This window comes from Benincasa hispida, chromosome 1 (genome assembly GCF_009727055.1).
Source record: "Benincasa hispida cultivar B227 chromosome 1, ASM972705v1, whole genome shotgun sequence".
Taxonomy (NCBI): Eukaryota; Viridiplantae; Streptophyta; class Magnoliopsida; order Cucurbitales; family Cucurbitaceae; genus Benincasa; species Benincasa hispida.
In genome coordinates this window covers 1,881,549-1,952,353 of record NC_052349.1, presented here as the reverse complement: position 1 = coordinate 1,952,353, position 70,805 = coordinate 1,881,549, and the positions used below count along the sequence as shown (strand labels likewise).

Genomic DNA, 70,805 nt, shown 5'->3' with positions numbered 1-70,805 from the left:
GATTAGAAGGAGATGAAGAACTATGAGAAATAGGAGTAGAGTGTCTAATACCTGGATCATCAGGATCATTCATCGGAGTGGTCTTGTGATAAGTCAATTGTCTGATCTCGGACTCTTTGAGTCAAGTTTCTTCTAGTATAAACTTGAAGTTCAGAATTTTGACTTGTAGAGTCATTTTGTAGTGTTTCTCCCCCTGAAAAAGAACTCTCCATACTTGGTATCGAAGGACTAGAGCTCATAATGGCAGGACTACTGATGTTTGGAAGAGAAAAAGTATCCCAAAAATTATCTTCAAGGTTAGATATCTCCCCTGAAGAAAATTTGGGCCAAAAAAAGGTTGATTTTCCAAAAAAGACACATCCATACTCTCAAAATACTTATGGGTCAAAGGATCAAAACATTTGTAAGCTTTCTTATGAGAAACATAACCTACAAAAATGTATTTAGTGGCTCGAGGATCAAGCTTAGTTCGAGAAAGAGGAGAAGTATGGACATAAGCAATACACTCAAACAATTTAATTGGTAAATCAGAAGACAGCCGATTATTAGGAAAAAAATCATTGAAGTGATTAAGAGGAGTTTTAAAATTCAAAACCTTAGACGACATGCAATTGATCAGATATGCAGCTGTAAGAATGGCATCACCCCACAAATATTTTGGAACATTCATAGAGAACATAAGGACACGAGCAACTTCAAGTAAGTGTCTATTTTTTCGCTCAACAATGTCATTCTGCTAAGGCGTGTCACGACACGTAGCTTGATGAAAAATGCCCTTTTCTTGCAAAAAATTGGTTAATTGTTCATTGAAATATTAAGTGTCGTTATCAGAGTGAAGAATTTTAATTTTAGTTTGAAATTGAGTCTCTATCATATTGTAAAACCGAACAAAAACCTCTTTTACCTCTGACCTTTTTGTTAACAAATAAAGCCAAGTTAAACGAGTGTGGTCATCTATAAAGGTAACAAACCAACGCTTACCACTATGAGTTAAGACTTTAGACGAACCTCAAACATCAGTATGAATTAAGGAAAAAGGTGATGAAGCCTTGTACGATTTAGGAAAATAGGTGGATCGATGATGTTTGGCAAAAATACAACTTTCACATTGAAAAACTGAACAAATCAAATCCTTTAAATAAATAAAAAAATAGATACTTTAAATAAAAGAAATTTGGATGCCCTAATCTACGATGCCAAAGCATGATAGTTTTTTTAATAGAAGGAGAACAAACACTACTCAAGCCTTGAACTTTTTTATGACTAGCAGAAACTTCATCAAAGTAATAGAGACCATCAATCATCCTAGCACGTCTAATCGTCCCCCCTGATTCCTAATCCTAAAAGATACAATGAGTTTCATAAAAGAGAACACGGTAGTTAGCATCCTTAGGGAGTTTACTAACAGACAACAAGTTACCGGCTAATTTTGGAACATGAAGAACATAACGTAATATAAGTTTTGTAGTCAAAGGAATAGTTCCTTTTCCTGCAATAGAGGTGAAGCTACCATCGGCAATGCGAATTTTTCATTGCAATACACAGGAGAATATGATTCAAATAAACAAGAAGAACTGGTCATTTGATCAAAAGCTCCAGAGTCTATAATCCATGGAGATGAATTAAGGCAAGAGAGAGCTTGAGGACAAGTACCTGCTTGTGCCAATAAAATACTAGGATTACCAGATGATGAATTGGTCTGTAGCAGCTTCAGAATTTGATCAATTTGCTCTTTGTTAAACGGGCTGGAATTAATAACATTAGCATTAAAGGCATGTTGCTTAGAACTTTTCCAATTCGTAGGTTTTCCATGAAGTTTCCAACAAGTTTCACATGTATGTCGAGGTTTATTACAATGGTTGCAAACTCGAATGATGGGTACCTTAGTGTCCGACATATTGTTGAAAAAAGGAAACCTAGAATACAAAATCAGTATATCTGGGGAAAAAAACAACACAAAGGTTTAAATGAACCAGTAACTAAGAAAATTATAGCTGCCAGACAGCGGCAACCGGTCAGCAGAAGACTAGGTATTTTTTCTAGGTTTCAAAAAGAAAAAAAAATAGGTTTTTTTTTGGTTTTTAGGGTTTCAAAAGTTTTGTTGCTCTGATACCATGCTAAAAACCATTATTCTTTTCTCTTATTAATCTTAGAAGGAAAGAGTTTCTTAAATAGAAGAAATACCCAATTATAAATAGGGAAAGAATAAAATAATTACAAATAAGGAAAGAATAAAATATAGCAAATATAATACAATAAGTACAATATAACATTTCACAATAAAGGAAATAATGAACACATAACTTCTCCACATCCTCCCTTAGAAGAAATTAAATTTCAAAATAATAATGATCAAAAAGTAATAGCTTCAGCTTTCAAGATAATAAATGTACCTGAAATTGGAACAAAAGTACCAATATTAAAAGATATTAAAAATATACAATTACAGAATCATTATTATAATAAATTTTACATAAAATATCCAACCAAAAGAATAGAATCCAAACTTGAATCTCAACATTACCCCATAAAATCACAATCTCAGCTAATCGATAAGAAAAAACTATTATTTAAACCTTTTGAAATATCAGATAAAGATTTAAAATTAATTAATATTTCAAGTAAAGAATCTAATAATATTTTAGACAAAATTAATCTTCAATTACAAAACCTGAATTTAAATTCTACAAAAGAATTTAACACATCAACCTCAACATAAAAAATTAATACTATAAATGAAACTTCTGGTAAAAATCATTCTGACATACATGAAATAAAAGACAATCTTGATGACTTACATAAATTAGAAGACAGTTTTGAAAATAACTTGGAAGAACAATTTCATAACCTCACTCTTCAGGAGATAACAAATTCTAGGTATCCAAAATTTAGAAACTATTATTCCAGACCATCTCTCCCTGACATGCAATACGAAGAGAGACATCAATTAATCCAAGACTCAATATACAAGAAATGACATCTATGAATGGAATATAGATGGCATGACTGAACATCAAATTCTAAATTTAATGCATGAAATGACCTTAGCCACTACTTATAAAATACACCAAAATACAGACCACCAAATTGCTCAAATGCTAATTTCCGATTTCACTGGAAATTTAAAAGGATGGTGGGATAATTGTGTATCTTCAAGTGAGAAAACAAGAATACTAACGGCCATTAAAGTTGAACCAAGTGGTTCAGGAATAAGTCAAACACAAGATGTCGTTGCAACTTTGATTTATATTATTACCAAAAACTTTATAGGAGAACCCGTTCAATTCCAAGAACGAAGTTCTGAAATTCTTTCCAACCTTACCTGTCCAAAACTTCAATTTTAGATAGTATAAAGATGTTTTCTTGAGCAAAGTCTACACCCGCACAGATTGCAATAATCAATTTTGGAAAGAAAGATTCCTCTCAGGATTGCCAAAATTATTTTTTGAAAAAGTGCGCCAAACAATAAGACAAACTTATCACGGTACAATTTCTTTTAATAATCTAACCTACAGTGAATTAATTAACTTTATAAACAATGAAGGTTTAGCTTTATGCACAGACCTTAAATTGAGAGCAAAAATGAAAAATAAATTTCTTAAGCAAAAACAGGAACTTAGGTCTTTTTGTCTTCAATATGGTTATGCATATTATGAGAAAATACAAGCTCCCTCGCCACGAAAACAACCCAAGCAATTTTTAAAAAAAAATTTACAGAAAGCCATATAGAACCCAAGGATATTTTCAAAATAACCAAAACAAACAAACTTATAAATCAAAACAAAAAAAAAAGATTTAAAAATTATAAAACTACTAAAAGAAAAGAAATTACTTGTTATAAATGTAGACAAAAGGGACACATAGTTCCTAATTGTCCTATGAAAGGAAAAATTAATAGTTTAGAAATAGATAAAGATTTAAAAATTCAATTATTAAATTTGTTAACACATTCAGACTCCTCCTCATCGGATGACAATGAAGAATCCTCATATGATCAAATTTTTTAAATCCAAAAAAATACTGATAATTTTGATTCTGAAATATCAATATCCTCTAGTGATAATCAAATTGAGACATGTACATGCAAGAAAACTATAAATGTTATTTCAAGAGACCAAGAGATTCTTTTTGAAGTCATTCGCCAAATTGAAAACCCCAAAATTAAAAGAGAATATTTTGAAAAACTTAAAGATCTTATTATAGAAGAACCTCAACAATAAAGTTTCCTACATTACAATCTTAAAGATAATTTCTCGTTTCGAACCTAATACCTCATTCGAGAATTTCTTCAAGGCAAGACTAAAGGAGAGAAAGAGAGAAAGAAAAGAACAAATGAATTCTACTTGCAAGAAAGAAGAAAAGCATGATCATGATCAAGAACAACAACAACGATCAACGCCTCCACAAACCAAAGCCTCGTACTCTCTGGTGTTTCAATTTCTCAAAGGAGAATCATCACCATTAATGGAGGATCGAAAAGGGAAAACTCCTCAAGCAATGTCGTTATCAAATAAATTTCAAATTTTGGGATCTTCCATCCCTTCAAGGCCTTCTGCCTTAACAATCAACTCTTCCCCTATCAAAATTGAGGAGTCATGCATTTCTTCAACCACTTACATCTAAGCTATTACAAACTCAAACTCTCCAAATTCAGAAATTATACCCTCAAACAAAACTTTTAATTATCGATCATCTTCATCTATTTCTTACCATAATAAAACCCAGACCTCTATTACAACTCTTGAGCCAGAATTCGTAAGTAAATCTATGCTTAAAACAATTCAAAAAATATTTTTGTCAAATTTTCATTTTACTTCAAACCATCCACAAAAAACTTGTTTATTCTATGAATTTATTCTTGTTGATACCGACTCAATTGAAATCATCCATAATAAGAATAAAGACGACCCCAATAGAAGTGCCTTTTCAAAAATTAGAATTCTTCGTATTCTAACTCTAACAAAATGAAATCAAAGTATTAATACCGAAAAAAGATTTTCTCATCAATTTTCTCGACAAACTTATTCATACATTGATTATCAAAATGTTGGGTACAATATATTTTGGTTAAACAATTTTAATCATTCTTGATTCATAATGTTTGACAAAACATGTATTCAAAATTTTCCATTATGGTTTAATGATTGGTGTGATATATTTAGCCATAATGAGGCTATACTATCATACCCAATTCCTGAAAGTTTTAAATACGTTTCAAATAATATTTTCTCAAATTCTTTTGACTTAACTCTACGTTTTTCAAATTACTTTCATCTAGCATGGATCTTTTGCTGGAATTATTCAGTTACAGAATCAAATGGCATCTCCCACCTATCTCGATCATATCGAGTCAAGTGATGGGACAAATTCAACATTGTTGCTTCAAAAAAATGTGGTTTTCCATCTATCCCCACAACATGAAGCCAAACCTACAAAAGAATCAACAATTTTTTACTCAAAAATCAAGACAGACCATATATAACTATAATTTTAATTCTCTCATTTATATAATGTTTATATTGTATCAAATACAATATAACATATAGTTTTAATTCTCTCAATAATGCATGATGTTTAATATAAATCACATTTATACTAAATTCAATTACATGAATCTCATTTATATAATTAGTATTTAAATCATATTCAAATATTTAATCTCTCTTTAAATAAACGTTATATTATAATATATTGAATACATTATATTGATTATTCATATATAATTAGTTTAGATTAATTATGTCACATATAATTAAATTCCTTTAACTTAAGGCTTGCATGCAGTTTTGAATTTTGAATTATAATTTCTAATTTCATTTAATTATAATTTTTATAAAAGAAATGAAAGAAATTAAAACCAATTATTGCATGTTAAAGTATACTTAGGTAAATTATAACAATTATAAAAAAACCTAAAGTAGTGACATGCTTCATGCAATTTCATTTCATTACTTAACATACATGACACTTATATGCTAAAATAATGAAATAATTAATAACATACATACATCCATACATTCAATTATATATTATAACACTTATAATATAAATGATGCATGACTATGTTATTAATGCATGCAAATGTATATTATAACATTTATATTATATGATGCATGAGCATGCTATAAAATTAAATCATGTAACTATATATTATAACATTTATAATATAAATGATGCATGAATAATGCATAACCTATGATGTGATTTTACTATATGGCATACATTATGACATATAAATATATAAATTAAACCATACATCATATGCATAATTTAAAACAATTATTGATTTGGATTGGACTCCTAAATTAATATAACAATTATATTGATTTAGTTAATAAAAAAATTGCACTATTACAAATTAATAGCCAACTGGTTCAAAATAGGTGAATTGGGTCTTGAACCGCCCGAACCGATTGCCCAACACTCAAACCAGTCCCGAACCACTTGAACCAAGTGAACCGGATGCGAACCAGCTTCAACTCGAACCGAACTGCGTGCATACCGAAAAACTTTTCTGTCTCGAAGCGTTACAACGCTACGAAAAATTCTTCCGTTCATTGATTGTCCTCCGATTTTGGCCTCGTTTTCTCCAGAAATCCACCGAAAAATTCATGAACAACTCAAGATTAAAGAATTACATACTCTATCACAAATTAATGCCCAAAAACGAAGGGCTCTTACAAACCAAAATTTGTAAAATTAAAGCGATAAATCTAAGGTCCAATCCCATAAAACATCCAAAATTTGAAAATATTCATAATCATTTATTTTATGAAAACATATAGAATATAACCCATCAATAGATCTGTAAAATCAATGCTCTAATACATTTGAAGGAATTGTGAAGTTCAGCAGCGGAAGTGGAGATCGTCCCAATTTAAATTTTACAAGACAATAAAATTACTAATCAAATTTATGCAATTAATATTTAATTTATAACATGCAAGAAAGAAGGAGGAAAAAATCTTAACCTTGGATAATCGAAACCATCTTCACGAATTTGCTCCTCTTCGATCACGAACGATTACGATCCAAGGAACAAGTAAATCCAAGGGGCACCACCACAATAATTACCTTTGTATTCTCTTGGGATGAGAATTTCTTAGGTGTGGACTCTGAGATTCTGGAATGGAGGGAGAGAAAAAAATTAGTGTAATCTTTTTCCTTTTCTTTTCTTTTTTTTTTTTTTTTGAAAAATTACAGAGAGTTTTATTTTTTCTCTATATCAACCAAAAAGAGAAGAAGAAAGAGAAAAGAAAACTTTCTGCAAAACCACCACGTTAGTTATTGAGAGAATTAAGGGGAGGGTCCCTTTAATTTTGAAATTTGAAAATTTAATTAAAATTAATTTAATTTAAATATATATTATATATATATATATATAATAACTAACTTATTATATGTGTATATAACTATATGTTATATCATATATAACACGTAACCTTTTATATTGTATCAAAAATAACTTATAGTTTTAATTCTCTCAATAATGCATGGTATTTAATATAAATCATATTTATACTAAATTCAATTATATGAATCTCATTCAGTATTTGAATCATATCCAAATATTTAATTCATCTTTAAATAAAGTTTATATTATAATGTCATGAATACATTATATTAATTATATCATATATAATTAATTTAAATTAATTATAACTAACGGTCACTCCACTAAAGACCGACAGCTGCACTCTTCGAGCTACAAATATATTTATGTGCCTATTGAATATAACCAGTCAACAATGCATAACCCTTCACAAATTGCTCGTAAGTACAGCTCGGCCAAAATTACTGTTTTTCCCTTGTATTTACATCTAATTCTTTAAGTACCACTGATCTCTCTAATGAATAATAAGACATACTCCAACTATGACCAAACCTCTATCGAACCAAGAGAGTGTGTGGCACCACTTTGTTCAAGCCCCGAAACCAACACTTAAGGGAACAATTTATCTACTTACCCAAACATTAAGGAATGAGTGAATTTCGTCTTGTGGGACTATGTTCCCAGCTCCTCGATTAGACGAATCCTCAAAGTGGTAGACTTATTGAGTCGGCGATCTGACCACTCTCACCCATACAAATCAAAGGATTGTTTTCATAGGTAGAAGTTCACGACTCACTCAGGATTCAGGTCATGTCACCTATGGTTATCCTGGTGAAATGTAAGTCTCTATTATAAACAGTGTTATATAATGAGACTAGTCATTTCGTGATCTGGTCTTATACAAACCCCTTTGTATAGAATACCATGCTCACATGTTTTCACATGAATGATTAGGATTATATCATTTGTAACACTTTACAACAATTGTAACATCTACAAACGAGTCGTATTCGTAGTGTCACAAGGATAAGGTACCCAACCTTATTCATCTACTACAGACCATTTAGGTTATCACTTAAACATGATCCACCTATATGTCTCTACATACATGTTTAAGCTACAGAAGATAACCTTGGATGTTAGTTTGTTGGTTTGTGGGTTAATGCTACTAAATGTCAAATAAAACATCTCATATTTTATTAAATAAATAATATGTTTATACATTATAATTACAAACTATAGGACTCACGAGATTTAGGGCATCTACTCCAACACTAATATCCCCTATTTGCCAAATGGCTTATAATTTTAGGTTTACCTCTTTCTTTGTTTAATTGTCAATGTTTTGAGAACTTTTTCAAAATATTAGTCAAATTTTGAAAGCTAGGGGTATTTTTTTTCTCAATTATACAAAATACCACTAAACTCTGTATTTTGGGTAAAAAAAATCATTTAACTTTCAAAAGTTTCTCTTTAAACTTCCAAAATGAGTTCAAAAACACCCTTACAATTGGTTTTGGATGGAAATCGTTAGTGTTTTGTGCAAAAAAAAAAAAAAATACTCCTACTTTCAAAAGTTTAAAAAATATCCTTAAACTTTAAAAAAGTTAAAAAATACTCAGACTGTCATATGAACAAAAATCCTCAATATTGTCTTACTTCTCTATTTATCTTTTTTCTCCAATCCCTTTTTCAATACCCTCTTACTCCCTCTTTTGTAAACATTTATCAATAAAAAAACAAATAAGTAAATAAATAAAATTGCATACTTCTATTCATGTGTATGAACTACAATAAGGAAAAAAAGAATAAAGAAAGTATCAAAAGATTTTAGGACTTAAATGTTTTAACAAAGTTGTGCTTAGTAGTTGAATGTCTGTTAATAGCCAAATACTTTATTATTATTATTATTATTATTATTTATAGTTTTTGTTTATCTTAAGGAGAGATTTTGACTTTGGAATTTTCTAGAGTCTTATGACTTTTAATATTTTGGTTACTAAGAAAATTGGTGTAAACTAAGAATTAAAAAATTAAAAAAAATATATCTATATGAAAAAAAATGAAGATATCTCTATAATTTATTTTAAAATTTGATTTTTTGAACTTAAAAAACTTCAAACAAATCTTTTACCATATCAACGGTATGAACATTTTTTTTTATTTCTTTTTAATTTTAAAATTATTTTACAATAACATATTAGCGATTTTTGTTCATATATTAACAATGTAGGTACTTTTTAACTTTTTTTTTTAGAGTTAAAGAAATTTTTGAAACATTTGAAAGTTTAGGGATATCTTTGAAATATAACTTTAATAGTTTTCATTCAAAACTAACGACAAAAATATTTTGAATTATTTTTTAAAAAATTTAAGAATATTTTTAAAACTTTTCAACGATATAAAGTATTAAATTCAGAGTCATTTTCTCTTTATCATTTAGCCCTTAAAAGAGAGAAGAAGAAAGAAGAAAAAAAAAAAAAAAACAGTAGTGATACTGGGCCTCAATTTTAAGATAAGGTTTTGATCCTTTAAATTATTCAGCCAGGCGGACGGCGTTTGTCTTTCATTGAATGATGCGTACTCTTTTTTGACACAATAGTGATTGATGTGCTCTCTAATACAGTGATTAGTTTTATTTTCCCTACATCCTTTTTATATTTATACTTTTGATGGATTTGACTTCGGACAGAAAATTCGTGACCATCCAGTAATTGAAAGTCCCGACAGATTTGATGGCTACGACGTGAGATGAGAATAACAATCCAAGATTTAATTTAGAATGTTGATTCTTTCCAAGTAAATTTGAAAGAATGGCTTCATTTTCATGATATAAATAATTCTCAAATATAATATCGAATTATAAGTTCAATATTTGAACTTTCGGACAAGCTATCAACCTTTTAATAATAGTAATTAACAATTCGATGGAAGATAATTTAGAGACCAAACTGATTGTTTAATATAATTATAAGTGCCATTACTTTTAGCTTCAATAACAGTAATAAAACCATGTTACTTGAGTGTGATTATAATCAATTCAAATATTAAGTTCAATTAGAACTATCAACTCCCATGTCAATAAAATTGCTTCTTCGTAATATATTAACAAAATTATACCAAACCAATTACCCATTATTGTTTTTCCTCTAAACCGAGTTTTATTCAAAATAATAATAATAATAAAATACAGAACAATAGCCTTCATTTGGGAGCAAAAAGATAATGGGGAAGGACCAAAAGTGTACAGTTTGGGGACAATTGGCATGCCAGAGAGGCCTGAATAATCAACACTCAGTTTCAAAAATTAAAACCTGAAAAAGCCGCAACACAATAGTAACTAGGAAAATATATATTGTTTTTATGTACATTTTTGGTGTTGAAAAATGATATATTTTTTTTTTAATTATTATCTCCGGAAGTGAATATTGACAACAGAAGGATGCAAGTATGTTGTCTGTTGGATGGAGAGAGCTAATGGCAAAAATGGATGAAAAAGAAAAGACGATATCCCTTTTGTTCGTCCATCTGTTATCCCACCTTCCGGACCTATTCCAACAAACCCAACCTTCGTTAGCTACAATTTTATTTCTTTCCTTCAAATGAACATTTTAAAATCTAATTTGACCTTTATATCTTCTCTCTCTCTCTCTCTTTTAAAAAAAAAAAATTATAAAGAGAATTGATTTCAACTAGTTCTCTAGATTGTAATAGTACAATTTAATTTTCTTGACCATTTCTTTTGTTTTTTAAAGGAACATATTCTAAAACTCATTAGCGCACTTTCAGAATTCACATTGTAAAATGTCTTCATTGTCAGCATTTACACCAGTGCTATAATTTTTTTATATAGATAAAAATAAATAAATAAATAAACTTTTTTCTTTTGGTTTATTTTGGTACTTTTGCTTTTTATTGTTATATAAAACTATCTTTGTTTTTTTTTTTTTTTTTTTTTGAAAGAATATTTTTTTTTTGTTTATAATTTAAAGAATGAGAGAAGGAAGAATAATATAAAAACAAGTTTTAGAGGAAAAAGATAAGTAAGCGAACCTAAGACAAAATATTGAGATGCTAATCAGAGAGCAGAATAGAAGGTGAAGGTAGTTTCAAGAAAAAGAAAACGATTTGGAAATAGAATCAATGTCAGAGAGAGAAATTTAGAGCGAGAGATCAATTAATAAGTATAGTAACACAATTTCTTCTCAAAGTATATATAATATAATATATATATATATATATATTATATATTATAATTATATATAATTTTAGAGAGAAGCGGAGATCAAAAAGTTTATGAAAATGAATAGTTTCATAGAGAAAAAAAATGAGAGCAAGATAAGTCGGGGAAAACGGGAGAAAATAGAAAATTGCAACAGGAAGAAGAAAAACAATAAATATAAATTTATGAAACAATTTGGAAAATAAATAAATAAAAGGAAAACCTTTTACTCTGAAAGAGAGTACCTTTTTCTATGAAAGAGAGTATAAAAGGGGGCAATATAGAACACCTTTTTCTCTGAAACCGACTCTATAAAAGGCTTTTCAGAATTAAATTATATTTTAAAGGAATTATTATTATTATTATTATTTTCTGAAATGGAAACCAAAATTTTCATTGTATTTTTAAAAAGAAATTGTTTGCTTATTATCCAAACATGAAAACTAAAAGATAAAAAATACAAAGTTATCATCTGAAACAATTACGCGGCAGCTAATTTAGTGGCATGCCTTTCTCAAATATGTTGAAGGAAAAAAAGGTTGGGAAAACATCAATTTTGAGCATACATGCTGAACTTTCAATTTCATCCATTTTGATCTTAAATGAAATTTATATAAGTGTTTGCATTTTAAATCTCAGTTTCAATTATAACTAATTCAACTACTTAATTTAACAAAATAAAATAATAATGGACTGTTTTTAAGTATAGAAAAATGAACCAAAATATTTACAAATATAGCAAAATTTCATTATCTATCTACGATAACTACTATCTATATCTACAATAACAACTATCTATGTCATGCTATCACAATCTATCGCAGATAAATTGTGATAGTAGTCTATCGCTAAAAAACAATAAAATTTTGCTATATTTGTAAGTATTTTAAATAATTTTATCATTTAAAATAATTTTCCCACAAATTAACTATTGCATAACAATTTCAAAATCTATATGTTCTATATTTTCATTAAATGAATAAAAAGAACTTTTACAGCGATACTTGAGGTGAAAACCTATTAAATGGTTAAAATTGTACCACATTTTAAAGTTTAAAATTAAAATTGCAACGTCTATGTAAATTTAAACTTGACGAAATTAAAAGTTCAAAGTCCAAATTGATTTTTCTTTTAAAAAAACGTTTCAGTTAAAACCATACGTTGGAGGCAACAAAAAATTGAATGGAAGCAAAGGGCGAAGACATGCAATAGGAGTAAAAATGTTACCTGATTTAATTTTGAATCTGAGGGAATAAGGTGGCCGTCTTAAAATAAATTTTATAGGATGATCCGTTGACTGTCTGTGCCGGTCGGTTGCGGATATCAGCTGTAAACTCATAAAATTTCGTGTTAAATGCTGACAACATTTTCAAAATCCCCTTACTTCCTCCTAAACAAAATCCACCACGCATAACTTTCCACATCAACGTTTGCTCCCATAAAACAAAGTAAATAAGTACATGAATAAATAACCGAAAAACACTTTCCACATCAACCCAACCATGGCACTGACTTGCGAATCCAGCTCAATCTTACTTTGATAGAAAGATAGAAAGACACCTTTTTAATTATAAATAAATATGTGGTTCAAAGGATTACATGTAAACAAATTTGTAAATATTGATTATAAATGAGCCATACACATACAGTACTTTCATAAATAAATAAATAAAAAATCATTGTTAATGACCACCCCCATTAAGATTTTTTTTTTTTTTTTTTTTTTTTTTTAATATCGGTGAGTATCCGAACTAGCTTTATGTGCACTTCAACTAATCTCACGGGATGGCCACCATAAATTGAACTCATGGCCTTTTAGCCCTTTATCAATGTGAATGTTCCCTTATTTACCATTAGGCCAACCTATGATAGTTCACCCTGGTAAGATGTTCTCAAAGCCATTAGAGGGTGTCGAGAGTTTGAACAATGTGGGAACTATGTCTATCAATAAGTCGACAACCATTGAGAATGAAGATTGTAATCCGACGAATTCTATCATATCTACAATTTTAGGGGTTTTTGACCTCCTAACTTCAAGTCGGTGGAGCGGGCCACTCCATGTTCGAGGTTCTAAATCTAATTAAAATAGTTGGTGTTTTCAACTATCATAACATATAATTAACTAAAGTATTACTATTTCAAATCCCTTTTTGTTACTTTGTTACAATGTTTACTATTTCCTACCCAGACTAAATAGTCTGCACCCCAAACAGACTATTATAACCTACCAATCCTTACTATAATAACCAACTCAAAGCTCTAAACCCCCCTTAAAAGGCTAGCAAATAGTCTTTATACATACCAATTCAGATAGAAACAGAGGTACTTAAACATTAGGTAGAAAAAAAAACTGAAAAAAGAACACGTTTAAATGCATACCTTTTCATCATAACGAAAAAGAGATAAGTCAAAGTAGGGAGATGGGCTCTGTGATTGGCAATTGAACGGCAAAGATACCAGCATCTTCTTCACAAACTGGGAAAGTTGAGTCAATTTAATGAGATTTAGTGAAAATAACATATGGAAGGCAACGGATACCCACAAAAAAAAAAAATGGTGTCAATAAGGTTCACCACCTGTGAGTAGCTGGCTGCTTTATTTTTCAAGCTTCTTAGTTGTTCTTGAGCATGAATGTTATTGGAGTGCGAGGATATGAAATTCATGCACAGTGAATTTCTTGATGCTGCATGGAAGTGATTACAAAAACGCTCGAATAGAAGGTAAAGGTCGTCTGCTGAATTCTAGAGGAAGTATGATAAGAATTAGAAATGACGGGGAAAGTTAATTGAAAAAGTATGAAAATAGCTGGGAAACAAACACGCACCTGATAAAAAGCAACAATTTCAGTGGTCTCCATGTCATATACAGCAAAAAATGCCCGGTGGTGATCAGCCATTCGTGAAACCTAAATGTAAAGGTAAAATGTAATCGCTGTGAATTTCCAAGAAAGGTCGCTATGCTAATCACAACTGAGGGAAACACGAGGGTTATTTCACCGATAAAAGCTATATAAAAGAATTCAGAACGCCAGTATGCTTTAAGGGCTTCTATAGCTGGAACATCTTAGAACATTGTAGACTGAAGCAATAACCTTTGTCTCACGAGTTTGGGAAGTCCAAGCTCAAAGTAAAAGAACGAATTCAAAAAACTTGAGTTTGTATATCCTCTATTTTCATTCGTGGATTTGAGATTTGAGAATTTAATGTGCGACTTGAGAGATAAGATTCAACAATTTAAATTCATATGGAAATTAACAAACTAGTAGTGTAAAGCCTATGACAAATAAACTCAAATATGACTTTGAATTCCAAGCTAAACAAACCTAACATGGGAGCCAAACGCCTTTCAAAATATTTGGTTCATAGGCACGTTGTCATTCTCATAAAATTGATAATCACTTGCTGGTGTGACTTATGAAGTAAGTCTACTTATATGGGATTCTTTAAAGTTGTCTTTGTTGCAATGGTTCAATTTGGATAATAACAGCTTTTTAATATTTTGGTTTGCCCAGAGCCAGTCTTGGAAAGAGAAAGATAGTAGGATAGTAGTTTGAAATGGAGACTGACAGAGAAGGAAAGCGCTCACCCCTCCATCCACACTCCCAAGCTTGAGCAGCAAGTGTTGCCGGTCCAAGAATTGTACCTGGTCAGGAGTTCTGTAAACAACTAGTAACACATCATGTGTGCATAGAACATGAAATAATGATTGAAGGAAAGGATAATGATATGCAATTCAATTCAATCTTTGCTCAGTATACACAACAAAACACAAACAAAAACAAACAAACAACAGATTGTATGTCAACAAAAAGTAAAGAATCTACCTTCCAAATAATCAAGTCGACATAGTCTTGAAAATGAAAGTAGAAACTCTTCGTCAAACACTGAACCCTCTGTAAAAAGAAACAAAGTAACTAAACAAATGAATGCCTGAACAAACGATTCCAATCATACATAAAATACGAAGAAATTCAAGACAGAGACGGCTGAACTGGGATTAGAAGTCACATATAACCAACCAAGCGATGATCTGATTCTTCATTCCATATTCTGCGGAATATAAACGATAGCAAGCGTTGTTTGAGACCACTCAGAAAAGAATTGTCAGTGTTGGGCGGGTTATGATGGAAACCATTCTCAACATTACCCGCAAGCAATCTTCTTTCAGGTACCCCCACACACTGTCATTAATAAGTTGAAAATTCATAGGTAATTGTTCCATGGATGGAATGTAGGGTCAAAAAACATACACACATCAAGGGCAGTGTGCACCCAGTTAATGGAGCCATTGAGTCGTAGGCATAAATTACCATGAATATCAGGTCAAAAGAAGAAGGAAAAATAAAAAAGCAAAGATATTAAAAAGCAGTCGAACATGCACAATTCAGAACATAGATGTGCAGGAAAATTACAGAAGTGAAGAAACAGTTGAGATGAAAATTTGACAGAAAAAACAGTATTCATACACCAAAAAAAAAAAAAAAAAAAAAAAAATGAAGAAGGAACGAAAAAAAAGATGCTAATAACAGACGCATGAAGGATGACAGTTAAACAGATCATCATTATTTTTTATCTAGTCAAAGAATAGGCTCAAATAAACATAGCAGTTCTTATCAAGCGTTGTGTTCTACTGAAATTTCAACCCCTACACAACCGGAGGAAGCATGAACCAGAATGCAACTACGTAATTTAACTCGCCTGAGCACTAGAAATAGAGTAGTTCATCATCTTCGGAATAAAAATAGGGCAAAGAGACTAAAAAGCAGCCAAACATGCACAATTCAGAATAGATATATGGAGTGCATAGAGGAAGACAGATTTTCAGCGCCTCCACAAAGTTGCAAAGTGTCAAAGGAACAGATCAATGAGAAGAAAATTTGACCAACAGAATTAATCTACGGAAACGAGTACTACTTGAAGAAAGGTACCAAAATCATGAAGCATGAAGGAAGGATTACAGATTAAATGTTGTTTTTTATCTAGTCAAAAGATATGCTCATATAGTGATAGGTTTTTAAGAAGTAATCTGTACTACTAAAGAAGCATAAACCATAATGTTACTCGCCTGAGAGCTAGAATTGAGAAAAAGTTCATCATCATCACGACAAAAAGCGCCAATGGCTCGTACATCAACAAGGTGGCCGGAATCTCTAATTTGAAGAATGTGTACAATCTGGTAGCGTAGGGACACAATAGACAATAGATCATCGTAGAGGAAGACGCCCGTATTGTGAGCCAAATTCACAAAATCATTGACAAACACCTTCACGTCAAGAATTTCTCCATCCTCCAATCTATCACAGGTTTGGATGTTAGAACACACACAGCGCGAAGCTCCATAAAAAGCATATAAACGAATTACACAAAGAAAAAGAAAAACAAACAGCAAAATCATAGAGTTGACCTCAGTAGGTGAAACGTAATTTTCTCTATAGAAGGAACTCCCGGAACAGCACCACCAACGGCCGGAGCGTCTTGGATTTGAGCAGTAGAAGTAGCAAAAAGCCCAAATCGGTTACTCTCCATGTAAAGAAAGAAGTCCTTACAGATAAGCTCATTGCAGGAAGCAAGGGAGACGGAATAAATCAAGTTGAAGAAGCTCTCAAACTTCTGAGCAGTGGAAGGAAGTTCCTGAAACGTATCGATTTCATCTCCTTTGTAAGAAAACGAAAGCCATTTCGGACGGTAAACAATCAAATCCCGATGATTCCTGCTGAATGTAATTAGGTATTGACCGTCAACGGTGAACTTGCGAAAGGAATGGTCCGGACATTCAACGTCGTAAACAGTATGATTCGGAACTATGTTCTCATAGAATCGCCTAACAAAATGAAACTATAGAACAAAGCCGCAAACATTAAGCAGAATGCGAATCAGCCAAAACACAAACAGAATCGAAAAAGAAAACGAAAAAACATATGAACAATCTTAATTCTTACAGTGGTTCCAGGAGGAGGAGTGGCGATTTGGCGATCGAAGATCCTAGCAGCCACATTGTTGCTTCTATACATTCCTTTGTTGGAATAAAGGTCAGATTGAAGAGAAACTCTTGTGGATTTTCATGCGGAATCCGACGGAGGAGAAATGCGGGGGCGAGGGTTTAGAGTCGCAAAAGAGAGGAATGGAATCAGTTAAGGGAAAGCCAAGGTTTAAGGGCTTTATATTCACAACCAGCCTTTTTCTTTTCTCTCTCTCTTCTTCTTGTTCTTCGTTCTTTGCTTCTTCAGTTCTTCGCTTTTTCTTCCGTCTCTCTCTCTTTCAGCTTATCCACTATCCACGTGGGCTTCTTTTTACTACTGGCAAGGAGAGAAGCGATGACGCGTTGATGTTAAGCTCATTCAATTCTATATATATGTGCATATACATAACAAATTACTTGCACGCTATTTACTTTTTCTTCTTTTTACCACATCCTCTATCTTAAAATAGAAAAGTTAAGGTTAGTTATTATTGACCTGAGTTCACTTTTTATATCGAATTGTTTACCTTCGATTTTTAAAGAAAAAAGTTATGTTATTACCATTAAGCTAAATTTGTACTTGAGTTCTTAAATTTACGTGAATGAATATTTATGAAAAGATTAAAAAAATAAAAAATATATATATATTTAAATTAGTAAATTAACATTTTATGATTTTAAACATGTTAACGTGTCCATTATTTATATTATATCTACATTAGCAACATAAATATTTTTTTTAATGTTTTGTGGATTTTTCTATTATATAATGAAAATATCAATTTATGTCTCATGTTGTATTAAACTCATGACAACGTGAAAATATTGATATGTCAATAAAAATTTAATACTATGATCATATTTAAACAAGATCGTCGTTCAAATGATAAATGTCCTTTAAAAAGATGTATGAATCTACGTTTAAATTTCATTTTAGTCTCTAAACTTTAAGTTTGTTATGCTTTAATCTTAAATTTTTGTGGTTTAAATGATAAACGTCGTTAAAAAAAAGATGTATGTTAAATATAAGTTTGTTAATATCGTGTCTAAACTTTTAAAATTGGTCTACTTAGGCCTATGAACTTCCTTAAGAAAAAACGCTATTTTTGTCATTTTTATGTTACTTTTTAGGATTGGAACAAAAATTATATAAAAGGAAAATCAGAATAGGGCAAATGATACCAACAATTAAGTACTGGGAAACTATATATAATAATAATGATAGTTAATTTTCAAATTTATAAAGATAAATAGATAATGAGAAAATAGAAAAACAAGTCGCAACATTACTTTAATCATTGACGTTCTAAAATGTGTCAATCTTTTCATGTCTCCCTCTCCTAGGAAGGGACCTCATAGGGGAATTTGTAAAAGTGAAAAGACTTCAAGAATGAAAGGATCAATGGGCTATCTTTCATTTAATAATCATTTTGCTTTTTATAAATCAAATATATTTTCTTTTTACATATTTATTAAGTATAATATTTGAATTTTTAGTCAAATTTTAAAAACAAAAATAAATTTTTAAAAAACTATTTTTTTAATTCTTAAAATTTAGCTTTGGTTTTTTAACCATTTGAAAAAAATAAATTACAAAAGAAAAAATTTGAAGGTGTAAGTAGTGTTTATAGACTTAATTTTAAAAAACAAAATAGTTGTCAAACGAGGCCTTAGTTTTTTGCTCTCAAAATTAAACCTACAAACCTTCAATTTTCTTCATTTGTTATCTAGTTTTTACTAATAATTTAAAAATCAAGTCAAATTATAAAAACTAAAAAAAAATAGTTTTTAAAAGTTTGTTTTTGTTTTTAGAATTTGACTAAGAATTTAAGAAAGATACAAAATATTGTAAGAAATGAAAGGGAAGCAAACTTAATTTTAAAAGATAAAAAATAAAATAATTACCAAATAAGACTTAAACAATCGTTTGTAATTTAATTTAAAAGTAATCAAGTTTATACGCATGGACAATTTAGATCATTTCAAATAATAATAAAAAAGTATGGACAATTTAGATTATTTGCAGTTGATTCCAGCCGAACGCCTTGCTCATATCATATCCAATGATGAATGTCTAGTAGGAGGTATCATTGGTGTTTTTTTTTTCCCTTACTCTTTTTTATATTAGAATTACAATACCAACCGATTAAATATTCACATGTTAAATTACAAATTTGACATAAATACGTACTTGAACACATATAATTTCTAAATGTTAGAAAGTATCTTTTAGAGCATATTTGAAATACATTTTTCAAGTATTTAATTTAAAAAATAAATTATTTAAAAAAAATTAGAAAGTTTGATAATCACTCAAAATAAATTTTCAAGTACATTTTAATAAATTTTTATCAAAAATATTTAAATAAAAATGAGTTTTTTGAAAAACATTTTTATAGTTTTTGGCAATCCTATTTGTGTCAACCATCAAGATTTTAAATTTTAAAAAGTGTTGAATATGATTGTTCAATCTTGTAGTCTATAGTATTCAATAAGCCTCGAACTTTCAATTTTCTTTTTCTTGAACTTTCAGTTTTCTATCCAATAAGTTCTTAATCTATTTGACATTTTCCAAAACTCACAAATCTATTGAAGGACATCCACTATTAGATAAGACATCAAAGTTCAAAAATATATTAAACACTTTTAAGGGAGACCATTTTTAAAGTTTGAAGACTTAATAACAAATTAAAACTTCCGAATTCTTTTAAAGCTCAAGAAGTTACCAAACGTAAAATTAAAAACTTAGATCTTTATTTAATACTTCAGTTCATTGTCCTAATAGACACAAACATAACAAACTAAACTGCAATTTAACCAAATTAAAACCTTTAATATCTAAGAGAGGTTCTCTTCCTGGTGACTTGTTCGAACGTTTTATGTCCAATAACATAATCTTTGGCAATTGATTGTGGAATTGGTTTAACATTCAAAGATTATTACTAGTATTTAAAAAAAAAAAAAAAAAACTTTAATCGAGAAACCAAATAAAAGATGTGGTAGGACAATGATGAAAAATAATTATCAAGACTTGAAATCTTCTCATCAGCCACCAGCCATAATATTCTTCACAATTAAAGATCCATTTACATCAGTGTAATCCATCTTGGTTCCAAAAGTTTATAATTTATCGTCTGAATGTGACATGCAATAGACTTCAATTACTTGAAAAAGGTCAAATATGAAAAACCCTATTTTCATACTTACCATTTTCCAATTTCTCTTCGCTGTTAAAAGAATAATTTAATTTAATAATTGTCAATCAATATATACTTCTCTATCATTCAATCTAAACATATCTCGATGAATAAAAGACAATAATACTATTCTAAAGGTCGATGGTTCAATTCCCACATCCTACAACCATTGAACTCAAAATATATGTACACATATATGCATTTATATTCTTCTTCATCACTAACTACCCTATTTCTTTCTCATATTTGTACCAACTTAAACTAAGACGAGGTAATCTCATGTGTCTAATCTAACCATATATATAAGTAGATTATATAGAAATAAAACAAAAGCTTTATACTCAAATTAGATGATAACTATTATGAATAATTACAAGTCATTAAAATTAATACTTCAATAATCAAGAAATAAATTCACACCTCAAAATTGGAGAGTGGGCATAATATCTGAAATTCTTACCCAAGTTACCATGACCACGCAGTAAGACCAAGGAGACAATGATTTCACTTCATTCGTGATAAAATATGTTGCTGTTTGCCTCCGTTTACCGTGGTTAACTTCTACTTTTACCCTCTCCTTCCATTTCCTACCGAAAAAAAAAAATCTGACATTGATGAAATAACTGTCATCCGAAGAGTGAGAACTCAATTTTGAGGAACATGAAATATATGGCGGATATAGGAGAGTGATGAAATGATGATCAGCTTGAATGTGCGCAACAATGCTTAAAAGCACTCTTTGAGAGATTTGAGAACAAAGAATCAATAGAAACTATGGCAATAGTGCTTTCAATTGTATCTTGAAGAGATCACCAAGAGCTCCACGAACATCAATCTGAACAAACCAAGAAAAAAGTAATCAGAAACAACATGTCCCTAATGAACATAGTGAATCTCTCACGTTTATTGTGTATTGGATTAATAAAACAGTCAATAGCCAAAGTAAGCATACAACTCAATTGGCATGCAAGTATGTTAATAACCACGAAATCAGTGGTTTGAATCCTCCTACCTCCAATTGTACTTAAAAAAAAATAATACAGTCAATAAATACAGTCCAAAATGTTGACTTGGACAAAGTAACTGATCGAAGATCACCAATCCAGCTGTGTGAAATAAATTATAGAACTACTCCACTCCACTATTATGGATAATAGAAAGTTGTTTGTAATGAAGTAAATAGATGGCCATGAATAGCATGTATATTGAAGTTTTAAAATAAAAGAAATTATGATAAAAGTATGAATAGCACAAATATTAGAAGAAAACAATAAAAAATTATGGCAATCATAATAAATGCTCCCAAGAGCCAGTAAAAGTCACAGGGGCCACAACAAAACCATAGATAGGTACCAAAAAGAAACACCAATATCTGATAAAAGTAGCAATAGTGAATAGTTCTAACTTCTATCAGATAGTGTTAAAAGGTTCCTATATAGTTCACACATAAGACCCATATAAGAAAATAATAACCATCACTGAGAATATTGAACTTTTTGCAGGAGAATACCTGGTCACAGCATACAAGTTTAGTAAGCAAAGGATAAAACTCTCTCAGGTGTCTTCTGAATATCTGACTGTTCATGAAGCACATGCCATTGATCACCTGCATGAAAAAAAAAAATCAAAACAATTACCTTTCAGACGATGCATTTCATCTTGGTAGAAAAAAAACCAACTGTTTCAATCATAGAAAATAAAAGATACAATTCTAGTATCACATTTATGTAGTACATTTAAAAGTTGAATGGTCAAGGCCAACTGATCGATACCTTAACAATCACCGGAGAACGTAACTCCAAAACTCGATGAACATCCATGTGAGTGGTTTCCCCTGCAGAGGATTGCAGGTCAGATGCCTCCCGTAGAGCCTGTTCACAGAATGATACTAGCCGGTTTTCAGCTATTCCGTCAACATTGTTTACTGCACTAGAATCTGGTGTGGAAGTTAAATCATTGCTGGCCGATTCAGAATCAACTTCCAGATTAGCAACAATTTTTTCATGTCCTGCTTCAATCGTATTAAATCCCGAAGTTGCTTTAAGTAAGATGTCTAGATAAATTGAAGTTCCAGCTAACTCCTGACGAAGAAGATTCAGTGGAGGCCTGTTTAAGAAAGAACTATGATTATCTTCCATTACAAAAATCTAGATGTGTTAAAGAAAAAACAAAAATTTTGTTAAAGTAAATTAGAATTTGTTCCAAATTAGTATTTTCCTTTGATACGTTTTTCTTTCTTGGTTGATTATGATCCTGATTGGTCAATATTATTCTGATTATATCCAATATAATATACAAAATTAACAACTTTATCAGCCTACCTCTCATCAGGAATATGATGCATGCGCTGTCTGAGATTGTTGTATGAGTTATATGTAGCAGAAAATTCCAGCAAAGATAACAAAATGTCCATTATGGCTATCTTTTGTGGTGCATTCAGCTTGACCCAGTATTTCTTCTGCAAGAATGCATCAGTATTATAATGTGAATACTTTATAATACAATTCATAGCACTCCTTTTCCCCTTCATACCATGATCCCCACCATATTCAATGAAAATTTCTCACTCATCATATTACCACCAGCAGGTGACAAGAGGTAGCAATGAACGAAATTTCTTACAATAATACAAAAAAGCATTACTGAGTCAGCTTCAAACCTGAATTCCATCAATGACACCAAGAAGTAGTAGTTGTGTAATGCACTTGCCCCGAACAATCCCCAATAGTGGACTTTCCTCATCCTCTTTCACCTCGGGATCCACGGTGTCAGGAGGAAGCTACAACCGAGTAATGTAAACTTTTCAACAAACCAAGAACATATAAGAGATGTTTTTAGGTTTCAGTGTTTAGCTTCTACAAAGACTTCCATAGGTTCAAACTAGGAAAAAGAATGCATAAAATACATATTGAATAAAATGAACGAGAACATGGAAAGCAAGCTGCAACACACATTAACCTAGAAGAACAACTACCAGTCCTTGATTGATTAAACACAGGGCAGTAACTCAAGCAGAGAGCATATCTAGAGAAATTAGGAGCCAATGAAGGAGAAAATCAGTGTTGATAGAGGGACATCAAACTTCGCAGGTCTTTTTCCTTGTCACTACTTGTCAACTATTTCAAGTGCAGATATTGCAGATGCTTTTTAATACTGCACTGAACCCTGGTCTCCTAGTTTTATGGCAGCACCCATGCTCAAGAAAACTCAAGTCTTTGCTTGAATTTTGTTAAAATGTATTACAATGGATCTTAATCTCTCAATCATGAGATACTTTTTATGAATGTCAACTAAGTATCAAAAGTAAATTACTCCAAGTTGTACAATCATTTGATAACCAAAGTCATTCTTATCTATAAGTCGGACAATAGAATCTGCCTAATTCTTTTGTTTTTTGTTAGGGTGGAAAACTTAACCAAGAATTCCCTTAAGGATCATCAATCGAAGGATTGTTTGAGCCTAGGATTCTATTATAATATAAATCCAATTGGCATTCAAAGGGTGAGAACAAATTATGTGGCATCTACATCAAAGAATTCAAGTATTGTATGTCATTAGTTCGATCCTCTGTAGGAACTACCGTAATAACGAGTTTGCAAAAGAAAATTTGTTTATGATAAAGAGATTTGTAGTTCCTGACCATGCTTCGCCTTACTTTGTTATTTGAACAAGTAAAAAGTTGTGTCTAGGTCGTTTCAATCCTTTTTTTTTTCCCTCTCAATAAGCAATTTCGTGAGAAAAGAAATATATGAAGGAAAGTGAACGAAGTTCCGAAGCAAAAGGTTACAAACAACCCTATCCTACATATGTGATAAAGTCAAAGACAACTTATGGAAGTATATTCCATAATACAATACCCTTATAGGAGAAGATGGCACAGAGGCATCTGATGCACGTCCCTTAGATTTTGAAGTTAGACTTCTAACAAAGATATTGTCCATCATATTTCCCATAATTCTTTGGCCTATTGTTTGACTCCGCTGTAGATTTCCAGCTTCAGCAGCTCTTGTAGCTCTTGTTGACGGTGATGGAATACCTACAATATAAAGAATTTCATTCCTTACTTCTTTAGACAATTTTAAATGGTAAACAGATGTAATTTACAAAGGTGACAAGGAAATCAAAGGAATGTGGCTTGTCACTGATATAAAAGAATAATAACCTTCAGCAGATTCATCTGAGGTAAACTGTAACCCAGACTCTTCAATGGGACTCCGAGTAATGATTTCTGCAACCCTTGGTGAGAGTCTTGGAGATACCTTTCCATGGTCACCGACATCAAAATGATGGTTCTTTGCTTCTTGCTGGCTAGACGACTTCAAGGAAGTACCATCAACAATATTCAACTCATCATGGTTTGGGTTTTCAAAACCCAAAGCATTTAGTAATTCAAGTGGTTGAGTTGTGTATGAAGCATCTCTGAGAAAAGACAGAAACAGAAGCAAAAGAATGGACATTTGCAATGATAATGGTAATATTCACTTTCACATATTTTCAATTTGGGGATGGCATATTGCTTTTTATTTAAAGAATAAGATCAGGAGGAAGTGTAAACAAATATATTATAAAGTTCTCAAATCTTTTAAATTTCTTTGGACCTAGAGATAAATTGTGAGAAGAAAATGAAATTCGTGGCATGAATATACCTTCTGTGGCTAAAAGATTGGTATGTAGAACTTGCAATTTCCAGATTTCTTATTTTGTGTTGGGGGAGGGGGCAATTGTGGGGATGGAGAAGTTGGGGGGTGGCTCTACAACAATTGTGGAGATGGGAAACAAACCTCCCACCTCTAGGATGGAAGATCATGCCAATTACTGCTGAGGTAAACTCACTTTAACAAGTGGCTCTAGATGTTGGCCTTAGAAGATTGAAGTAAGGAAAAAGTTATGTATAAACTAGAAATTTTCTAGTCACCATTAACGAACTCATGGGTAAAAGAAAAAAACTAGAAAATTTGACAAGTTCACTCCCAAAGAGGGGGAGATTGATTGTTTGTCAAGCAATTCACGGGAATTTTCATGCATTTCAGGTTACCAGAAAGGCAAAAGATTGGTGAATGTGTATGAATCAGCTAAATCTCTAACATCTTTTGGGGGGTTCTCATTGATAGGGTGTTCGGCAGTTATACACTTGGTTTTTGTTTTTTTTCTTTTCTTTAAAAAAAATCATTTGGGGTTTAACTTTCTTGTTTTTACTCATTTTTGTAAACTTTTTCGCTCTTCACTAATTCGTAACTTTTGGCTCCTTACTTTTTTGTAACTTTTCACACATCAACGGAAAGTAAGTTTGCTTCATGTCTTCTTTAAAAAAAAAAACAAAAAACAAAACAAAACAAAAAAACAAAAAAGAGGGGGGAAGAGGGAGAGGGAGAGAGGAGGGGAAAAAAGTAATGTTCACCTTATACTTTTTAACAATGTGTCCCAGTCATCCTCGCTAAATTGGTGTCCACCCACTTCAATTAGGTGCACCAAAGCACCCAAAGCCAATGAAACCACTGATTGTTCCAGCTGCTTTGCACAATCTAATAGCAAGCTCAACAGTGGAGGTAGCATAAAGCAAACCTCCTAAAGGAGAAAATAATATACGTCAACGCAAAAGATTTACAGAAAAACTCAACTACAATCGATTGAAAAGCATAATTTAGATACTGAATGTCCCAACTCCGCTAATAATCAGTGAAAAACTTTTTAGATCACATTTGCATTTTTCATGAAAACAAAATTTATTAATTAAAAATACTTACCAACCACGAATCCTATTTAACAAAGAAGTCAAATCTTAAACATCACAGCAATCACAAAAGAATATTTTTCAGTAACTTGGTCAGAGAAGCAAACAGAGGCATTTTAGACCACACAGAAAAAATATTACCCCCTCACTATCATGGATTTGGCTCCAACGAATACGAGAAAGCTAAGAAGCAAGGCACACTTGAAATCCTATGTTTCTAATGAGAAAGGTTGTATGTATGGCAGTTTTCATTTCTCTAATGAGAAAAGTTGTATGGCAGTTATCCACCTCACTGAGAGGCATATAAACTCACTCAAATAAGGTTAAAAATACCATTTGGTCTACTGCTAATTATGGTTAAATTTTTTCATAAGAAAGAAATTGCTAGCAGCCCTATTGTCTTTTCTTAAATAAAATTTTTATTTTTATTTAGCAAGTGCGATAAAAACTAACTTCAAACTAACACTAAGGACTAGTTTTAAGATTTATTTAAAGTATAGAGGCTTGGACATTTGAAAGTACAAGGCCAAATGGGATTAATCCCAAAGTGCAGGGATAAAATGGTATTTTTTACCCTCGGCTTTATATTTGAGTCTATTTGATCTCTAAACTTTTAATTTTGTGTCTAATAGGTCTCTTACAAATTTGAAATTTTTAAAAATTAATTGACTTATTATATTAAACTTAAGATTTATGTCCAAGGGAACCCTAAACTTCCAATTTTTGTGTCTGGTAGATCTGTGTAATTTAACAAATTTGAAATGTTTATTTAAGACTTCAGCTAAGGTTTCTAGGAACTGGAGGATCAGGGTCAATGGTTTATTAACGCCATAGACAAGATCCAGTACAATTGAAAATTAAAACTTGATGGGGGGAGGAACAAAAGCCCAAATTTAAGCCCAGTAATACCTTGTAAAATGTATTGAAGAGATTGCAAAGCAACTGAAGCGAGTGAATACTCGTTTCACGAAGCCACTCATCACCACTAGAAGTCGAGCTTTCCTTCCCAGCATGTCTCAAATGATCAAAAATTGGAAACAGGACACGATGAAAAATGCTCTCCCAAAATGACGTTGAGAACTTGTCACCTCTCTCATTCAGCAAGTCAAACAGAACTTCCAGTGCACAACTTCTGACCTCTGGTCTTGGGTCTGATGTCAAATCTGACAACCCAGCAAGCATTGGGAACCAATAGTGCTCAGTCATATCAAATGCTGGATCAGCAGTATCATTATCGTGGATTGGCTTCAAAGCACCACCAGGTATAAGGCCCTATGCATTAAATCAGTTGACTTGAATAGATAGACTATTGAATTATCCAAAACTGAGTATCGGCATAGTTATTACAAGCTTCATTACTATCATTATCCCCAAAATATTATACAAATAAAAAAAGATTCATCCGAAACTTGTGTTTCATATCATAACTAATTGAAGAAACCTTAAGTATATGCTGCAGCTATTATACCCGTAAAGTCCTCAGTAGTGAATGCAACCCTTAGTTCCCAGAAGAAGGATTACATCAAGTTGGAATCCAAATTATTATTATTATTATTTGTATTAGTGAATCCAAATGATGTTGAATAAATAGTTTAACTTTAAAGAGATTACTCTGAAGTCTAAAGTGATCTCACAGTGCACCTAAAAATTCTTTAATCACAAGCTTCCTTCTAATGGAAACAAATCAAGTCTCCCATATTTTCTTTTGGCCATATTATCTAGAAGTGTACTCCTGATGAATTAATATATCAAGTCTCCCACATTTTCTCATGGACCGATTCCACTTGATCCTTTTGTGCTAACACCACTACTCAAGGCTGCACATCAAGTTCGCTACTCAAAACTTAAAAATAAATAAATAAATAAATAATAAAAAGAAGAAGAAGAAGAAGAAGAAGAAGAAAGAAAATAATATAAAATAAAAGAAGAGGAACAAGAAGAAAAAGACAATCTTTCATGTAAATAACAGAGTATTTGGGCATAGCATCTTAGATGCAAGTGATTTGCTAACAACTCACACTACAAGATAGTATAAACAAACCTCTGCCAATCGATCCTCACATATACGTAGGAGTGCAATAGCTTTCAAACTTATACGATGGGAACTTTTGTTATTGGCGAACCTTATAAGACAGTTGACACAGTCCATAAAACAGTCCCCAACCACCTGATCAAAGTGCTCCAATATAACTGCAAATCTCTTCAGCATTAGATATTCAAACTCTGTGGAGTAATATGCCAAAATATAAATATTTCTCAACAGAAAACAAAATGCTTACCCTGTTCAACATTTTCAAAGGCACTTTCAACAATTGACTCAGATTCATCATCTGCGGATGCTGTGAAAATCATGAAAACACTTCGCCATCCAGACTTTATGTTACCAACTTTTGATTTGATCATCTATGATAAAAAATAATCCAATAAATGTGCTAGAAACCTCCAGTAGGATCATATATAACAAAGTGATTTTTGAAGTTTGCTATAAAAGCTGATAGTTTAATGCTATAAAAGTTGATAGTTTGACGTACCTGAACTATACAGTCAACAATGAGGCTCCTTAAAGATTCACTTTGACTGTTACGCATGAGAACAACAAATGGCTTAAGAATGTCATTTTGGAATGTGAAGTTGGCAAGTTCAGCTCTCTCCAAGTACTTCATCCCGAGCTGCCTCAGAGAATCTATAGCATACATTGCAATCTTCTCATCATGATGACTCCCGGCAGAAATAAAGTGATTTGACAAGACAGACCATATCCTAGCCCAAACCTGGAAGATGCACAAGTAGAAACTTCGAATATTAAGAACTGAGCGAATGTATAGAAGTAAGTGATACATAACCAACTCCTACACAAGGTTTTCTAAGAAAGCTCATAGGCCATTGTCTACACTGTAATCGTTTCCAGAAGAATCAAATATTGAAATTAACAAATTAAAATAGCATCTACATCAAGATAAAGAAAAGTACCAAATACAGAGGCGGCAAAAGAAGAAATGTCCATGTAAACAATGAAGACTTCACATATATTGAAAAATTACAACATGAAATTCAATGTCTCAGTTTGCCATCAAATTCATTAAGTAAAATAAAGTTATGCAGAAAACTATCTTAGCAATTAAAAGGAAGTTCCAAAAGTCATCCTTGCATCAAGAGGAGATCATTCTTCCACCTATAATTCAAGATACACTATTTATATTAAAAGTAAGGCTTAGGAAACAACAATAAACACGGTGAAAACAAAATTGATAATTGTATTTGCTTGGCTAAATTAACAGTTAGCAAAGAAATTTTTTTACAGTGCATATAGTTCTGAGTAAAAGAAAAACTTCATGGACATTGTATCACTTGGAATCGCAATATACTTGGTTAAGCAACATGATGGAAGGAGAAAGTCAACACTTTGCACAGTTGGTGTGCCCATATACTTCTTTTTCTAAAATTCTCAGTCCCTATGCAGTTCAAAGAAATATTAGGGTGGTGATGAGGACATGCCCTTAGACGCTAGTATTTTAACCAAAGGAAAAGAAAACTATAGGCAAGAAATTGAACATGCATAACCATTTAAATAGCCTGCAACCACCACTCCCATAAACATTTTTTAATCATCACAATGGATTCAAGATTGCAAGCAACATGACAAGACATCCCGGAGATAATCCTATCACTATTGTAAGAGAATATTAAACATTTGGCCCAGTTACTTAAGTCCCCTGGATTAATGAATATATCACTAGATAGGTCAAAGAATCCTTGTCAGAACTATGAAGATCCTCAGTTGATCAGATTAGGATGACATAACCCCCAAGAAATTTGTAGATAAATATTGTTAAATTTATCAATCAACAACTTGCTTCTAACTCATCATACCATTCGAATACGAGCCATATTATAATAGCTTATCTCAACAAGCTTTTGCAAGCTGAAAACACGTGCAGGAGTTTGTTTCAGTTCTTCAGCAGAGACACCACATAAAGCAGTGAAAAACTCCACAACCGAGTCACTGGGAAGTTTGACACTGTTCACAAATACTTGATCTGCAGGCTTCCCAGCCAACTCTTTTAGGGATTGAACAACAGCATCTCTGGAGATCTGATTTGATCCATACATGACAGTTGCCGCGATTGAAGGAGTTGATGTGATGAATTCGAGACGGGACACACATTCTAAAACTGCATTCCAAGTGTCTTGAAGGGATTCTGTCTCTAAATCACACAGAGCCAATAGCGTGCGCAATGCTTCCACATTTTTACTACGCATTTCCTTTGGCGCATGCAAGAAAGTAAACCTAGCAAGAGAACGTTACGGCATTCATCAGTTTTCCGAAAATTTAAACAAAAAGACAATTGACAAACTAGTTCCATAAGTCAAATGCAAACCTTATTATCGCTAGAACATGAAATTAAACAAACGACAGCAGTAGCAGATGCAATAAAAAAGATAGATAAAAACTCAGATAAGTGTAAAATTATATTTTAAATTTTGTGGGAAAAAACAATCAATTTGTATCTTTAAACTTTGTAGGTTGTATCAATTAAAACTCTAAACTAATAATTGAATAGGTTAAAATCTTGAACTTTAATAAGTAAATCAATTTAGACCATCTAGAAGTGGTTTATAAATACTTTCATTTGATTCCATTTAAAATCAACCCAAGCTTACCTAAATAATTCTTTCTCCCAAATCCTAGCAAAGTAGCAAGAAAAATCATCGCACGGTTCTACCTAAATAAGTAAAGAACGATAGAGGAAGAAGACAAATGTTCTTATTAAGGACAACCGCCATTATCCTCTTGATTCTAGCATTTCTATTTAATATTGCAATAACCCTTGCATTTAAAGAAGTCTTACACATGGGGTATAAATTGATTTTTTCCTTAACTTCTCAAACTAATAAAACATTAATTAAGAAAGGTATTATACCTAACAAGAGATGTTAGAAATGCATAGCGCATGGTATCCATCCCAAGAACATGTGTAATGTGTATACCAGCTCTAAACCCCTCCATACAAAGAACAACCCTAGGTTTGTTGTCACCCTCCTCCATGGTAACAGAGAAGGTAGCAAGTAGAGGCCATCCTACAGCCTCAACCATAGGCCTTACAAGTTCAATTCTCTGCGAGGTATAAAAAACACCTCTCTTTGCTCCTTGATTTCGGAATATAACTTGTGTTTGCTTAATAATAGCCTCACTCTCGGATTGGGCATCAGTAGAGGACTTTCTTCTTGGAAGAGCCAAGTTTAGAATACTCACAAGGCCTCCCCTCTCTTCACCCTCCAGCCTGCGGCTTTTTGCTTTGTCAATAAAGTCATCTTTCATTTTGATCTCTTCCTTAACTATAGAATCATATATCTCTTCCAGGAGTTCTGTAGGGGCACAATCTTCTGGATCATTCGTGACATTCATGCGAGTGAAATCAGACTTCGACATCTTAGGCCACACCATAGGGTTATGAGCATCAGTGTTCAACATAATCACTGCATAAGCTAGAACATATGCAGTGTCTGCATTCTTGAAAAGGCCTGGGTTGTCTGCACAATATCTGCCATGGATAGAACACAGACACATCACCAGCTAGCATTAGAAAAGGGAAAATCATCTCAGCAAAAGGAAAATAATCGAGCATGAGTTTTGAACAATCTCTTCAATTATCGAGATGGAAAAAAGATAACAATAACATCTTACCTAAGGGATTAGATCCTATTAGACTTTGCTTACTGAGATTTTTCTCAACACTCTCCTCCCATATGGTTTAAGACTACTTGAAAAGCAAGACAACACATGATCAATTTTTTTTTTTTTTAAATTGAAAACAAAGATCTGAACGCAAGATATCTTGCTTCAGCACATGTCAAATTACGCAAAAAACCAACATGTCTGATAGGAACGAAGCTTATGAAGTATGTAAACTAACCACAAAGTCTGACGTTCTGGTTGGAACCAATTCTACAAAGGAATGCAATTCCATTTGTCCAAAAAAATGAGGGGAGGGTCCAAAATGGCAGAAAAGTTTTTTTCTAGAGTTAAGATTCAAACGAAATTAGAAAATTTATCATTATTCTATTAAGGTAACTTTTGGGAGATCGTGAAAGCAATGGCTTCTCTCTGATGTTTTCTTTGCAATCACTTTTGTACTTATCTTTTTCTCTCATCTGTGCCAAGCAGGGTGCTTTTTCTTGTAAACTCATTGCCCTTTTGAGTGAATTCCTTATCCTCCCCTCTTTTACTCTTTCTTTAGTAACGAAAGAACATTTCTTATCTTTAAAAACACATGCACATAGATGTAAATATACCGTTCTGCAAATTTTTCCATGATGCGGTCAATTTTTTGAGCTTCCCCAGGAAGACGAAAACCTTTGAGAAATTCACGAATTGCAGCATCAAACTTCATGCCTGAAAATTTCATGGAATCTACATATGCATGCATGACCGCAACAGGAAACTCTTCATGCAGACCAAGATAATCGCCAATCATAGTCTGGAAATAAAAAGTGGCAACATGTCTATAATGAGCCATTTCGTCATGAGATGCCAAATAAAACATAGCAACCAACGTTCTTTGAAGAAAGAGATTCTACCTTGTCCAAACTAGGAGTATTTTGGAGAAACTGGGCAACTGAAGATGGTGTATTCTCCACTAACTTATTTGAAATCAGATACTCAACACCCTTTACTGGTTTCCTATTGAACTGTATTGGATAAAAACTACAGATTAGGGACTGAAATACGTTCATAACAATAAAAGAGATCAGAAAATTTAGTAATCAGCCAAAAGTAGGATATTAAAAATTTATATTTTCACAACTAAAGAGGCGTAAATTAAATTTTAATCACCTCAGAGATGGCAGCTTCCACCGTGGACTTGTGAGCTTTTGCCTTCTCAAAATTACCTGTTACATCTTCCCTGCTCTTAACCTCAAGATTTTCATTGCCTGAAGACTCTTCTTCTGACGAATGAATACTTAAACTCTGCTTTTCTGAATGAAGACGTGACTTCTCCCAGTCAACTAATGATTTAAGCACGTTCACAAGGCACTGAAAGGGTCAAGAAAAAAAGAAAGGGCTATCAAACCAATAAGTAGTCATGCAAAATAAAGCACAAATTATAGCAAAATCGGAGAATGGGCAGTATAAGACCCACTTGAAGTGATGATCCTTTAATTGAAGAAGTCTGGGATACAGCTGCCATATTTGGATCTGCATTTTGGGTGACTTGAGAAATTTTAGATAAAGTGGTTACCTACATAAAACGGAGGAAAAGAAAGAATAAGCCCAAAACAATATGTTTGACTCCAAAAAAAATATTTGAAATCAGAATAAATTAAACAGGACCATACCGTGCGTTCAAATAAATTTGGAGCCTCAAGATCACAGTCATAGTTGACAAATATGTCAACGAGGATTTGAGGTTCCCTACATATTTTCTCAAGCATCCTGGAAACAGAAAGAAAAAAATGAAATTGACAGATGAAGTTCCGAAACCAGAACAGAATAATCAGATTGAATGACATAAACGTAACATATGTTAATAAGCATTAGAGAGTCATACTTCAAAACACTTATTTTTTGATTAACAGGAAAATCCGTGCCATCCAATGATCTCAGAACTATCAGGGGAAAGAATATGCCAATTTCACCCTGAAAATGAAAAGATTGAGTTGACTGCATCTATCTAATTAAAAGAAAATTTTATAAACAACTAGTTAACAATTTTTAATTAAGCATCAGGATAAAGAAGATACATACTTTAAGACTTTCCCTGAATCGCAACAAAAGCACAGAGAATATTCCAGTTGCATACTGTCAGGAGAAAATGCATGATCAGAAACAAATATCTCACTGTTTCACTTGAATGAGATAGTAAATATTGATTGTTAAGCATGCACACCTGGAATATTACAGGAGATTGTGAAACAGAAGCTCTTAGTAAAGCATATGAAAGATATGCTTTCACTGAGTCAATAAAATGGAAGTCCTTTGTAAATGCCTGGCTAACCCCTTCTAATAAACCCTGCGAGATCATATCATATTGAGTACATGAGGGGGGGGGAAGGGACTTTCAGTATTCAACGCATGTAAAAAGAAATCTTGAAATTTAAGTTCAGCAAACCTTTCTATGGGTTTTCGTAGAGTCGTATACGTGATAGAAAGAAAAAAAAAATTTAACCAAAAAATATTAAATATTAAATATTAAACAAATATAATAGCAAGAAAATGTCCAAAAATAACTTTTATCTCACCCAAATGCAAATTAAAAAAATAAAAATAAAAAACACTAGTTGGTTTCCAACATCCTGCCTTCTCAGAATTATTGACTATGGGGATGGGGGATTGAACCTCCAACCTCTAAGATGGAAGGTCATGCCAATTACCATTAAACTAAGTTTACTTTGGCACATTCATTAATTATATATTGTGATATTATAATATAATATTGATTTTTCTAATAAGAAACGGAGATAAATACATTTAACAAGAAGGAGAAAAAAACAGCCCAGGGGCCAAGTGTAGAAAACCCGCCCCTCATCAAGCTATAAAAGAAGAATCTTCCAGTTCGCAGTTATAATATTAAAATACATTAAAGTTATATCACAAACAAATATAAATAGGTAAAAGTAAAACGTATCTGTTCAATAATAATAGACAAATTTCCTATATTTGAAGCATAAATATAATTAGAAGCATTAATGATTCACTGGATGATGATCGTGATTTATTGTGAATAGTCATCGTTACCATTTCAATAGCTATTACAGATAGAAGCAATTTTTTATAATAACTTGGAATATCAAATCAAATGTTCATTTCTATAAAATTTACAATCTTCCTGCCATTTTAATATTAAAATTTTTCTGAATAGGATGTACTCAAAATGAGTGTACTGCTTTGCCAAAATGACTACATTCGAGAAAATAAGAATATAGCTAATGTAAAGATGTTAAAATATTGTAGAAAATCTGGTGAATGGTACATTAAAGATTAAATAATATCAATGTTAGAACAGTATAATTAAGTAATTAAAATAATAGTAAATATTGATAATCAATATTACTAATTTAACGAAATGAACAATAATGTAACATTATTATGTTAATACTAGCAAAATTTATAGAAAATAATGTTTCCTCCTTAAAAATATCCAAGTAATGAAATCTAAGCTAGAGAGAAATTGGAGCTGCAAACCTAAGGTGGAATGAAACCTAAACTGGAAAGAAAATAGAACTTTGCAGCTCTTTGTTTATTCTTAAAATCAAATTATATCTTTCATTCTTAGAACCAAAAACGCCTTCCATTCATAAAACTTAATCAGGACAGTCACTTGAACTCCATTCTCAAAATCACGATAGATTAATTCAGCCATGGGCAAGATTGATATTAAACAGTATACTGATTGTCAATAAATAGCAGTTAAGCTGAAAGGACTGGATTAATTTTCTGAACTGAAACTAAGTATTGGAGGCCATCGGTGCTCTACTGTGTCATATACTGAACATATAATTAATTATGCAAAACCATTAAGCAAGCTACACGATTAACCTGCAAAAGCTCAAGAGATAAAATGCGAGTCTTGGTTGTGACTTCATCAGTGTCCTCCTTCATTCCCATCTGTAACATAGCACTGCAGAATCAAATGAGAGGCTTAAAATGATAAACACAACAATGCAGAGTGAATTCTGAGACAACCAACCTTGCAAAGGGTGCGAAATACCAGTAGAGCGTCACGTTGAACAATGTTCACACTCTCCAGATCGATCCCTCTTGAAGAATGTGAATAACAAGGGTTTTAATCATTCAAGAAAATACTAAGTATCATTGTCCATAATTACATTTGAGTGACAGTCAGTCTAAGGCACATTATAGTATATACCGTGACATCTTTTTACCATCTTCAATATGAACAGCTTTGTCAAGAACAGCCTCTAGACCCTGTTCAACACAAGATCTTTTGTAACTCATACATAACAATGCAAATTTCCTGGAAGCTGAGGAACAAAGGAAGCAAGAAGCTAACTGTTCACAGGATTCCAAACAAAACCTACAGAAAAAGAATATGTACCTTGATATCAGCACCACCTGCAAGATTCTGAAGCTCCTCTACTGATGCAAGGGATGTGTCTTTAACTGAATTGAGTGCATCTCTTAGAGTAGTCTCTTTGTCATTTTCTTCGTTCACAGTAGTTTCTTCATCTACCGTACAAGAAATTTCTGCTGAGACAGAATCTTTTGCCCCAGAGGAAGTAGATAAACTAACCTGAATGTCCATCAAATTCTCTGTCACTCACTTTCCAATCGAGGTAGAAGCATTTTATTCTATCTATGTCCTTGTCAACTACTAGGAAAAAGGTATTTGCACCTAGGTTTAATTACATACCTGGTCGGTTTCCATTCTCCTAAATATAATGCTGATCATCTGAGTCAACATTGCCTTTGAAGTAGCTTGATTTATGGGACTTTTGCTATAGATTTAAGGAAGTGATTCAATTTTACTATTTTAGGTTGACAATAAGAGATCAAACAACGCCATTATGCAAACTACCTATTGAGAGCAATGTTGTAGCAAACCCTAATGACTCCTAACAAAGGCTCCCCGTGTACTGCATTTCAAGAAGAGAATAAATTGAATTTAGAAAACTGAAGACTTAGTCATAAAGGAATTGACAGTAAGGAAGAAAAGCCCACAATAAACAAGTATTGAGAACTACTCAAGAAAGCATATGACAAACTCGTTATCAGTGCATGCACAAGAACATTTGAAGACTGGCCTACCCTTTCGCTCCATCACCTCAAAAGGATGGTGAAATGAGCAATAACACATATAATCATGGCCTTGTCTTTGAAGAAATTATTGATGAACAAATGATAATCCATCACACCAAGAACTGTGAATCAAGAAAACGCCCTTTGTTAGGCTAACAAGACTTCTACAAACACTAAAAATCATCAACCGCTTCATGCAATGGTCAAATTATAGGAAAATGCCCTGATGAAGAACCCACGGCCACCACCTAGCCTCTCTTCAATAATCCATCCTAGCACTTCCCACCTCAAAAAACAAGGTTCAGTATTTGATTTCCCTCCTTTTGAGATGTTTCTTGAAGTCAATACACCTCCCAATTTTCTCTTATTCTCAGAATTCTAGATTTCTTCAGAGATGCTCTTGTCCAGAAAGTACAGTAATGAAGAAAAGAGAGGCTCATTTCCCACTCACTCGTCTTCCCAAGACCTCACCTCATCATTACCCAACTTGAATATAGATAAAATCTCAATGAGGGCATTGCACTGAGCTATGGCCATCCAGAGGCTCTCTAGACTACTGTAATAAACCTATGCCAACCAGCTTAGGGATTTTTTTTATTGCATTTGCTTGCAGAGGAAATAAAAAACTCAGAGACAAGCTACTGTGTGGATGTCTCTTTAAAGTCAAGGAATTTAGAACCCCCAACATCATGTTCCAAGACAAATATTACCAATAGGTTACCTGAAAGGACTTGTGACAAGATACAATACATATGCTCAACTCTAGTTAGTTAAAGGGCTCAAGAAGAAATTGCCTAGTACATCTGGCGTTCCTGCCCACAGGTCAATACTTAAGTCCAGGGATATAAACTGCAATCACCTAGCTTTAGAGAAAAATTCAAAATCATAACGATTCTTGTTGTAGCTACTAAGGAAAATGGTATCATATAACATATCACGCACTGCCCTTAAAAGAATGCATTCATTTTCTAATAAGAAACAGAAAAATAAATTTATGAGAAAATGCAAACAGCCTAAGGGGCATGTGGAGGAAACTCTAACCAAAAAACTATAAATGAAGAGTCTTCCATCAAAAGTAATCTAATGGTTGTAATTACAAAAGAATTTCCTATAGTTAGAAGATCACCAAGAAGATTTATATTGCACGGCCTTACAAAATAATCAAAAGAAGAAATGTACAACATTTAATATGTTTGGCTGGTTTTGTAGGAATGATGCTATAGTTCATTTACAAGAGTCGCAACAAGTCGACTTCATAATAACTTAAATGCACCACCAAAGGCTTTAATTAATGAGACTTCTGAAATAAAATTCATGGTTCTAATAAACTTTTAAATTGGAAGAGAATCTCAAAATTAAAAAATTACTCGAAGGCAAGATAGTGGAAAAGAACCCAGACGAAGATGCATAAAATCCCATTCATCCATGCTCCATTTTTCAAAACATGATTAAGCAACAAACAACCATAGCCACCTATCTATAACCATGTACCTCTGAATTTTGCAGATGCAACTGCAGTAAGAAGAACCTTCAACACTTGCAAAATTGTACTGCACATCATCCAATGCAAATAGTTGGTCACGAAAAAGCAGAACAGAAGTGTGAAAAATGTTCAGAATATGCAATGGCAAATACCTATCAGGAGATGAATTGTCAATACAACCGCATATCATGTTCAGAATGTCAGTGAAAAGAGAGACATTTTTACCACCTTCTAAACCAGGATCACCTTCTAAGTGATCATAAGCAATGAGTTTCTGTGAATTATACAACGAGAGATCTCAAAATAACATAAAAATCTCATGAATGATCGTTAGAAAATATTGCTTTTTAAAGAAGCAATCATCAATCAAAGGTTAAAGTTTCATAGACAATTAAAGACGTACATGGAGACAATCCAAAGCAAGTTCTAGGACTTTCAAATTCTTTGTGTCAAATGCGAGGCGAAGTGGATTCAAAACAAGCTCTGCATCATCTCCATGCAAGACATGGCCAGCATTTGCTAACACAATTGATATATGTTCACGTGGAGCAACTTTCCTGCCATCATTCTCAACCTCCTGTGCAGTTTGTGCTGTCCGAGACTCATCTGCTTCCCCTCCAGTTTCACTATAACCAACAGTGATTTGAAAAGTTACCTGTCTGTCAAAGACTTTTTCTACTTTTTTCTTGTTTTTCTAATGAATTAGTGAATTTAAACTCTTGTGCACGCCAATTCATATATAATGAAACAATTGAAAAGAACAAGGAGCTAATATCCATTTTCTTAGATCATTTTTGTGATCTGAAAGTGCTTGGAATAATGAAATGAAAGATACTAGCTACATTACGAAGAACAAAGGAGATTCACGGAGAAAGACCTGGTATCTCCAGCTGAAGTTGCCGGTTGATTTGTCTCGATAGGTGTAGCTTGACTCTGATTGACCTCCTTCGTACCATCTGAAAAGCGGTCGCTGGAATTCGTCAGTAAGAAAATTGTGCAAAACGGCTAGGAGAATTTTCATGAAAATCATACACATGCACGAAACACCGAACAAAATTCTTAAACTCGCTAATTCGGAATGCGATAATAGATGCCAAACTTCTGTTAAAGAATTAACCAATGCATTTGACCAATGGAAGTGTAAAACCAGTGGAAATAGGACGAACAACAGTCCAAAAAAAAAATCCAGGCAGAAGAAAAACGGTTATTAAGAAGATTTCCGTAGATTCACGGGAAGAAACAGACAGATCCATAATGCAAACTTGGATAATTCGAGAAACGAATGAGAACGAGACCTAGAAATGCCTGAATAGCTTTCTGAAGAGCCGGATACTTCTTGCCGCCAGAGCATTCTTTAAGCATGGACTCGAAAGCCCGCGTGACAAAACCACCAGCAGCCATATCTATCACCAATTGCTTTCTCTTCCAATGGCAGTGATCTCAGTCAGGTCGATTCAGACCGCGCCAATCGAATCAATCAGGTCGATTCAAACTTCTGCAAGTTCAAACAGATCCAATACATCACAATTTCCCATAATGAATGAGAAAAAAAACGACAATTAAAAGATCTTCGAGCTAACAAATGCAAGCAAACCATTGAAGAAATAGTAAGAGACAAGTAAAGGCGAGGCGTTGATAGATCTATACACAAGCTTCAGGATCTCGGACCTGACTCTTGCAAACGAGCGAACAGAGCTTTAGCTGCAACGCCAATTTCTTCTTTGTTTTTCCTTTTTTTCTTTTTTCTTTGTTTTCATCCCCCCGCAGTTGACGAGTCAGCCGAGCCGAGCCACTTACCGATTTACGTTTTTCTCTCTCACTTGTCAAATTTCACAAAATAACTCAAAAATAAAAAAAAAAAAAACTTTTTCGTGTATAACCTAAAAACTTGACCTTTGGAATATTTGTATGTATGTCCCAAAAATTGAGTCCAAAATGATAAATGATCCAAAAAAAATTTTAAAAAAATTGTCAAATGACCTTCTGTTGATGTCAAAGATGAGTGAAGTTATAAATTTGCCTTTTAGATTTATTTTTTTCTTCTCTTTTCTTCTTCTCTGGCGTGACCTTCGATCTTTTTTTCTTTTTTCTTTTCCTTTTTACTTCCTCTTCATCTTCTCTAGCGGACGAACTCGACGAAAATCTTTTATTCTTTATTCTTGTTCTGCCGATGATGCTCGCGACTTTTCTCTAACCAACTTCAGCAAAACCAAAGTCAATAAAACTAAAGAAAGTGAGAGAGAGACCGAGACCAAGAAAGAGCGAGATCGTGACCGAGAGAGAGCAAGAGCAAGACCGAGAGAGAGTGAGATCGAGATCGAGACCGAGAGAGAGAAAGAGAGAGAAAGAAAGAAAGAGATAGAGAGTGAGAAAGAAAGAGACAAAGAACGAGAAAGAGAGAAAGAAAGAAAGAGAGAGCGAGAAAGAGAGAGAGAACGAAAGAGAGAAAGAGTGAGACCAAGCGAGAGCGAGATACTTTTTTGTGCGCGCGTGAGTGTATTTTGGTAATTTCACCTTAATTTGATGTTAGGAAAGGGTCATTCGGTATTTTTTAAAAAAATTGAGTCATTTGACATTTTCGGCCCAATTTTTGGGTCATTCGTACAAATTTCCTCGGACATTTGCGTGGTGTAAAATATCAATTATACCTCTCTTTTTAAAATCAAATGATACAACTGAAGTCGATGCCTATTCCATCATTTTACTAAGGGATCGTTCGCAATCTCTCATATTCTCTCATAATTATGGAGCACGTATGAAGTTATTGGCAGACAACTACTTCCTTGACTATGCGCTTAGACAACATGAGAACCACAAACCTGCATGGATAGAGGTGGATTTCATATTTGGGCCAATCAACATCAAACAACATTGGCTTATGGCTTTGACTTGTACAATTGCATGATATACATTTTCGACTCCATGCCAAACTACATCGGTGAAGACGTCATGAATGATAATCTACAACTGGTGGCCACTGTCCATCTTGATAGCAGTTGAGTTTGATAAACATTATCGAAAATTTAAGTACATGTCATGGGAAGTGAAATGATCGAAGGTTACCCTCTAAACGGGCAAATCTCTCTTGACTGTGGCATTTTTTATGTGATATTTGTTGAATATCTTGTAACTAAGAAGGATACGAGTAGTCTATAACAAGATCATATGTCATTGTTCAGGAAACAATGTGTTGCCCAAATATAGGTAAATAAATATTTATGGTAATTTATATTTCTGTTGAATGAAATCATATATTTTACATTTGCATTTTAATATAAATTAAACCATAAGTATCATATTAGAAAGAAAAAAAAACATCTACAAGCAATCACCCATAATTTAATACAAGATCGTGTAGTAAACATTGGGCGATCGTTTAGTATTAGTTAAGCAATCGCCCAACCTGGATTAAGTTATCTCGTAGTAAGTAATAAGTGATTTCCTAATATAATATAATATAAGAGATCGTGTAGTAAGTAATAAGTGATCGCTTAGATGTTCCCACTACATATCATGCAGCCTAGATGGACCCATGTCAGGTGTTATCAGTGCCTATCTGCATTTTTTTCTTGTTATGTCTTCTCAGACCACATCGTGTACACTTGTGAACTTGTTATGGCTCCTCACCAATAGAAGGTATTCTAACAATTTGACATCGATCAACACCTGGTACCTTTCGTAGTGATAGAATTTCAAAATCTTCAAACTATGGTCTTTGTCTCCATTTTTGTCTATGTCCAACTAGGTAGATCGGTTCAATATAAGCAACAAGCACACATTCAACGATAAATATCTATCGCCCACATTAATTACATGAAGGGATTGAATCCCAGGCAGAAATGTGTAAACGTCATACGTTTTAATTTTCAATTTGATGACAAATAGAAAACTCAGAGAACCATATGAAAATTTATAGGATAAATAGTCAATCAAATTACACGGCATGCTTTGAATAGGAAAGAGAGAAATTTGGGAACTTACCCTTGAAGACAAAAGTTCTTCGTATTTCCTCTCCTGGTCTCATGAACGGTTACGTTCCGTCTCCCTTCCGGTCTCACCAATGCAGCAACATAGTAAAATAAAAGGGAACACTACCATGAGACTTCCTCATTATTCTCAAGGAAGAGAATCAATGCGAAGTTGTGGGCTTGCAATGATTAAATTTTGGAAAAAGGAATGGAAGATTTCATGAGAGAATTTATGGAAGAGATTTTTCAAAGAACTTCCAAAGCACAGGACTTGCATGAAGTCTAAGGAGAAAAAAGTAAAAACCACCTCACTGTGAAAAGTAAGGACTCCCTCCACGTACTGAGAGATGATGAGAGATTAAAGGGGAGGAGGTTATTAAAATTATTTTCATCCCTTATTATTTAATATTTAAATTAAATAAAAAATAATAATTAATAAAACCGAGTTTATTAATAAAACTATATGTTATATCACATATAACATATAACCTATAGTTTATATTATATCATATATAATATATCCTATGTAACCTATAGTTTATAAATCTCTCACATAACCTATGAATCAAATTCACATTAATTTTAACTTATAGTTTTTATATGAATCATATTCATATAATTAATATTTGAATCATATTCAAATATTTATTTCTCCCACTAAAACTTTATAATATAATGTATCATATACATTATATTTCATATAATTAATTCGTTTTTATTAATTTGAACAATTCAAATTAATTCGGTTCTCACTAATCCCAATCAAGCCAACGAGGGGACCTTATGAACCTATAGATTGAAGCTTCAATGGTACTTGATTAATTAATTAAACTCTTTATTTAAATTAATCAACCTTCATTAACTGTCGATTACTCCACTAAAGATTGACAGGCGACAGTTGCACTCTTCGCACTATAGATATATTTATGTGTCCATTGGATATAGCCAATCAACAGTGCATTGACCCTTCACAAATTGCTCGCAAGTACAGTTAGTCCAAAATTACTGTTTTGCCCTTGTAGTTGCATCTAACTCCTTAAGTACCATTGATCCCTTTAATGAACAATAAGCTATAGTCCAACTATAACTGAATACCTTTTTTTATCAGGAAAGAGTGAGGCACCTCATTGTTCAAGTCCTGAAATCAACCTTTAAGGAAGCAATTCTCTATTTATCCTAACAATAGGGAATGAATGAATTTCTTCTTGTGTAGTTGTGTTCCGAGCTCCCAATTCAAACGAATCCCCAAAATGGTAGGCATATTGAGTCGACGAAACTTGTCATTCTCACTCATGCAAATCAAAGGACTGTCTTCATAGGCAGAAGTTAACAAGTCACTTAGGATTCAGGTCAAGTCACCTATGGTCAACCTGGTGAAATGTAAGTCTCTTCTAGCAATGGTCTTATACAAAATTTTTGTATAGGATACCCTAGCTCACATGTCTCCACATGAATGACCAGGATCGGATCATTTGTAGCACTTTACAACACTTGTAACAACTAGAAAGCAGTCGTATTCGTAATGTCACAAGGATAAGGTGCTCAACCTTATCCATCTACTACAGACTGTTCAGGTTATCATTAAAACATGATCCACTTGTATGTCTCTACATACATGTTAAAATTACATAAAACAACCTATGATCTTAGTTTATTGGATTGTGTATGCTCATAAAATAACAACTATTTTATTGATAACAATTTGTTTATAAAGTTTACAAAGAGAGATTTAGGACACCAACTCCAACAATCTCCATTTGTCATAAAGCTATGGAGTGAAATGTACAATACAAATAAAGTAAAAAAATACAATAAACTAAGGCATATCTATACCCCAGTTATATATCCCATATGCCCTAGACAATATGCCACATATCCCGTAGACCCAAAATTTCTAGATGACCCTCGAACATTTTAGCCACGAGTGCCTTTGTAAACAGATCAAAATGTTGTGCTCCAAAGCAATCTTTATGACACGTCACTTCGTTGCACGATCTCCCAAATCAAGTGATATTTCCACTTCATGTGTTTGCCTCTTTTATGACTCCTAGGTTCCTTAGAATTTGCCACAACACCACTATTGTTATAATATAGTGTGATGGACAAAGACATATTTGGAACAACTTCCAAATCAGTAAGGAACTTTTTTAGCCAAAAAACATCTTTATCATCTTCACAAGCAGCTACATATTCAGCTTCTATAATGAAGTCTGCAATGCATCTTTGCTTGATGCTTCACCAAATTATTTCTCTTCCGTTCAGAGTAAACACTGACCCCAATGTGGATTTCCTAAAATCCTTATCAGTCTGAAAGTCAGAGTTCGTGTATCCTGTAAAGATCAAATCTTTATCTCCATACACAAGCATATAGTCCCTCGTTATCCGTAGATACTTGAGGATTTTTTTGATCATTGTCTAGTGATCTAATCCTAGACTGGATTGATATCTATTGATAATCCCTACTGCATAGCAAATTTCAGGTTTGGTACATAACATTGCATACATAAGGCTTCCAACAGTCGATGCATACGGAACTTGTCTCATTTCCTCAACCTCTTGAGGAATCTTAGAACATTGTTCCTTAGATAAAATAATTCCATGCCTGAAAGGTAATAAATCCTTCTTGAAATTGTTCATTGAATATATGGCAAGCATCTTGTCAGTATACAATGCCTGAGACAAGGCCAACGTTTTGTTCTTACGATCTCTGATGATTTGGATCCATAAAACAAACTGCGTCTCTCAAATTTTTCATTTGGAACTGGACGACTAGCCATTTCTTTATATTAGTCAGAAAACCTACATCATTCCCAATGAGTAGGATATCATCCACATACAACACAAGGAAAGTTATTGAGCTGTAGATGATTTTCTTGTAAACACAAGGCTCATCAACATTATGATCAAAGCCATAAGATTTGATTACAGTACCAAATCTCATATTCCAAGATCGAGATGCTTGTTTAAGTCCATAAATGAATCGATTAAGTTTGCAAACCTTTTGCTCTTGATCTTGTTCAATGAATCCCTCTGGTTGATTCACGTAGATGGTCTCTTCGAGATTACCATTCAGAAAGGCAGTCTTGACGTCCATTTGCCCTATCTCGAATTGTATAATGTAATTTTAGTTTCTTAACTATGCCTAGCTCAATTGATTGGACATCCAACCAACGGTCTTAATTACCTAATTATCTAAACATGCTCAGATGAATCTATATTAAACATGATTAACCAACCACTTTAAGTTCTAGGGCTTACGCTATAATGAATATTTAATTTCCACCGTCTAACCAAACATTCAATGTGGTTTCTCTCTAGGTTGATGGGAGCAATACTATTCATTTTACACAATGAATTGCAAATCTAACTAACCTATTGCTTCCTTTGAGATTATCCTATAATTATATGTCACATATTATAAGTTATCTCTAAGCATTCAAATTACACAACAAACTATTGGTTATCAATCAATAATAAAATTATGCAATTCATAAACACAAAATTTAGATTAAAACCCATAGATAAGAATATAGAAATTACATTCACAAAACTCCCAAAATTACATTATTCCAAATCCCTAAACTAGAGAGTTAGGTCTTACCTTCCCATGGAGATGAAGAAGAGAAGAACCTGAAAATGTCTTCACTAATTACATGAGATGGGGAGAAAAATGAAGAAAAATACAAGTGAAGAGGTGAGAAGAGGAGAAAATCATTATAAGAGTCGATGGAAAGGTCGATTATTTGATTATCTTCTACCCTAAAACGAAGAAGAAACGTTTTATACAGCAGTTGCACCGTAGCGCACGCCTCCGTCAAAATTCAGAGTGTGTAGCGTTGCAACGTTACCTTATTTTTCAGCATTATGAAGGCTACTATCTTGTAGCATTGCGCAACGTTTGGTTGAGCGTTAGCATTTTTGTCATTTCACATCCTTTTGGAGCTCGAATGCTCAAATTAGCTCATAATTGATCCAAATTAACTTTGAACAGCTCGTAACGACTGATTCTACCTCCATGATGCTTGATACCTATAAAATCATTAAATAAACACATTAAACATAGTAACGACCTAGAATTAAAAGGAGGAAAATAACACATTTTTGGTACTATCAGCCCACTCCCTTACCTGGGTATAACCCTTTACCACCAGTCTAGCTTTAAAGGTTTGTACCTTTCCATCTACACCTCTTTTTTTCTTGTAGATCCACTTGCAACCTATAATTTTACCCCATCAAGTTGATCTACAAGCTCCTAGACAGAATTGAAGTATATAGACTCTATTTCTTAATTCATGGCTTTAATCCATTCATCCTTGTCAACATCTTCTATTGCTTGCTTGTAAGACAATGGATCCTCAACACCATCATCAGATATGATGTCTTGGGCTTCTATTAAACCCATATAGTGTACAGATGGTTTCATAACCATCCCACTGCGTTGAGACAATCTCAACTCTTGAGATGGATACGTTTGGACTAGATGAACCAACATCAACAACTTTTGTTGATGTACTAGGCTCTGCAATAACCCTTGTTGAAGTGTCAGTAGCTTCGTTAGAAACTTCACTTAAAACTATTTTACTTTGTGGTTTGTGGTCCCTCATATGGTCTTCTTCCAAAAAGGTAGCATTTGTCAATACAAACACTTTATTCTCACTTGGATTAAAGAAGTATCCACATCTCGTTTCCTTGAGGTAGCCTATACATAAGCAGACTCTTAAACAAGGTTCCAACTTTTTGGGATTTGTCATTAGCTCAAGAGTTGGACATCCCTAAATCCTGAAATGACGTAAACTACCTTTACGATCTCTCCATAACTCATAAGGTGTTTCAAAAAAACTCTTTGAGGGAACATTGTTCAAGATGTAGATAACAGTCTCTTATGCATATCCCCAAACGAATCAGGAAGTTGAGCATAGCTCATCATAGACTAAACCATGTCCAACAGGGTTCTATTTCTCCTTTATGACACACCATACTACTGAGGTGTACCAGGAGCTGAGAGGTGGGACGTTATTCCATGTTCTATCATATAGTTCTAGAATCTTATGTCCATATACTATTTACCATAATAAAATCATAGTATTTTTATCTTTTTACCTAATAAGTTTTCAACCTCAGTCTTGTACTCCTTGAACTTTCAAGTGTTTCAGGTTTGTGTTATATTAGTATAGATACCCATATCTAGAATAATCATCTATGAAAGAAATAAAATATTCATATCTTTCTCTTACTTTTACATTCATCGAACCACAAAGGTCTGAATGTATAAGCTTAAAGGTCTCTTTGGCTCTATAACCTTTTCCAGTAAAATGTCATTTTGTCATTTTTCCTTTAAGACATGACTCACATACAGATAAAGAGTTTTCTTTTAAACCATTTAGAAGTCCACTTTTCACCAACCTCTCAAACCTATTGAGATAATGTGACCTAACCTTAGATGCCAAAGGTAGGCATTTTCTTTAGGAGAAACTCTTGGTCTTTTAACAGTTATTGTCGTTTTGAACATTTCAGTATTTAGGACAGCCTTCGTAACCAACGACCTTAGTACATACAAGTTACTTTCCATTGAATCAAAGCCTATCTCCATTCTTCTTAAAAATAAAAATTTTATTTTCAGAAAAGGATAGAGAATACTTTTGTTCAATTAGACAAGAAATAATTATTAAGTTCCTTTTGATATTAGGAACTACATATACGTCATATAATAACATAGATCGTTTCTTATCTAAAAATAACTTAAGTCTGCCTATGACAACAATTGAAATAGCCTCACTAGTACCAACTCGAAGAGTCATCTCTCTAGCTACCAACTGTCTCTAGGAATTAAATCCTCGATAGGAAGAACATGCGTCATTAGTAGCCCATGAATCAATTATTCAGGAAAAATCATCATTCTCTACTAAGCACTCTCTAAGACAAGTAAATTAGATTTACCATCATTGGATTTCTTCATTTTCTGGAGAGTAATGGGATCAACTTTATACCCCTTATCATAAACTCCAAGTTTTATCTTAGAGGACGAACCTCTTTTATTAACTTCACTAGAGTTGGCAACATTTGCCTTCTCTATTAGTCTCTTGACATTCAATATAGATAGACCAGAGTTCGTTTAGGGAGCTGACATTATTGGTTTTGTCATAATCAACCCATTTGTGCCTGAGTTGTGAGAACTTTTGCTTAAACAATTCCCGCATTGATTACATGATCTTAAGTGTAGTGACTGTGCTCTCAAACCTTTTGACTAAGACATCAAGTATGCTCGCCAAAATGTGAACCCGGGCCTTATTATTGGCCTTCATCCACCTTTCATATGCATCATGAACACTTCGTGTTGCATCAGGTATGAGACTGGAGGACATTCCTCAGTCAAAAAGAAGTCAAGGCCGTTTTCCACGAAAATAGTTTTAATCGAATCTCTCCAAGTTGTATAATTAATATTGATCAAACAAGAAGAGGCAAACGATGGAAAAACAGAATCTGACATTTTACTAAAATGAAACAAATTGACCTTCATTAAATTTTAGCATAACTTTAATAAATCCAATCAATTTTAGCAAAAATTAAATGAACCTCATTTCACATCTAATTTTGTAATGATGTTTCAGTGATTTAGGACAAAAGTCACCGAAAGATGACCAGTCGCCTCTTCACTGAACTGAGACACTCTCAACTAATCATTACACCAAAATAACTCTTATTCCTATAAAAATTAGTCACTATTGATTTGGTCAATAAATCATTAACTAGCTTAACAATTTCTCATAAGTGTAGCCTTTCATTTTAGACCCATTTCATCCCAATGAGCCAATCGAAGGGAAAAAATCGATTGGAGCAAAAACCAAAACGATCCTATCCATTTTTGGAGTTCACCCTGATATTGACCTAATGCACAAACCATCCGAAGGAGGACGCTCCCAGAGCGCCTCGAGGTCTTGCAAGAAGGTTTCACAATGCAAACCAATGAAGGAGACGCTAGGACATGTTGACACATATCTCTCTCCTACTTACTATAAATGCTCTCTCCATTCACCTTTATATTAATCCATGCTAACACCATCCGAAGGGGGATGCTCTCAGGAGGCCTCAAAGTGTGAATATTAAAGAAGAATGTGAGTAGAAAAAATGACATATCTGTTGGGTCTTATGTCCTAAAACTCGTGGTATGTAAACAATAGAACTTATTCTGGAATTCAATAAGGTGTTATTGAATAGATTTATTGCTTGATAAGAAATCCAATAAACCTGAAAGTCCCTTGACTATTGGACGAGTACTTGAACTTTATGTGGAGACATAAAGGTGGATCAGGTTCGAGTAAATAGTCAAAATGATCTATAGTATATGCATAAGGTTGGGTACCTTATTCTGGGAACACTATTGGATGCGACCTGATCTGTAGTTGTTACAAGGAGTTGTAAAATGCTACAAATGAAGTGATCCTAATTCGTTCATGTTGGGACATGAGAAGTGGGAGTGTTCTTGTGCAAAAGGGTTTGTACAAGATTGGACCACGAAATAGTCACTCTTACTTTATAACGTTGTTTACTGTTTAAGACTGATTATTTCAAAGCGGTGACCTAGGTAACTTGACCTTAATCCTGAGCTAACTATGAACTCCTGTTTATTTGGAATTATCCTATGATTTGCATAGGTTAGGGTTGGCTCAACAGCGTCGGTTCGATAAACCTCCCATTTCAGGGGTAAGACTGGATAGATAGCTGGGGACATAGGGTATTAGATGAAATTCACTCCTATCCACTTTTAGGGATAGTAGAGAGGTTGTTCCCTTAAGTGCTGATTCTGGGTCTTGAACAAGGAATCCCACACTCTCATTGGCTCGAGAGGGACTTGGTTTTGTTGATTGGATCACAAAAAAATTGTTCATTAGGGGATCAGTGGGGACTTAAGGAACAAGAGGTAATTTCGAGGGTAAAATAAAGATTGGACCCAACCGTTATTACGAACAACCTGTGAAGTGTTAACTTATTAATCATGGTTATATTGGGTGGACATAATATATCTACAGTGAAGGGAGTGCAACTCTGGGCTTTAGTGGAGTGACCCATTAGTTAACGAATGAGGGTTAGATAGGTCTAATGAGTTTAGCCGATTGATCTCGGATCATTGGAGCCCATGATCTGTAGGTCCACGAGGTCCCCCTACTAGCTCGGAAATGGATTAGCTCTAGAGTAGTATGGTAAGTTAATTTGAAACGTTCAAATTAGAATCAAACGGAATTGGAGAATATATATTTAAATATATGAAAATGGATTTGTGTAAAAATTAATTTAATATTGGATATTAAATTAATTAGAATTATTTAAATTTTTTTAATAATTATTTATGAATTAGAAAATTAATTTGTAAAATCAATAAATTTTGATTTTAGAAATAAAATATGATTTTAAAATCAATTTTTGGATTTTGGAAATAGAAAAAGTACACAAAAAGAAAAAAAAATGATTTTTCATCTTCATCTTCAAGTAGCTCACAAAGAACCCACTCTTTCAACCTTCATTTACTTCAAGCATGAGCTGCATCCCATGCAAAAAATCTCTTTACATGATAGTCTGCAATATATTGAAGTGATTGGAGTGAAGTTGAAGAGAGACAACCAAATGAATTTTTCTGAAAAATTCGGGTAGAAGAAAGTGTTCTTCATTTGGGATGTTGCAGTGAGCTTTCTCCAAATTCCCTTTGATTCCAGCTTATTTTGACTCCCACAACTCAATCAAGAGCACTAAGAGAATAGTAGAGAAAATCTTGTGGTGGTATGCGCAAAGATTTGGAGGATTTAGCAGCTGGAAATCAAGATTTCAAAGGTTCTTCAAAGATATGTTCTTGAAACCCATTAAATTCTGTTTAAGTATGTCTTCTTTTCTGCCAAAACTAATGAATTAGAGTATTTATCGATCCTCGTCGCTTCTGCTGCGTGCTACTACTTTTCCAACAATATCATATACATCCACTTCCTTCTACTGAGTATTTTAAAAACTAGGGTTTCTTACTTAGGTAAATTAGGCTAATTAATTTAATTAAGTGATTGTTAACTTTGTCCAAAGTAACTATTACATTGGATAGTTTAACAATAATGGTTTTGGTTTATTAAACACTTTAATAAACCTTAATCATTCATTGCATGCTTATAATATAATTATCTAATTCAGCTTCCAAGTCGGTTCCTAGGTAGGGGTATTCCGTTTCCGCCAGCTTAAAAATCCCAGCCTTAGACAGAACCTTTCTTAGACAAAGGTCTCTTATAAATAATTATATCATAAATTTAATATTTTATTCAATCCATTTTAATCCTATTAAATAGAATTAAAAGATTAAAACTATTTATAATCATATTGAAATATTGTGAACATAGGTCTAAAGGTGAAATGAATTTTAAACCATTTTAAAATTAATTTAACCTATGTTTGCATGCATCTTTATCATAGATTTTAATTCTAATTTCATTTTAACTTATAACTATTATAAGGTTGAATGAAATAATTAAAACATATTTCCAGGCATCTAATGACAAACTTTCTTTAAACAAAATATATAACAATTATGTTTTACTAAAGTGATGTCGTGCTTCATGCTTTCCATTTTCATTACTACATATATAACATTTATATAATCAAGTAATGAAAATAAATAACATCCATTCATATATCTAAATTATATAATATAATAATTATAATATAAATGATGCATGGACATGTTATTAATGCATGCTATCATATCATAAAACTATTATATAAATGATGTATGGATATATTTTTCATTAATAATATAACACTTATATTATACTAATGAAACTATATAAAACATGCATTTATAATATAACTTTTATATTAATAAATACATGAGCATGTTGAATATTCATACAACCACATAATATAACGTTTATATTAAATATGATGCATGAATAATGTTTATTCTAAGATAGGATTTTAAATAAAACTATATGGCATACATTATGACATATAAATAATTTTACCATACATAAAATGTAAAAATTAAATTAAAATAACAAATTAGACCGAAATTTGGCACTGAAAAAAATTAATTCAATTAATATAACTAATTTACATTAATCTAATTAGTAAAATAGATAAAAAATTAAAATACAAGAGAAAATTGCCAAAAAAAACCAATGTTGGCCTCGAACACATGATCTCACAGATGGACACCATGTGCACTAACCTCCTCAGAGCGTTGTGGCGTTGTATCCTAACGTTGCAGTACTATGGAAATTGAGTCTCGTCCACTTACGTCGGAGCGCTGCGACGTTAGGGCATAGCGTTGGGGTGCACAAAATGCAACATATCAGTTTGATTCGGCACCGAATTCCTCCATTCTTCATCCCAATCATCAGCAACACTTACCACCATGAGACTCGAACTTTAAAAACTCGATAATAGTAAAAATAATGCCCAAAAACAACAGACCCTTACAGATCTTTAATCAAATTAAAGAAAATAAACCCTAAGGTGCCAAGGTGGCGAAAACGGCCAATTGCAAACCTCATTCCATAAAATAAATAGAGGTATTCAACACATTTGTACATTCCCAATGTAGAACAAATATCTCACCTGTACTTTGAATTTCAAATCAAATTGTTAAATAAAATCGTACGATTGGCTCTGATACCAATTGAAGGGATTGAATCCCAAGCAGAAGCGTGTGAACGTCATACGTTTTAATTTTCAATTGATTACAAACAGAAAACTCAGAGAACCATATGAAAAATTATAGGATAAATAGTATATCAAATCATACAGCATGCTTTGAAAAGGAAAGAGAGAAATTTGGGAGCTTACCCTTGAAGACAAAAGTTCTTCGTATTTCCTCTCCCGATCTCACAAATGATCACGTTTCGTATCCCTTCCGGTCTCACCAACACAGCAACACAGTATAATCAAGGAGAACACCACTACGAGACTTCCTCGTTATTCTCAAGAAAAAGAATCAATGCAGAGTTGTGGGCTCACAATGATTAGAGCACAGTATAATTCATAGAAGAAATTATTCCAGAGAAATTTTAGAGCACAGGGCTTGCGTGAAGTCTAAGGAGGAAGAAGGAAAAAAACCACCTCACTGTGAAAAGTAGGGACTCCCCCCACGTACTAAGAGATGATGAGAGATTAAAGGGGGAGGTTATTAAAATTAACTTCCTCCCTTATCATTTAATATTTAAATTAAATAAAAAAACTATTAATAAAACCAATTTTAATAAAACTATATGTTATATCACATGTAACATATAACCTATAGTTTATATTATATCACATATAATATAACCTATAGTTTATAAATCTCTCACACAACCCATAGAATTAATTTGAATCAAATTCACATTAATTTTAACCTATAGTTTTTATATGAATTATATTCATATGATTAATATTTGAATCATATTAAAATATTTATTTCTCCTACTAAAACTTTATATTATAATGTATCATATACAATATATTAATTATATCTCAGATAATTATTTCCCTTTTATTAATTTGAACAATTCAAATTAATCCAAAATTAACTCGATTCTCATTAATCTTAATTGAGCTAACGAGGGGACCTTATGGACCTATAGATTGAAGCTCCAATGGTACTTGATTAATTAATTAAACTCTTAATTAAATTAATCAAACTCCATTAACTGTCGATCATTCCACTAAAGACTGACAACTGCACTATTCGCACTATATATATTTCTTTGTCCATTGGATATAACCAATCAACAGTGCATTGACCCTTTACAAATTGCTCGTAAGTACAGTAGGCCAAAATTACCATTTTGCCCCTAATAAATAATAAGTTTTAGTCCAACTATAACTGAATTCATTTTTTATCAGGAGAGGGTGAGGCGCTTCATTGTTCAAGCTCAGGAATCAGTCCTTAAGGGAGTAATTTATCTATTTACCCTAACAATAAGGAATGAGTGAATTCTTTCTTGTGTAGCTGTGTTCCAAATCCCCAATCAGACGAATATCCAAAATGGTAGGCATATTGAGTCAGGGAAACTGGCAACTCACCCATGTAAATCAAAGGACCACCTTCATAGGCAGAAGTTCACAACTCACTCAGGATTCAGGTCAAGTCACTGATAACCATCTTGGTGAAATGGAAGTCTCTCTATCAACGGTGCTATAAAGAAAGACTATTCATTTCGTGGTTTGGTCTTATACAAATTCTTTATATAGGATACACCCGCTCACATATCTCCACGTGAATGGTTAGGATAAGATCGTTTGTAAAATTTTACAACACTTGTAACAACTACGAAGCAGGTTGTATCCGTAGTGTCACCAGGATAAGGTACCCAACCTTATCCATCTGCTACAAATTGTTCAGGTTATCATTTAAACATGATCCACTTATATGTCTCTACATATATGTTTAAATTACATACAATAACCTAGGATCTTAGTTTATTAGATTGAGTATATGCACATAAAATAACAATTATTTTATTGATAATAATTTGTTTACATAATTTACAAACTATGAAAATACAATAGAGATTTTAGACACCAACCCCAACATTACATACATGTCCACAAGAGAAACACAATATGTTCTAAACATCAATTCTGCCTCCTTAAGAATAGTCGTTGCATAATCAGCTACAATGTTCATGCATGCTATTACATGTGTACATCAGACATATAACCTGTTGGGATGTATGCCATAAAGTCTCGTAGTTATATGTTATTTGAAATAATGGTTGATTATTTTATGCAATAATCCATTAAAAAAATATACGAGGTTATTTATGTAACTTAAACATGTATGTGGTTGACATACATGTGGATCATGTTTAAGTAATAACTTAAATGGTCTATAGTATATGAATAAGGTCAGATACCTTTCTGGTGACACCAAATATGACCCACTTTGTAATTGTTACAATAGTTGTAAAGTGTTACAAGCGATTTGATCCTAATCGTTCATGTGGAGATATGTGAATGAGGATATCCTATACAAAGAGTTTGTATAAGACTGGACCACAAAATGATTAGTCTTTCTTTATAAAATAATTGATCGAAGTGATTAACATTTCATAGGATGACCATAGGTGACTTAACCTTAATCTTGAGTGAGTTATGAACTTCTGTCTATGAGGACAATCCTTTGATCTATATGGGTGAAAGTGACTAGATTGACCGACTTAATAAGCCTATTATTTTTAAGATTTGTCTGAATAGGGAGCTAGGAACATAGCTTCACAAGCTGGATTTCCTTTTTTATTGTCTTTAAAGTAAGTAGATGAATTGGTCCCTTAAGGGTTGATTTCGGGTCTTGAATACTGAGGTCTTACCTTCTCACGGGCCCGTGAGGGATTAGTTTATAGTTGGGTTATAAACTATTTGTTCATTAGAGGAATCAGTGGTACTTAAGAAGTTAGATGTGATATAGGGGTAAAACGGTAATTTGACCCAGTTGTTATTACAAGTGGTTCGTGAAGGGCCGACTTATTGTTGATTGGTTATATCTATGGGCAAAAAAAAATATCTACAGTGCGAATAGTGCAGTTGTAGATCTTTAGTAGAGCGACCTGAAGTTAATAAATGTTGATTAATATTATTAAAGAGTTTAATTAATTACTCTCATATCATTGAAGCTTTTAATACATAGGTCCATTAGGTCCGCTTGCTAGCTCACAAGAAGTTAAAACAAGGAACAATTTTTTTTTTGAATAATTTAAATTGTTCAAATAATTTAAGGGCAATAGAGGTATAATTTATAATTTAATGTAATTAATACAAAGTATAATGTATATTGATACATTATAATATGTAGTTAGTTATAAATATGATTTATAATTAATACTATATATATAAGAGAGATAATATTTGAATAAGATTCATATTAATATAATGTATATTAATACATTATAATATATAGTTAATTATAAATATGAATTATAATAATTATTAATAATATATGAGAAAAATATATTTGAATAAGATTCAAATATTAATTATATGAATGTGATTTATAAACATTCTGTAAGTTATAATTAATGTGAATGAGATTCATATTGAAACTATAGGTTACATGAGAGATATATATTTGAATAACATTCAAATATTAAATTAATATGAATAAGATTTATATTAAAACTATAGGTTAAAATTATTATGAATGAGATTCATATGAAAACCATAGGTTTTGTGAGATGTTATTTGAATATGATTCAAATTTAATTAAATGTATGATATGTAATTATTATAATTAATATGATTTAATCATATATTAAATTAGATTTAATATATTGTGTAAGTAATATAAAGTTTGAATAACTCCCTTGGGAGTTATTCTACACATAATGGAGGGGAATTATAACTCCCTCACTATCCATCAACTCACAATACTCATAATATAATGTTTGTGTGAAAAAGTTACCGAAAGAATTTTTCTCTCATCACCAAAAAAAAGAAAAGAAAAAAAAGTCTTACAATCTCTCTACTCATCCATTCGATTCTCCGAAAATGGAAAAGATCCTACCATCCTATTCCTTTTCATGAGAATAGCAAGGACGACCCGGTGGTGGTATCTGTTCGTGTTCTTGGAAAGGACATCAAAGTTCGAGGGAGATTTTCATGGTACGAAGTATTCGTGACATGGAGAGGAGAGCATTGAAGATTGTCTTCAAGGGTTAGTTCTTCTAACCTCTTCTTCTATGTAAAAGCGTACTTATATATCATTTTATATTTATCCTATAATGTATGTGTCTCTATATTTTCATGCTTTCCAAAATAAATTTCGATTGCACATCCGTTCACATGCTTCTATTGAGGAATTTTATTCCTACAATTGGTAGTTAAATCGTGCTTTTGATTTTTGTTTTGGACTGAAATAGAGAAGAGGTGGGTAGCTTTCTATACATTTGATGTATGAGTTTGCAAAATAGGTAATTTTAAAATTTGGCATTTTACATTTATTGCTTTAAATCGTTTCAAGTTGTAAGTGCCCATTGTTTTGAATATTTTTTTTTTTTGTAATGAGTCTGTAAATTCGTGTCGATAGAGGGATAATCATTTCTCAGGAGATTGTTGAAAAAGCGGAGCTTTTTAGGTGCAAATTGGAGCAGAACGACGCAATATTGTGCCGAAGCGCTGAAGCGTCATTAAAATGTGATACAAAGTTTATATATTATTTTAGGATTGGGTGCTTTAGTGGTCGAAAATATGCCTAAAATGTAAGAAGTTGGTGGGATCAAACCTTAGTGGAAATAGTTTTGTTTTATTTTATTTTATTTTTTTTGGAAATTAATGTAATTTTCATTTTTTATTACTTAAATTAATATAATATGATTATATTAATTTGATTATGTTTTTTTGGTGTGTCATTGCTGTTTAATTTAATTAATACATGTGATGTTTGATTAAATTAAAGTATATTGAATAATATATGTTATATAAATTAAAATCCCACATTAAGATAAACATATTCATACATAATTTTGTATATAAGTGTTATATTATATGGTTGCATGATATAATAAGCATGCATATGCATTATATTTAATATAAATGTTATGTTATATGACTGCACATTTTAAATAAGCATGTCATGCATTTTTTTTTAATATAAGTGTTATATTATATGCTAGCATGCTTATTATATTCATTAGTATTAATATAAGAGTTATATTAATTAATGAAAAGGCAAGATCATGCATGATCATACCATATGAATTTGCATGAATATGCATCATATTAGACTTTAACCAGTTAGTAGAAATGGTGATACGAGTGGAGTGGAGTCTAGCAATGATGAGCAGTTGCAAAGAGGTGGTGAGGCTGTAGTAGGGCTGAAAGATAGGGGATCCCGACCTCCAGTTGCAGGTCAGTCTAGTGGAAGCCGATTCAGGGGTATAAGTTGGCAGGGATCTAGAAAGAGGAAAATTGAGACCCATGGCCAGTGCAGTCAGCTGGCCAGAGATGCCACAAGCTGGTGAGTCTATAGTCAGTAACGGACAGGGAACCGATGTGCCCTAGTTGTGGTAAGAGGCACTTGGAGTGTGCTATATGTTGGGATTGGTGTCTTAATTCTTCTGGTGGTATCGTAGTTTGTAAACATACTGTTATTAATAAAATAAATATTTTATAAGCATTTACTCAAATCCAATAAACTAAGATCCGTGGTTATTTCATATAACTTAAGCATGTATGTGGAGACATACAAAGTGGATCATGCCTTAAGTAATAAACTAAATGGTGTGTAGTAGATGGATCCTGATGACACTACGAATACGGCCCACTTTGTAGATGTTACAAGTGTTGTAAAGTGCTACAAATGGTCTGATCCTAACCATTAACGTGGAGACATGCGAGGGAGGTATCGTATACAAAGTATTTGGATAAGACCGAACCACGGGATGATTAGTCTCTTTATATAAATTGAGACTTACATTTCACTAAAATGACCACAGGTGACATGACCTTAATCTTGAGTGAGTTGGAAACTCCTGCTCATGAGGGCAGTCCTTTGATTTGTATGGGTGAGAGTGGTCAAATTGCCAACTCAACAAGCCTACCATTTTGGGGATTCGTCTGATTAGGGAGCTGAAAACTCAGCTATACAAAACAGATTTCACTCATTCCCTAAAGCAGGGGTAAGTAGATAAATTGCTCCCTTAATGGTTGATTCCGTATCTTGAACTAGTGGCCACACCTTCTCCTGGCCCAAGAGGACTTAGTCATAGTAAGACTATGACTTATTGTTCATTAGAGGAATCAGTGGTACTTAAGAAGTTAGATGTAACTACACAGGGCAAAACGGTGAATTGACCCAGTTGTATTTACGAGTGATTTATAAAGGGTTATAGCACTGTTGATTGGTCATATGGACACAAAAATATATCTGTAGTGCGAAGAGTGTAGCTATCGATCTTTAGTGGAATGACCAACAGTTAACAGATGGTGGATCTCGTGATTAAAGAGTTTAATTAGTTATTCACATACCGTTGAAACTTCAAGTTACAGGTCCATGAGGTCCCCTTGGTAGCTCAATGGGTTCAAGTTGAGAATCAGATTTTTGGTTAGTTTGAAGTGTTCAAATTAACAAGAGAAAGTTTAATTATATGTGATATAATTCATATGTTGTATTAGATACATTAATTAGGAATTAATATAAATATGGTTTATATTAAATACCATAAAATAGAAAAAGAACTATGATTTATATGTTTCATATGATGAAATATTAAAACTATAGGTTATAAATATAATATGATAAGTTGGTTATTATATTTATTTATAACATATTAACTATATGATAATTAATTATTCTTTTTCTCTAGTAACCGAATTAAGTGGGAGGTTATTGGAAGTTTTATGGTGACTGTGAGATAAAAGGAAAATGGTTTTCAAAAATTAAGTTGATGATTCATTCAAAATAATCTCACAAAAAGGCTATCGTGTAAAAGGGTTTTACTAAACGATAGCATAGAGAGCATACACGATCGAGTTATGAGTTCACTATACGATAGTTACTCGTTTACTCGTTGCTACAAGATCGAGTAGTAAAGTCTATACGATAGGTTTCATCTTTCTAAACGATTGAGTATTTCGTCTATACGATAGACAACATTCATCTCCCAGTTACTTGATCATCTACCTCCGGCTTTCCTCAATCCAAAATCATATAAAGCCAAAAATTCTTGGATTCTCACACCGAGAATACCAAGGTAACCATTGTGGTGGTGTTTTAGTTCCATTCGAGGATCAAGTTGGACTCGATTGGGATCGAGGTCCATTCAGACGTTCGTTGAGAGTGTCATCCTTTGGATGGTTTGTGTGGTTGGTCCATATCAAGGTGAATTCCAGAAATGGATAGGGTCGTTTTAGTTTTTGCCCTAATCGGATTTTTCCCTTTGGATTGGCTGCTTGGGGTAGAACTCTAGGATCTAAAATGAAGGGTCACACTTACGGGAAATTGTTAAGCAGGTTAATGATTTCTTGACCAAATCAATGATGACTAATCGTTATAAGAACAAGAGTTGTTCTGGTGTAATAATTGGTTGAGGGTGTCTCAATTCAGGGGAGGGATAAATTGACTACCCTTCGGTGGCTTTTTTTCCTAAACCATTGAAGCGTCATTGCAAAACTAGATGTCACACGGGGTTCATTTAGATTTTGCTAAACCAGATTGGATTTGTTTTTCAAGAGTATTTGCTAAAATCTAATGTAGATCAATATGTTTGTTTTTTCAGCAACATGTCATTGTATGATTTTTCGTTAGTTTCATTTTCTAATTTGACCGATTACATACATTGGAAAAAGTCTTTTAAAATGTATTTCGTGGTAAACGACCTCGAGTTTTTCATGGTTGAGAAGTGTCCTCAAGTCTCAAACCCTGATGCACCACGAAATGTTCGTAATGCATATAAGATGTGGATGAAGGCTAATTCGATGGCCCAACTTCACATTTTGGCTAGCATACCTGATGCATTGGCCAAAAGGGTTACGAACATGGTCATTGCACGTAAGATCATGGACTCGTTGCAAGAATTGTTTGAACATAAATTCTTATTTTTTGAGCAAAAAGGGATAGATGACAAAAACACCAGTAGTATTAATTCCCAAGATAACCTCCAGTCTTTCTTGAATGTCAAAGGGCTAAAAGAGAAAGCAATTGTTGTTGACTCAGATGAAGTTCATCGGCGAGAATTGTTTTCTGAAATGGAACTTGGAGCTTATATAGGTTTTGATACTGATCCCACTACTCTCCAGAAGAGGAAGAAGTCTAAAGACGGTAAATGTGATTTATTTGTCATTGAGACGTGTTTGGTAGAGAATGATGATTCTGCTTGAATACTTTATTTAGGTGCTACTAATCACATAAGTTCTTCCTATCAAGGATTTAGTTCCTGGAAAATGTTAGAAGCTAGAGAGTTGACTCTTCGAGTCGGTACTGGTGAGGTTGTTTTAGTTGTTACTATAGGCAGGCTAAAGTTATTTTTGGACAAGAAACGTTATCTGTTACTGGATAATGTTTATGTAGTTCCTCATATCAAGAGGAACTTAATTTCAGTTTCTTGTTTGATTGAACAAGGTTATTCCATCTCCTTTTCTGGGAATAAAGTGTTTATTTTTAAAAATGGTATGGAGATTGGTTTTGGTTCAATGGAAAATAACTTATATGTACTAAGGCCATTAGTCATAAAAGCCTTGCTTAATATTGAAATGTTCAAAACAGTGACATTTGCAAAAAGACCAAAGGTTTCTCCTATGCCCATCTTTGACATCTAAGGTTAGGTCACATCAATCTTAATGGGATTGAGAAATTAGTGAAACGTGGACTTCTAAATGGTTTAGAAGAAAACTCTTTGCCGGTATGTGAATCATACCTTAAAGGCAAAATGACCAAACTACCTTTTACTGGAAAAGGTTATAGAGCCAAGGAAACCTTGGAGCTTATACATTCAGATCTCTGTGGTTCGATGAGTGTTAGAGCTCGAGATGGGTATGAATATTTCATCTCTTTCATAAATGATTATTCAAGATATGGATATCTATACCTAATGCAACATAAGTCTGACGCTCTTGAAAAGTTCAAGGAGTTTAAGGTTGAAGTTGAAAACTTGTTAGGTAAGAAGATAAAAACACTACGATTTGATCGTGGTGGAGAGTATATGGACTTAGTCGGCCAACAGGTGAAACCTGAGAGGCAAAGGCCAGCAGGATCTGTCTCTTATACACATCTAGATGTGTATAAGAGACAGGAAATATATAGATCGATGTTTAGTTTGTCAACAGGTGAAACCTGAGAGGCAAAGGCCAGCAGGATTACTAAACCCACTCCCAGTGCCTGAGTGGAAGTGGGAGCATGTGACAATGGACTTTCTTTTTGGATTTCCTAGGACGCCCTCAGGATATGATGCCATTTAGGTGATATATGATAGACTGACCAAGACGACCAGGTTTATACCAGTAAAAGTTACCTTTACGCTGGACGTCTAGCTAAGATTTATGTAGACAGAATAGTCAGTCAGTATGGAGTCCCAGTGTTGATGTGTTAAATCGAGACTCGAGGTTTACTTCAAAATTTTGGCCTAGTCTGTAGAAGGCTATGGGCACTAATTTTCATTTCAGTACGACTTTTCATCCACAGACGGATGCACAGTCGGAAAGAACTATACAACCACTAGAAGATATAAGAGCATGCATGTTACAGTTCAAAGGAAGTTGGGATACGTAATTACCGTTGGTCAAATTTGGATACAACAATAGTTATCATTCAAGTATCAGAATGGCTCTCTATGAAGCATTGTACGGCAGACCTTGTAGGACCCCGATATGTTGGAACGAAGTTAGAGAACGAAAATTATTGGGTCCAGAATTAGTTCAACAGACAACTGAGAATGTGAAGTTTATCAGAGATAAACTTAAGGTGCTCGTGATAGACAGAAGAGTTATGCAGATAAGCGAGGAAGAGAACTAGAATTTGAAGTCGAAGATCAGGTATTTCTTCGGCTGTCTCCATGGAAAGGAATTCTCTAGTTTGGGAGAAAAGGAAAGTTAAGTCCGTGATACATCGGACCATATGAGATTGTGGAACAAGTTGGCCTAGCAGCTTATAGATTGCAATTACCTCTAGAGCTAACTCATATTCATGACGTATTCCATGTGTCGATGTTGAGGAAGTATGTGCCTCCGAAGCTAACTCGTATTTGTGAGGTATTCCATGTGTCGATGTTGAGGAAGTATGTGCCTGATCCTACGCACATACTAGCAGATCAACCAGTACAGCTCAAGGAAGATTTATCATACGAATAAGAGCCTATCGAGATTTTAGACAGGAAAGACCAAGTACTCAGGAACAAAACGATACCTTTGGTAAAGGTATTATGGTGTAATCATGGAATTGAGGAAGCAACTTGGGACCCGAAGAGCAAATGAGAAGAAGATATCCTCAACTTTTCAGATGATATTTTAGGTAAATTTCAGGGATGAAATTTCTTTTAGGAGGAGGTAAATTGTAAACCTTGGACCCTACATTCTCTACTTAAGTATGTTTAGCCATGAGGATATTATGTTAAATAAGAAATAAGTGAAATTTATGGTTTAATACAGGGAAGTAAGAAGAAAAGAAGAGAAGAAGAAGGAAGAAAAGAAGAAAGTAGGAACAAAGAAGATAGGTTAAGAAAAGAAAAAAAAGATTAATTAATTAAACTTAAATTAAGTCTTCCTAGCCGAAACACTAAACCTATTAGTGGGTGAGGTGACGGTTGATGATTTCATGCATGAGAAGGCAGCCAGTTGAATAAAAAAAAAACATTTCAAAGACTCGATTTAGGCAATTGACTCGTGCAATCTAAGTGAAATTGGTGCCATTTGAAAGCTGGAAGAGTCTAGTTTTTAGAGGTAAGGCTTTCGGAGAAAGATCACATAGGAAGAAGGTTGAAAAGTGAAGAAATTGTAGAAGAGCCATGTTCTCAGATTAATTGGGGCCAGTGGTGAAGATTGGAAGCTTTAGGCTAAACCACGAGAAATTTAGGGCTGAAATTTTAAGGCAAAATAGTAACAAGTTTGTAGAAGAAAGTTTCTCAAAATGGGTCTGGATTTCGAGTTATAAATTTTTGAAGTTGAAACAGGAATTTGTTGCGTAAGCAGGCAGCTGGTTGGGAAGATCAAGCAAGCAGCTCACCTGAGGAGCGAGAGCGAGACAAGGATTGTGTAAATCTCGCTGGTCACTCAAATCTTGCTAATTTTCTGCCTAGTCTCACTAAATTTTGTGAAGATCTCACTAGTGACGATCTCCTTGGTGATGATCTCGCTAGTGTTGGTCTCACTAGTGATGATCTCGCTAGTAAAGGTCTTGCTAGTAAGCAAATTATATGAAGCACCTTGATAAGAATTATAAGGAATCTAACAAGGAATTATGTTGTTTCAGACCAAGAGGAGCTAGGAGAAGCCTACAAACCATTAAGAGCCCAGACGAGTAGTGAGTGACTAAAATAAACTTAATGTTTTCGATCTTTTGTGCATAAAAGACCATGCAATTTCAATGATGTTTGATGATGAGTTTTTACATCTTCAAGCAACCAAGTTTTATGAATTGCATAGCATTTCTTCTCCAGCATATGTATGATTTATCGCATGCCAAGGTTATATGTTGATTCATTACAAAAGCTAAGTATCTATGATAAAGCATGTATTTTTAAGATAAAAGCTATGTTTCTACAAATGCTATGTTAAAGGCTATGATTAAATGATTCTTAATGTATATGTTTTTTTTTCTTAAGCATGATATGTTTAGTAAGCTAGATACTGAAGGTATAGAAGGTATCCAAAAAGTACCTAAGGTGTTTACAATACTTAGAAACTCCACGTGCACGTAGGTAGTTCTGAATGAGAGGTCGAAGTATGGGTCTCCTAGGCCTATACCAGCAACCTGAGGCCGAAGTATGGGTCTCTTGGCCGGGTACAGACGTTGGGAGCTAGAGCGATGTATGCTCGTTCTCAACTAAGGTTTAACGAGATTTATTGATGATTGATGAGTTTTCCTTCATAAAGCATGAGATTATGATTATGTTTAGGTTTTATTAGAAGTTGTTTGAAACATTTTCTAGTATGTTTATATATTTATAATAATGTAAAGCATGACATAATATGATTTCTATAGTCACTCATTAGGCAACTAGCTTACAGTTTTCCTATATTTTTCTTTTCCCAGGTAGCAATTAGATTCCTTAAGGTTGATCCTGCTACTGCTTGCCACTGAAAGACCCGACTAGTTAAAAGAATTTAGGTTAATGGTCTATAACGATGTACACATGTTGTGAGGGGAGTCAGGGTTTTGTGAGTAAAGTTTGGGCCCAGCTGTAAATATTTTATCTGTAGATATTGTGTTATGGTTTGTTAAGCATGTGAGTGTATGGAAGTTAATGTTGAGCCTTCCTGATGTGGGCTAATTATATAAGTTAATAATGTTTATCAGGTTGGCATTAAAGGAGTTAAGTAAGTAAGTAAAGGGAGTAAGTGTTGGCGATAAGGCTAGTAACTGCTACTGTCACATCTTCTTCCAGGTTAAGAGGGTAATCTGGGAGAGGTGTGACATATATATTATTTTATGTTTATCCTATAATGTATGTGTCTGTTTTTTCATGATTTCCAAAATGAATTTCCCTTGCACACGCGTTGACGCGCTTCTGCTAAGGAATTCAATTCCTTCAGAACCAACCATGTAGCCACTCATGTATATGATCCAATAACTGTGTGATTGGTAGTTCTCGTGTGTCTTTTAACACTCCATCAAGGCATTCTACTATATTCATCATTATCTTATGATTCATGCTATGAATTACATGTTTTTAAGCCATTTATGCACTTTTTACTAGAAAAAATGAATTATCGCACGAGTTTTATCTTGAATTTTAGCTTAATTCACAAAATTTAGCTCTTGAAGGTCTAATTATGCTTTATGATATTTGATGATTTGGAGCTAATATGGGGAATTTTGGCAGTTGTTGGAAGTTTCTGCAGAATTTTAATCTGATGCGCCCACAGCAGTCTGATGTGGTTGCCGTACTGGGCACATTCCAGGTTTTGTACTAGTCAAAGGAAGTTCCGATTTTCACGATTTGATATGTTATTTAGCTCTGATTTAGTCTGAAAATCGTCTAGACCCTTGAATTTCAGTCTTCTCCAACCATTTTAGGGCTTATAAAAAGGGATGGAAGCCCTCCAAATCGAGATCATCAACTCCTCAGCCAAACCCAGTTTCTTCATCATCGTTTTTTTTTTTCATTTTCTAGTAGTCAACTTGGGTTCATTTTCACATTTCAAGTCAGAACCTTACGAACAAAAGTTCTTCTAAGGTGTTTTGGCTCTAGAATTTCTCGTCTCATGGAAGCGAGTGTCAAGGAATGATTTTCACCTTGGAAAAGGGAGATTTTCCTAGGGAAATGCTTGGGATGTGATGATTTATCTCAAGTTCATTGAAGTTGTGATTTTCTAGCTTTTCTTTTCTTTTATTTATTCCGCGTAGTTATTTTTATTCCTTTGTTTTCTTTCTAGTTGAACTACATTGTAGCAATGATTTTTTTATATAATATAAATGTTTATTTTTTCATTTATCATGAGCTAAATTTTTTTAAGGGTTCAACAATGTGGATGCCCTATGGTCTTTATGGCTTAAGTAATATTGCACTTCACACCAATTTGATTTATGCATTCTCTTTGTTGACTTGAAAATTAATATTGGTAAATTAAATTAGCCACTTAATTTAACAATCTAGCGGAACTTTAGTGCTGAGAAGGCTAGAGTGTAAATGGATCTCACAAAGGGATATGGGACCAAGAGCCTAAAAATAGGAGAGTCACATCACCTTAGGAATAAGAGACACCATAAGGTAAAGAAACTGAACTTAAATTAATCTAGGGTTTAGCTATCCATGGAAATAATTGGTAGTAGCTACTTAGAACTTCTAAAGGTACTGAACACTAGATCGAATAGGTGTATATTTCTACCCATGCATATTTCACTGTCCTAGTGTAATGCGGCCGCCTCACTTTTGACATAAAGTCTGAAAGGTTGAAGCATTGTAGGCCTTGTTCGATTACCATTATTTATTATTTCATTTTTTATCTTAATTTCTACTCATTCACAACATAATTCATTTTGGTTACATTCGGTTGCATTAAATTTACAATCTTGATCAAAGTAAAACTATTTGCTAGTCCTATGGGTTCGATACTCGGAATACTTCGAGATTAGTACTTCTTCGACAATGTATGCTTGCTCTTAGACCTCACTTTTCTAAAATATTTTACTTCTCATACATTTAGTTAATCAAATTTTTGGTGCCCTGCTGGAGACATGTGGCATTTTTGTTGGGTTTAGTACCCTAAATCTTGTAGGGTATTGTAGTTTATAATTGTATTATACAAACATTTTATTTATTTAATAAAATATGAGATGTTTTATTTGACATTTAGTAGCATTAAATCCACAAACCAATAAACTAACATCCAAGGTTATCTTCTGTAGCTTAAACATGTATGTAGAGACATATAGGTGGATCATGTTTAAGTGATAACTTAAATGGTCTATAGTAGATAGATAAAATTGGATACCTTATCCTGGTGACACTACGAGTACGACCCACTTTGTAGATGTTACAATTGTTGTAAAGTGCTACAAATGATCTGATTCTGATCATTCATGTGGATACATGTGAATGGGGATATTCTATACAAAGGAGTTTGTATAAGACTGGACCATGAAATGACTAGTTTCATTATATAATGTCGTTCATAGTGGAGACTTATATTTCACTAGGATGATCATAGGTGACATGGTCTGAATCCTAAGTGAGTTGTGAACTCCTGCCTATGAAGATAGTACTTTGATTTGTATAGGTGAGAGTGACCATACTTCCGACTCAACAAGCCTACCATTTTAGGGATTTGTCTAATTGGGGAGTTGGGAACACAGCTACACAAGAAGGAATTCACTCCTTCCCTAGCTATAAATTGCTCCCTTAAGGGCTGATTTCGGGCTTGAACAATGTGGCGCTACACTCTCTCTTAGATCGATAGAGGTTTAGTCATAGTTGGACTATGATTTATTGTTCATTAGAGGGATCAGTGGTACTTAAGGAGATAGATGTAACTATAGGGGTAACACGGTAATTTTGGCCTAGCTAGACTTACGATTAATTTGTGAAGGGTCATCGCACTATTGACTAATTTTATCCAATAGGCACATAAATATATCTGTAGTCCGAAGAGTGCAACTGTCGGTCTTTAGTGGAGTGCCCGACAGTTAACGGATGGTGAATAATTTAACTAAAGAAGTTTAATTTATTATTCACATATTGTTGGAGCTTCAAGCTATAGGTTCATGAGGTCCTCTCTATGGCTTAATGGGAATTTATGAGAATCAGTTTTGGGATTAATTTGAATTGTTCAAATTAATTGAAGGAATTAATTATATGTGATATAATTATTTAATTTAGTTAGATATGATATAATTACTATAATGTATTTGATACATTATAATACAAAATTTAATTGAGAGGAAATAAATATTTGAATATGATTCGAATATTAATTATATGAATTGGATTCATATAATTAAATTTAATATAAATGGAATTTATATTAGATCTCATTAGTGAGAGAATTGAAACTATAGATTATATTGTATCTGATACAATATAGAAACTATGGTTACATGTTATATATGATATAACATATAATTATGTACATATATATATATAATAAATTAGTTACTATATATATATATATAATATTAATTAATTAATATTAAATTAATTATAATTTAATTTAATTTATTTAATTTGCATTAATGGGAGCGAAATAACTTCCCTCCCCTATTCTCTCTCAACCAATGTACGTGATAGTGGGAATAGGTTGGTTGAATATTATTCTTCATCTCCTTCCTCCTTTAGTTTTTTACAGAAGAGTTCTGTAATAGTTAATCTCTCCCAATCTCTCAACTCTCTTCTCATCTCTAATTCTTCCCCTCACCAAAAAGCCAGAGCCCATAAAACTGCTGAATTCTCATCCTAGAGAATACAGAGGAAACTAATTAGTGGTGGCTTTTTTAGATAAATTAGGATTTCGAGTTCATGGCCTTTTGGCAGAGGAGATTTCTCATGAGAAGAAAAGTTCTTCAAGGGTAAGTGTTTCTTCCTTTCTTATTTCTTTTTCTTTTTTGTTTTTTCAGCATGTTGTATTTTGTGATTAAATTCATATCGTTTCTGTTTCCTTTGTAAGAAAATCTAACTCCTTTCTATGGCTGTTTTTTTTTTCAAGGAAGAGTCGGTGCATGAGAAGAAAACCATGCCTTTTTCAACCAAATTCCGAAATAGAAAGAACCTTTCACCATCGGAGACAAGAACAAAGGCGAAAGTGTTGATAACTTGTAGAAATACAAGTTATTGTTCTCTCAAAGTTAGAATAATTAGGATCTTTAGTGATGTAAATACACTCATTATGAAGGAAAACCCATGCAATTCCATATATGTAATAAAATCATACAAAAGAATCCTTTTAAGTAAAAAGCCGCTTCAATCATGTATTTCAACGTACGAATCAAAGAAATTTACTAAGTGTTACAGTGAAGGCCAACGCAAGGGGTACGCATCCCAGACTGTTTAACACATGAAGGATACAGTTGGCTCATGCATTTCATTTCAAATCACCACTTGCAGGCATGGACATCGACTAACGACGTTTTAGCAATCTAGAAGTGGCAGGCGGCTGTCATAGGGTTTGGAAATTAATGCAGTCAAATGACAAAGTTGTTGAGAGATTGCCTATAAAAGGGGAAGCCACCTGCAAAATCAAGAGTTAGACAATTTTTTATAGTAGACAATTACAAAAAGCTAGTAGTTTGAAGCTCTCTACCGTCTGCAAGCAAGAAATAGAAGGGACGACCACCATTCCACCATTGATAAAGAGGTGTTGCTGGAGAGAAGCTCGAGGGAGATATCTTGTTGAACTCCTCCACCAAGTTGGCACAACAAGCATTAAAAACAAGCCAAAGAGGGAAAGAGATTGAACTTCGTGGCTTGACTTCTTCCTTTGCATCTTACATTTTCATTCACCATTTTATTTCACTGAGCTGAGATTATTTGTATAAACACTTGTTATCTTTAATTCAATCTTATCTTTAACCATTCATCACTTCTCTATCTGTTTACTTTCAAAGTTTTTGTGTTTGCGAACTTTCTGGCTTGATGAGAGAATGAAATCTATTGTTTAAGTCTTCCTGATCAGTTGATTAAAGTGATAAAGTAGTTAAGTCATTTGAGAGAGTAATTTAACTGTTAAACGCATCAAGTCAAGGCATGAAGTAATTTTAGAGATAGAATTGCTCATGTCTGTCGCCTGTTCTTCGTAACTAATGCATGCACCCTAAAGATAGGATTATGTGTGGCATTCGCATCAAGAGATGTTGAACTTAGCATAAACTAAAGAACAAAATTTCCAATGCATAGCACTACACTTGGATTGTAAACAAACATTTGTACCATTTTCATTCTATCTTCATTGTGCTCATATAGCCTTGCTATTCCTACTAGGAAATCAAAGAATATCATTCACACTTAAAGCCATTCATCCACAAATCTCTCTCTCCCTCTGAACTTCAATTTCTTTTTGCATGCGTG

At 33.1% G+C, this 70,805-nt stretch overlaps 2 protein-coding genes across 6 annotated transcripts; both read right to left on the bottom strand.

Moving 5' to 3' along the window:
- Positions 1-10,461: 10,461 nt before the first annotated feature.
- On the bottom strand, positions 10,462-17,862 carry LOC120088594 (light-mediated development protein DET1). The gene is made up of 11 exons (XM_039046000.1): positions 17,494-17,862; positions 16,959-17,389; positions 16,620-16,848; positions 15,574-15,735; positions 15,379-15,447; positions 15,141-15,197; positions 14,380-14,460; positions 14,132-14,296; positions 13,935-14,030; positions 12,783-12,882; positions 10,462-10,882 (listed from the first exon to the last, which is right to left on the bottom strand). The coding sequence occupies exons 1-11, from the start codon at positions 17,563-17,565 to the stop codon at positions 10,743-10,745; spliced, it is 1,602 nt and encodes a 533-aa protein (XP_038901928.1). The 5' UTR covers positions 17,566-17,862; the 3' UTR covers positions 10,462-10,742.
- A 3,182-nt stretch (positions 17,863-21,044) lies between these two features.
- LOC120069876 (brefeldin A-inhibited guanine nucleotide-exchange protein 5) lies at positions 21,045-40,476 on the bottom strand. Of its 5 annotated transcripts, none has more exons than XM_039021710.1 (34): positions 40,331-40,476; positions 39,979-40,178; positions 39,561-39,639; positions 39,087-39,309; positions 38,836-38,957; positions 38,692-38,750; positions 36,980-37,037; positions 36,815-36,899; positions 36,500-36,694; positions 36,311-36,369; positions 36,131-36,200; positions 35,980-36,048; positions 34,331-34,453; positions 34,189-34,242; positions 33,992-34,080; positions 33,780-33,876; positions 33,584-33,682; positions 33,277-33,477; positions 33,021-33,131; positions 32,736-32,920; positions 31,364-31,984; positions 30,312-30,729; positions 28,973-29,212; positions 28,721-28,844; positions 28,483-28,631; positions 27,351-27,713; positions 26,109-26,275; positions 24,873-25,129; positions 24,568-24,746; positions 23,370-23,489; positions 23,032-23,168; positions 22,483-22,816; positions 22,221-22,316; positions 21,045-21,545 (listed from the first exon to the last, which is right to left on the bottom strand). In XM_039021710.1, the coding sequence occupies exons 2-34, from the start codon at positions 40,082-40,084 to the stop codon at positions 21,483-21,485; spliced, it is 5,352 nt and encodes a 1,783-aa protein (XP_038877638.1). In that variant the 5' UTR covers positions 40,085-40,178; positions 40,331-40,476; the 3' UTR covers positions 21,045-21,482. The 5 variants fall into 5 exon arrangements, with proteins under 5 accessions (XP_038877638.1, XP_038877656.1, XP_038877647.1 ...); XM_039021728.1 differs by having other exon boundaries at positions 40,352-40,467; XM_039021719.1 differs by having other exon boundaries at positions 40,300-40,437.
- Positions 40,477-70,805: the final 30,329 nt, after the last annotated feature.

Coding starts and splice junctions, on each gene's coding strand:
- LOC120069876 (XM_039021710.1), bottom strand. CDS start 40,084: ATGGCTGCTGGTGGTTTTGTCACGCGGGCTTTCGAGTCCATGCTTAAA. Junction 34,454..35,979: donor TATCTCTTGAGCTTTTGCAG/GTTAATCGTGTA, acceptor ATGATCTCGCAG/GGTTTATTAGAAGGGGTTAG. Junction 22,817..23,031: donor CATCATATTCCTGATGAGAG/GTAGGCTGATAA, acceptor TTTCTTAAACAG/GCCTCCACTGAATCTTCTTC.
- LOC120088594 (XM_039046000.1), bottom strand. CDS start 17,565: ATGTATAGAAGCAACAATGTGGCTGCTAGGATCTTCGATCGCCAAATC. Junction 14,031..14,131: donor AAGCAGCCAGCTACTCACAG/GTGGTGAACCTT, acceptor CAACTTTCCCAG/TTTGTGAAGAAGATGCTGGT. Junction 12,883..13,934: donor TTTTTCGTTATGATGAAAAG/GTATGCATTTAA, acceptor ATGAGTTTACAG/CTGATATCCGCAACCGACCG.